This window comes from Eleutherodactylus coqui, chromosome 6 (assembly GCF_035609145.1).
Source record: "Eleutherodactylus coqui strain aEleCoq1 chromosome 6, aEleCoq1.hap1, whole genome shotgun sequence".
In the NCBI taxonomy this organism is placed as follows: domain Eukaryota; kingdom Metazoa; phylum Chordata; class Amphibia; order Anura; family Eleutherodactylidae; genus Eleutherodactylus; species Eleutherodactylus coqui.
In genome coordinates, this window is record NC_089842.1 from 79,262,040 (window position 1) to 79,334,128 (window position 72,089).

General features: G+C 44.9%; 1 protein-coding gene across 2 annotated transcripts; it reads right to left on the reverse strand.

Moving 5' to 3' along the window:
* Nucleotides 1-14,653: 14,653 nt before the first annotated feature.
* On the reverse strand, nt 14,654-56,244 carry LOC136631354 (B-cell receptor CD22-like). Of its 2 annotated transcripts, none has more exons than XM_066605620.1 (8): nt 56,195-56,244; nt 44,279-44,635; nt 42,203-42,493; nt 41,095-41,182; nt 31,129-31,165; nt 28,461-28,505; nt 24,755-24,811; nt 14,654-14,863 (listed from the first exon to the last, which is right to left on the reverse strand). In XM_066605620.1, the coding sequence occupies exons 1-8, from the start codon at nt 56,235-56,237 to the stop codon at nt 14,762-14,764; spliced, it is 1,020 nt and encodes a 339-aa protein (XP_066461717.1). In that variant the 5' UTR covers nt 56,238-56,244; the 3' UTR covers nt 14,654-14,761. The 2 variants fall into 2 exon arrangements, with proteins under 2 accessions (XP_066461717.1, XP_066461716.1); XM_066605619.1 differs by lacking the exon at nt 56,195-56,244 and adding an exon at nt 46,268-46,342.
* Nucleotides 56,245-72,089: the final 15,845 nt, after the last annotated feature.

Below are 72,089 nucleotides of genomic sequence, written 5' to 3' on the forward strand. Positions count from 1 at the left end.
CTTACGTATAACAACCAGGTGCTCGGAGCGGGGAACAGCTTGATGCAGAAGACAAGCGGGGAAACCCCGCTTGTCTTCAGCATCCTCTGCTCGGAGCGTTTGGCTGTATAACAGCCAGGCGCTCCAAGCGAGGAACAGCTAGATGCAGAAGAGAAGCAGCGCTGCTTGTCTTCTGCATCCTCCGTTTGGAGCGCAAGGTGATCGCTCAACGTTTGAGCGATCATCTTGCACTGTAAATGATATGATAGTCGCTCAAAAGACATCTTTTGAGGAGGCATAGCTTGGAAGGAGCCAATGGCGGACGTGTACTAACGAGCTCCGCTAACTGTTCCAGCCAAAGCAACTTAAAGCACATCGAGAGGACCGCAGTATAGCAGAAGACGGTGTCGGAAGATCCCCTGCACTAAGAGATGTCACGGAGGAGAACGGGGAAGACGGGACCAAAGCACCTAATAGATTCTTATCCAGTGTGCAGCACGGAGGAAGAGAACAAGATGGAGACCGCTCCGAGCAGCGCCGGAGAAGAAGAGGAGACGGGCGGTGGGACAGAAGAACCTTGCGACTAAGGGAAATGGTAAGCGGGCTTCTCCTTGCCCCTCGTCCCCACAGTCTGCCCACCACATCGGCTGCCCACTGCCTTCTCCACAAAAACAAAGCACTGAAGCACCACAGGAGGAGAGGAAGGAAGACTATGTTCAGCAGAGCGGGGAGGAGGAGGAGGGGGGGCTGGAGACTCAACGCCATTTTCCCCTCAGCAACTATTCCCATGTTCTGAAAGGAGGAACATAAGTTCCCCCAGTATAAGTGCAGAAAAAAGACATCCCCGGAGGGGAATTATGCACAATATAAAGATTTTTACAATATGTAACTGGTCTGAAGAGGAGGACCCCACAGACCATATAATGAACATAGATTGCTCAAGCCAAGCCGCCTCTGAGTATTTTATAAGAGATATGGTACTGGCTTTGAGGGGCTCACTTAAAGAGATCTATCTGAGCTGAACACCAGAGTTAACATAGCAATTATAGATTTAGGGAACAGAGTAGATAATCTTGAAAACAAGACAGGTAAAATTACAAGCTCACACAATGAGCTTATAGATGCTCATTACAAACTAGAGGAGGATTAGAATCTCTGAAACACAAAACGGTGGACCTTGAAGACTGCAACCGCCATAACAACTATAAATTCAGAGGTATAGCTGAGTCAGTAAAACCAGAAGATCTGAACAAATATGTCCAAGATCTCATAAGTATCCTCCTGCCAAAATCCAAGAAAGAGAAATGTATCCTAGATAAGATCCACAGGCTCCCCAAGCCCAAGAGTGCCTCGAAAGCTCTCCCAGAGATGTGATAGCAAGAGTGCATTTCTACCACATTAGAGAAGACATGAAGAGAGCTGTGAGAAACTTCAAAGAGCTACCTCCGCCCTTCGGGAATATCAGATTATTCTCCGACTTTTCTCAGGCTACCATGTCTGCGCGCAGGAAGCTCTCGGCAATAACAGCTGTCCTGAGAGACAACAAGATATTATATAGATGGGGTTTTCCAACTAAACTCTACATCAGTAATGAAGGTACCAGTGTTGTCACAACTCATGAGGAAGGTCTATCCCTTCTGAAGAAATGGAACCTCCCATTACCCAAAGAAAATATCCCGGGATATATAACCAAAAATCGGCTTCCAACCGTTAAAATGCCTGCAGAGGAAATATACTCCTTACTGCAGCCCTCGAGCCACGTTTGAACAGCGCTTCCATTACAGGCTGAACTTTGTTGTCCCCCCAACCAAGACCTTTACCAGAGGTTAATACCAGCTCGCCAGATGGAAAGGTTGCTTTTCTTTAATTGTTTATTGGCAATTCAAGTTCTTTAACTTCAAGTTACTTATACCAAGAACTCCTCGCCTAAGTTCTACTCCCCTAACAGGATGTTTTCCTAAAACAGACATTTCACTTAACCACACCTCTCAAAGAAAGAGACCACGACCACCCTCTACATCATACAAGCTTGAAAGATTATTTGTTGAAGCAACGCATCAGAATCTCAAATGGAGTTAAAACTAATATCACTAAATGTGAAGGGACTCAACTCTCCATTTAAAAGAGCAGCATTGTGGAAAGAGGCTCTGTCTTCTAAAGCTGACAATTTTTGTGCCCAGGAGACCCACATAGTTCGAGGCAATGCCCCTAAGAGTGCCCTCTCCAGGTTTCCTAAGATCTACATGACTAACGCATCAAAGAAAAAAGCAGGCGTTCTGATCACTGTGGGAGATTCGGTGGATTTTCATTTGATGGAGGAAATCCGCGATGAAGAGGGCAGATTTCTGGTGCTGATATGCAAGATGAATGGTTTACTCATGACCCTGGTCAACATCTATGTACCCAACTCAAGACGACTAAGATTCTGGAGCAGAGTGGCGAGAAAAATAAAGAAACTTCAATAAAGTAAATATCCATCCTAAGCTTCAATTGCTGATAAAGCAACAATTTCCGTTTTGAATGGGATCCGTTGGGTACTCAGTATTTGGGCACAACAATTAGTTTACCATCTAGTAATATATTGGACCTTCATATAGTGTCACTGCTGGAGGAGATCCAGGGAGTTCTAACAAATTACAGTAAAGTAGAATTTTCCTGGCTGGGCAGAATTGTCATCTACAAAATGATGGTTCTCCCGAAAATATTATATATTTTTTTAGAACATTAGCGCTAAAATGTAACTTCAGGCTACTAAAGAACTTGCAAAACCAACTCACGTCCTTTATTTGGGTTAACAAGAGGCCGAGAGTGGCAGCGACAATACTGTATTGCCATAGGAGACACAGAGGTATGGGAGTACCTAACTTAGAAGCCTACTATAAAGCGAATATTGTTTCCTAATTAAGGGCTTGGTGTATCCCACAAGAAGGAGTAAGTTGGCCCAACATTGAACAAAGTTCACTAGGGAACAAAACCCTTAGAAATCTCCTGTTAGCATCAAGCATAAATATAGACATTATTCCGCTAAAGATTCCAGTGATTCGGAATGCTATAGATATATGGAAACAACTATTACAAGCCACAAAAGATCATTCCCCTAGAGTAAAGGTATCCCTACCAATAGAGGCATTGGAGTTTTATTCAGACAGCATAAATACTCGACCCTGGAGAGCAAAGGGTATTAAGTCTATTTCAGACATAACTGATGGCTCAAAAATTAAATCATTCCATTGTCTTCAGGAGGAATACGGTCTTCTGAATGGAGACTTTCTTTTATATCCTCAAATTCGGGTAAGATGGTCCTCCACAGTCTCTCAGGGGATCTCTAATTATCTATACAGATTCCTTTTTGATCCCCCTCCATTTAAACTGCCTTTAAAAGATATATATGAAGTTTTCTGCGGTGGAGGTGACTTCGCGCACAATTTGCAGAAAAAAGCACATCTCCTTAACTGGGAGAGGGAATTAGGGAAAACATTTCCGTTCTCACGTTGGATCAAGGCGCATGGTTGGGCAAATAGGGTATCTTCGTGTGCCTCCTTGGTGAAAGTCCACTATAAAACTCACACGTTGGTACAGAACCCCGACACGATTGGCGGATTGTTTCCCGAGAGTATCTGACAACTGTTGGAGAGGTTGCGGGAGGAGAGGCTCTCTGTTACATATATTTTGGTGCTGTCTTGGCATCCGAGACATTTGGCAAGACTTTTTTGCACTTATTAGCAAGATTATAGGGACTATGGTACATCCATCACCTGAGTTAGCAATTTTTTTCTGTTAGGAATGGAAGATATACCACCCAAATTCAGAAAATTAACCTCTCATGGCCTTCTCACTGTCAAATTGCTCATACTGAGAAATTGGAGGTCCCAGCATATACCATCCCTACTTAGCCAGTTTAATATCAGATCACGTGATAATGGAGAGAGTTTACGCATTTAGTCAGGATAGAGTCTCTAAATTTGTAGAGGAGTGGAATCCCTGGGTAGAGTATTTTCAACTAGAACTTTCAAATACAATGTTCAAAACTTAAAAAAAGGAAAATTAATCCTTACTCTGCTTCGCAGAATATCTAACCAGATTAGACGGTCGAATGGTCGTTTGGTTTCAATGTGTGCAGAGGGAACGATCCTACCCTCTCCCCACTCCCACCCCCTTCTTTTTTTCTCCCCCACCCAAACCCTACCTACCCAAGTTGAAAACTTTATAACAAATGTTATGGAGTTGTGTAGAGATATGTAGATGCCATGTGATTATGCAGATACAAATTGGAATACATGTCGATGGAATTGATCCTTATTACATGTATGTACAGTTTAATCTTTGCTAATTCTCAATTGAAACAATTGAACAATAAAAGACATCTTTTGAGAGATAATCGTTGTCTAAATGGGCCTTAAATCTCTGGTTACCTCTCTGCTATCTAGAAATCTAAAGTGTATAATTTGTATGAGTGGTGGAATACTGATGGGGAATGAAGAGGAAAATTAAACTCTTAGCTGCTTGTATACCACACCCCATATTCTCAGGTTTATCCATTCCAAAGGTGGCACATGCCACTCCCTCATGTGAGGATCCATAAATTAGTCTTGACAAGACAAAGCAACCTTGTTTAAGAAGGATGGCATTAAAGCTATAGGGGCATATACTTGTAGGAGGCACCTGCAGTTCTTGCATGATTCTTTCCAATGGGATAAATCTGTATGGCCGGGCTCACACGAGTGGACTGGATTCCGCAGCGAATTCTGGCTGTGAGCCCGGCTGGTGACTCTGCTTATGGCACTAAGCTGTATTGCATATGGCCTTGTCCTCGCAGGCGGTCATGCGCAGTACAGGTTTTCAGGTTTAGTTTTTTTGGGTATTTCCGGCGCAGTCGCTTAGCGATGACGAGGGTACCCACAGCCCATACGCAATGGGTGGACGCCTCCATTTACATCAATGGAGGCAGTTTGCGTGGTTTCCGTGATAAATCAGAGCATACTGCAATTTTAGTTCCACTCGCGGAATACGTAATTTGTATCCGCATGTATGAAGCAGAAATCGGAAATGCATGGCTATCAATGCCTGCAATTTACTGCAGAAAGTCCACATGGACGCCGATTGCGGATACTGCGATACAGTATTGAAGTGTTATGAAAGTGTTTACTGCTCCCTGACCAGTCACGAATAAAAGTTTAATGCTTACTGTACTGTAGTTTGTAGTATTCTACAAGAAGTAGTTATCAGGAGGATCCTCGCTTTTCTTCTACTACTTTGTAAAACTAAACATGAAGAAAATCAAATTCATAATCTTACTCCCATTTCACTCATTTCTCCACCCTCCACAAAAGTATAGAATTAGTAAAACATGGCTGTTCTCTTCCAAACATAGCGCCGCCCCTGTTCATGGTTTGTGTTTTTATTATTGCTAAGCCCAGTTTACTTCAGTGGAATTGATAGCAATACCATACACAACCCATCAACAGTGGTGGCGCTTTGGCAGCGAGTCCTTCGGTTACTGAACCCATGGTTACATGTAATCCAGGCGAACCGGAAAATAATAGAATGGAAAACAACATCCAGTTTTTAAATAGCTACGGCGACCAATAAAAAAAAAAAAAAAGGAAAAAACACATAGAAAAGAAGGACACAAGCAAACCTAGAGTACGCGCAGATAATGGGAGAGGGGAAAAAGGAGGAGGAAGGGGGAGGTACCAGAAACAAGAAGACAGGAATGGAGAGGGTGCAAGGGCACCCAGTCCTCGTAGGTTAACAATCCAGGGCTCAGATCTGCATCATAACTTCCCGCAACCCTGGGGCAACTTGTCGCCTCACCACCCCGTAATATTCTGAAACTCAACTGAGTCACGAAATTCATTCCATACTGCCCATGCGCGCCTGCCCGAGCTCTCGGCTCCAGAGCCCTCATCCCCCAGCTCCTCCATGTACATCAGGTGATTTAGCTCTTGAATGTATTCTATAGTCGAGGGGGTGACGCTGCTTCGCCAATGGCGTGGAATAACGGCCCTGGCTGCAGTGAGGAAATGTCGCAGAAGACCCTTCTTAATCGCAGCAAAGGGACCAGGGATGATTGAAAGCAGCGCCAGTTGTGGAGTAGCATCCACTGTGCTGCGTGACACCCCCTCGAATAATTCGAAGACCAACTTCCAAAATGGCTGTATAAGCGGACACTCCCACCAGATGTGCAGCATGGTTCCACGCCCAACCCCACATCTCCAACTCCCCCCCACTTTAAAAATAATCATAACTCCTTTATCCATTGACGTAGCTGTATGAGGGCTTGTTTTTTGTGGGATGAGTTGTATTTCTCAATTGTACTATTTAATATGCCATATAATGTACTGAAAAACTTTAAAAACATTCTAAATGGAGAGAAATTGGGAAAAAATGAAATTCCACCATCTTTTGGTGTGTCGTGGTTCTTGGCGCACAACTGCAACAAAAATGACATAAGTTTATTCTATGGGTCACTACTAGAGATGAGCGAGCACCAAAATGCTCGGGTGCTCATTACTCGGGACGAAATTATCGCGATTCTCGAGGGTTCGTTTGGAATAACGAACCCCATTGAAGTCAATGGGCGACCCGAGCATTTTTGTATTTCGCCGATGCTCGCTAAGGTTTTCATGTGTGAAAATCTGGGCAATTCAAGAAAGTGATGGGAACGACACAGCAACGGATAGGGCAGGCGAGGGGCTACATGTTGGGCTGCATCTCAAGTTCACAGGTCCCACTATTAAGTCACAATACCGGCAAGAGTGGGCCCCCCCCCTCCCAACAACTTTTACTTCTGAAAAGCCCTAATTAGCAATGGATACCTTAGCTAAGCACCACACTACCTCCAACAAAGCACAATCACTGCCTGCATGACACTCCGCTGCCACTTCTCCTGGGTTACATGCTGCCCAACCCCCCCGCACGACCCAGTGTCCACAGCGCACACAAAAGTGTCCCTGCGCAGCCTTCAGCTGCCCTCATGCCACACCACCCTCATGTCTATTTATAAGTGCGTCTGCCATGACGAGGAACCGCAGGCACACACTGCAGAGGGTTGGCACGGCTAGGCAGCGACCCTCTTTAAAAGGGGCGTGGCGATAGCCCACAATGCTGTACAGAAGCAATGAGAAATATAATCCTGTGCCACCGCCATCAGGAGCTGCACACGTGGGCATAGCAATGGGGAACCTATGTGCCACACACTATTCATTCTGTCAAGGTGTCTGCATGCCCCAGTCAGACCGCGGTTTTTAATTCATAGACACAGGCAGGTACAACTCCCTATTGTGAAGTCCCTGTCGACCGACAGCATGGGTGGCTCCCTGGAACCCACCGGCGGTACACAAAAATATCCCATTGCATTGCCCAACACAGCTGAGGTAGTAATGTCGTGCTTAATGCAGGTGGGCTTCGGCCCACACTGCATGCCCCAGTCTGACTGGGGTTCTTTAGAAGTGGAAACAGATGCATTTATAATTCCCTGTGGACCCACAGCATGGGTGGGTGCCAGGAAGCCACCGGCGGTACATAAAAATATCCCATTGCATTGGCCAACACAGCTGAGGTAGTAATGTTGTGCTTAATGCAGGTGGGCTTCGGCCCACACTGCATGCCCCAGTCTGACTGGGGTTCTTTAGAAGTGGAAACAGATGCATTTATAATTCTCTGTGGACCCACAGCATGGGTGGGTGCCAGGAAGCCACCGGCGGTACATAAAAATATCCCATTGCATTGCCCAACACAGCTGAGGTAGTAATGTTGTGCTTAATGCAGGTGGGCTTCGGCCCACACTGCATGCCCCAGTCTGTCTTGGGTTCTTTAGAAGTGGAAACAGATGCATTTATAATTCTCTGTGGCCCCACAGCATGGGTGGGTGCCAGGAAGCCACCGGCGGTACATAAAAATATCCCATTGCATTGCCCAACACAGCGGATGTAACGTCAGCTGTAATGCAGGTGGGCTAAAAATTCATTTGATTACACTGTAGGCGAGGGCCCACAAAAATTGCTGTATCAACAGATAAATCAGAAAAATTGGCCATGGCCAACCAAGAGGGCAGGTGAAACCCATTAATCGCTTTGGTTAATGTGGCTTAAGTGGTAACTAGGCCTGGAGGCAGCCCAGTTTAACGAAAAATTGGTTCAAGTTAAAGTTTCAACGCTTTTAAGAGCATTAAAACGTATAAAAAATTTTAAGAAAATTTATATGAGTGAGCCTTGTGGCCCTAAGAAAAATTGCCCGTTCGGCGTGATTACGTGAAGTTTCAGGAGGAGGAGCAGGAGGAGGAGGAGGAGGAATATTATACACAGATTGATGAAGCAGAAATGTCCCCGTTTTGGATGGTGAGAGAGAACGATGCTTCCATCCGCGGGTGCAGCCTACGTATTGCTTAGGTATCGCTGCTGTCCGCTGGTGGAGAAGAGAAGTCTGGGGAAATCCAGGCTTTGTTCATCTTGATGAGTGTAAGCTTGTCGGCACTGTCGGTTGACAGGCGGGTACGCTTATCTGTGATGATTCCCCCAGCCGCACTAAACACCCTCTCTGACAGGACGCTAGCCGCAGGACAAGCAAGCACCTCCAGGGCATACAGCGCGAGTTCAGGCCACGTGTCCAGCTTCGACACCCAGTAGTTGTAGGTGGCAGAGGCGTCAGGGAGGACGGTCGTGCGATCGGCTACGTACTCCATCCTTTTACAGTGCTCCCGCCGACTCAGCCTTGACTGGGGAGTGGTGACACAGTCTTGCTGGGGAGCCATAAAGCTGTCCAGGGCCTTAAAGACTGTTGTATTGCCTGTGCTGTACATGCTGCTCGATCTCCGCACCTCCCCTGCTACCTGGCCCTCGGAAGTGCGCCTTCTGCCACTAGCGCTGTCGGATGGGAATTTTACCATCAGCTTGTCCGCCAGGGTCCTGTGGTATAGCAACACTCTCGAACCCCTTTCCTCTTCGGGAATGAGAGTGGAAAGGTTCTCCTTATACCGTGGGTCGAGCAGTGTGTACACCCAGTAATCCGTAGTGGCCAGAATGCGTGCAACGCGAGGGTCACGAGAAAGGCATCCTAACATGAAGTCAGCCATGTGTGCCAGGGTACCTGTACGCAACACATGGCTGTCTTCACTAGGAAGATCACTTTCAGGATCCTCCTCCTCCTCCTCCTCAGGCCATACACGCTGAAAGGATGACAGGCAAGCAGCATGGGTACCGTCAGCAGTGGGCCAAGCTGTCTCTTCCCCCTCCTCCTCATCCTCCTCATGCTCCTCCTCCTCCTCCTGAACACGCTGAGATATAGACAGGAGGGTGCTCTGACTATCCAGCGACATACTGTCTTCCCCCAGCTCTGTTTCCGAGCGCAAAGCGTCTGCCTTTATGCTTTGCAGGGAACTTCTCAAGATGCATAGCAGAGGAATGGTGACGCTAATGATTGCAGCATCGCCGCTCACCACCTGGGTAGACTGCTCAAAGTTTCGAAGGACCTGGCAGATGTCTGCCAACCAGGCCCACTCTTCTGAAAATAATTGAGGAGGCTGACTCCCACTGCGCCGCCCATGTTGGAGTTGGTATTCCACTATAGCTCTACGCTGCTCATAGAGCCTGGCCAACATGTGGAGCGTAGAGTTCCACCGTGTGGGCACGTCTCACAGCAGTCGGTGCACTGGCAGATTAAACCGATGTTGCAGGGTCCACAGGGTGGCAGCGTCCGTTTGGGACTTGCGGAAATGTGCGCAGAGCCGGCGCACCTTTCCGAGCAGGTCTGACAAGCGTGGGTAGCTTTTCAGAAAGCGCTGAACCACCAAATTAAAAACGTGGGCCAGGCATGGCACGTGCGTGAGGCTGCCGAGCTGCAGAGCCGCCACCAGGTTACGGCCGTTGTCACACACGACCATGCCCGGTTGGAGGCTCAGCGGCGCAAGCCAGTGGTCGGTCTGCTCTGTCACACCCTGCAGCAGTTCGTGGGCCGTGTGCCTCTTATCTCCTAAGCTGAGTAGTTTCAGCACGGCCTGCTGACGCTTGCCCACCGCTGTGCTGCCACGACGCGCGACACCGACTGCTGGCGACGTGCTGCTGCTGCTGCTGACACATCTTGATTGTGAGACAGAGGTTGCGTTGGAGGAGGAGGAGGAGGGTGCTTTAGTGGAGGAAGCATACACCGCCGCAGATACCACCATCGAGCTGGGGCCCGCAATTCTGGGGGTGGGTAGGACGTGAGCGGTCCCAGGCTCTGACTCTGTCCCAGCCTCCACTAAATTCACCCAATGTGCCGTCAGGGAGATGTAGTGGCCCTGCCTGCCTGTGCTTGTCCACGTGTCCGTTGTTAAGTGGACCTTGGCAGTAACCGCGTTGGTGAGGGCGCGTACAATGTTGCGGGAGACGTGGTCGTGCAGGGCTGGGACGGCACATCGGGAAAAGTAGTGGCGACTGGGAACTGAGTAGCGCGGGGCCGCCGCCGCCATCATACTTTTGAATGACTCCGTTTCCACAACCCTATACGGCAGCATCTCAAGGCTGATAAATTTGGCTATGTGGACGGTTAACGCTTGAGCGTGCGGGTGCGTGGCGGTGTACTTGCGCTTGCGCTCAAACACTTGCGCTAGCGACGGCTGGACGGTGCGGTGCGAGACATTGCTGGATTGGCCGAGGACAGCGGAGGTGAGGGTGTGGGTGCAGGCCAGGAGACGGTAGTGCCTGTGTCCTCAGAGCGGGGTTGGATCTCAGTGGCAGGTTGGGGCACAGGGGGAGAGGCAGCGGTGCAAACCAGAGGCGGTGAACGGCCTTCGTCCCACCTTGTGGGGTGCTTGGCCATCATATGTCTGCGCATGCTGGTGGTGGTGAGGCTGTTGGTGGTGGCTCCCCGACTGATCTTGGCGCGACAAAGGTTGCACACCACTGTTCGTCGGTCGTCAGGCGTCTCTGTGAAAAACTGCCAGACCTTAGAGCACCTTGGCCTCTGCAGGGTGGCATGGCGCGAGGGTGCGCTTTGGGAAACAGTTGGTGGATTATTCGGCCTGGCCCTGCCTCTACCCCTGGACACCGCACTGCCTCTTGCAACCTGCCCTGCTGCTGCCCTTGCCTCCCCCTCTGAAGACCTGTCCTGAGTAGGCGTTGCAAACCAGGTGGGGTCAGTCACCTCATCGTCCTGCTGCTCTTCCTCCGAATCCTCTGTGCGCTCCTCCCTCGGACTTACTGCCCTTACTACTACCTCACCGATAGACAACTGTGTCTCATCGTCATCGTCCTCCTCACCCACTGAAAGGTCTTGAGACAGTTGCTGGAAGTCCCCAGCCTCATCCCCCGGACCCCGGGAACTTTCCAATGGTTGGGCATCAGTGACGATAAACTCCTCTGGTAGGAGAGGAACCACTGCTGCCCAATCTGAGCAGGGGCCCGAGAACAGTTCCTGGGAGTGTTCCCGCTCCTGAGCATGTGTCATTGTAGTGGAGTGAGGAGGCTGGGAGGAAGGAGGAGCAGCAGACAGAGGATTCGGATTTGCAGCAGTGGACGGCGCAAAACTGTGGGTGAACGATAGGTTGCTCGAAGCACTTTCTGCCATCCACGACAGGACCTGCTCACACTGCTCATTTTCTAATAAAGGTCTCCCGCGTCGACCCATTAATTGTGCGATGAATGTGGGGACGCCAGAAACATGCCTCTCTCGTAATCGCGCAGCAGTCGGCTGCGATACACCTGGATCAGGAGTTCGGCCTGTGCCCACACCCTCACTTGGCCCTCCGCGTCCTCGGCCGCGTCCACGTCCTCTAGGCCTACCCCTACCCCCCAGCATGCTGTATTACCAGTGATTTGATTTCCCAGGCAGGAAAGAAATTGGCGCAAGCCTGCTGTTAAACGTAGCTGGCTGCGTATGATTTTTGTTTACGTTCTGCACCCACCCCACACGTACCCAGAACGCTGAGGACTGTCAGAGGCAGGCCAAATAGAATGTTTCCCTTTTTTTGTTAAAGAAAAGGCCCACTGCGTATATTCAATCATTAATATATGTCTTCTGGCCCTGCAAATGTGTCACAGAACTGCAGGGTTGCAGAGTTATTAACTACAGCAGAGCGGTGATTTTTCCCAGGCAGGAAAGAAATTGGCGCAAGCCTGCTGTTAAACGTAGCTGGCTGCGTATGATTTTTGTTTACATTCTGCACCCACCACACACGTACCCAGAACGCTGAGGACTGTCAGAGGCAGGCCAAATAGAATGTTTCCCTTTTTTTGGTAAAGAAAAGGCCCACTGACTATATTCAATCAATAATATATGTCTTCTGGCCCTGCCTACACAATTCTGTCCCTGTAGTATTACTGCAGGGCGCAATGCTCTGCACAGCCGATTTAAAAAAAAAAATAAAAAAATGCAACACTGCTAACAGCAGCCTGCACAGTTCTGCACATGGTTAAATGTGGCCCTAAGAAGGACCGTTGGGGTTCTTGAAGCCTACACTCACTCCTAACACTCTCCCTGCCTAACCACCACTTCTGTCCCTGTAGTATTACTGCAGGGCGCAATGCTCTGCACAGCCGATTTTGAAAAAAAAAAAAAGGGCAACACTGCTAACAGCAGCCTCCACACGGATAGATGTGGCCCTAAGAAGGACCGTTGGGGTTCTTGAAGCCTACACTCACTACTAACACTCTCCCTACAGCAGCTCCAACACTATAGCACTGTCCCTCAGCTAACTCACAAGGCATCTGAGGCGAGCCGCGGGAGGGGCCGACTTTTATACTCGGGTGACATCTGATCTCCCCAGCCACTCACAGCAGGGGGGTGGTATAGGGCTTGAACGTCACAGGGGGAAGTTGTAATGCCTTCCCTGTCTTTCAATTGGCCAGAAAAGCGCGCTAACGTCTCAGAGAGGAAACTGAAAGTAACCGGAACATCGCGTGGTACTCGTTAAGAGTAACGAACATCCCGAACACGCTAATATTCGCCCGAGCATCAAGCTCGGACGAGTACGTTCGCTCATCTCTAGTCACTACAATTACTACAATACCAAACTTATAGTTTTCTTTTGCTGTACAACTTGTATTGTATTTAATTTTTTAAAATTATTTTCTGCTGCCAACTTCTGTGTGCAATAGCTTTTTTATTTTTCCATCGACAGAGTTGTTCAAGGGCTCATTTTTTATAGATACGACTTTTTGATCGCTTTTTATTTTGTTTTTTCTTGGAGACAGGGTGACCAGAAAAGCGCATTTCTGGCATTCTATATTTTTTTTCTGCCAACGTTCATCGTGTGGAGTAAATATTGCGCTACTTTGATAGATTGCACTTTTACAGATGCAGCAATACCAAATATTTTTGTTTTATTTACATTTTTTTTGTTTTAAATATGTCAAAAGGTTTTTTTTAAAAACTTTTTACTTTATTTTCATAATTACTAACATTTTTTATTGATCTTATTTTAACTTTTTTTTTTTTTAACCCACCCCCCCCAACCCCAGAGGACCACAACTAGCAATGCTTTTATCGCTCCTGCAGTATGATGTAATGCTGTAGAATTACATCATACTGCGATAGGGCAGACAGTCTACCAAGCCACCCCACGGAGAAGGCGTGATAGGCAATCTGCCATGACAGCCCTAGGGCCTTTCAGAAGGCCCCAGCTGCCATGGCACCCGCACGGCTCCCTGCGATCTTAGAATTGACAGCGGTATTTAAAGGGTTAACAGCCCCTATCAACTGCGCGGCTGATTGGAGCTGTTGCCACTGGGTGTGGGCTGTAAGAAACAGCTGATGCCCACCATGTATGAAAGAAGATCACCCTGCAATCTCCCTTTATACATAGACCACCTTTACAGGTTTTTCAAATGTGCATCGGCAGTCGTTAAGTGGTTTAAATTAAAAAACATTTCTCAAATCTGCTCTTACTTCAATTTCAAATCAACACAAATGCTAGTACATATGCTCATCATCTTCCCTGACTACCCATTGCCCAGAGAATTCAGTTCCAAATATTAACAATGACATACAAGGCTGTCATCAATCAGTTGCTTCTTAATTTCTCGATACCTCTGCACTTATAATCTTGGTTCCAACAAGACCATTTTCTTCTCTCTCCTTGGCTACTCCTCATGCAACCATCTCCAAAATTTCCCCCATGCACCCCCATACTTTAAAACTTGCTCAAACAATCAGTCTCTCTTATACCTTCAAAACAACTCAAAAACTCACCTCTTCAGAAAAGCCTACGACTGCTACTACCTCACTACCATATGAGCAGCTGCTACCTTCACCCTCTGTCTCCTTCCCCTGTAGATCGTGGGTCCTCATGGGCAGAGTCCTGCCTCCTTTTCTTTTCGCCTGTCACTCATTTAGTCATGTATATTGTACTTGTTCTTCTTGTGTACTGAAACTAGAGATGAGCGAGTATACTCGTTAAGGCGATTTACTCAGGAGAGCATTGCCTTTTTTTCGAGTAACTGCTGGCTCGTCCCTGAAGATTCAGTGGGGGGTGGGGGGTAGCAGAGGGGAGAGTGAGAGAGATCTCTCTCTGCCTCCTGATACCCTCCGCAACCCCCTGCTCAGCCCCGCCCCCCCCCCCCTGCATCTTCAGGGACGAGCCAGCAGTTACTCAAAAAGGGCGCTTTAACGCTCGCTCATCTCTAACTAAAACCCTTTCATATGTATGATACGCTAAAATTATTACCACTTTAAAATGAAGAAAATTAATTTTAATTAACACATTATTGAAAGCAGGAGAGAAGGTGCAATTTGAAATATGGGTACAGTAATTTTCTTCTTAATCCAGTTGAGAATTTTGATCTGTTCCTCCTCCTCATCAGTCCCTTTACTTGGTTTGTTTCGTAGACATTTCTTCATATACAGCTGCATTTTCAGGTGGTTGCATCATATTTGGTCCTTGTTTAGGCACATGGTCATTAGCCGCTCGCTGTAGAAAAAAAAAAGTTACTAGTTTTTAAAGTTTATGCTTGCAAGTATAGAAATATTTACAAGGTTCAATTGGGTGAACTTTATTATTCAACTAAATTAGGCATCGAATTGTTGGCCGGTGCCCAAAAAATGTATAAGTTGACTTTGAAAGTGTCCACACATATTCCAACACAGTGCTAGTACATTTAGACCAAGTGACTGGGTATCGCACTCTCTGAGATCTGTTTTGAAATAAAGGCAATTTACATAACAGTAACAGAACCACCTCTGAGTTCCTCAACTTAGTAATAGGACCACCTCTGTGGGGCTAAATAGTAATAGTGCCTCCCTTCTGTAGCCCAGAATAGTAGCCCCTTCGTGCTCTAAATAATACACTCATTCTCAAAAAACATCAAGCATCTCGAAGGGGTTGTCAGAATTGAACTAAACTTTATGTGTGATTGTAACATTAATATACGTGATTATAATATCAGAGGAAAAGGATAACTTATTGCAGAAAACTGAACACTTAAAGGGAGGCTCTAGTACCCTGTTATACCGCCTCTAGCTTGGATACAAGATGTGATACGGGTGGGCATGGAGGGTCTAGTACCCTGTTATACCGCCTCTAGCTTGGATACAAGATGTGATACAGGCAGGCATGGAGGCTCTAGTACCCTGTTGTACTGCTTTTAGCTTGGATACAAGATGTGATACAGCAGGCATGGAGGCTCTAGTACCCTGTTGTACTGCTTTTAGCTTGGATACAAGATGTGATACAGCAGGCATGGAGGCTCTAGTACCCAAAGTACCGCTTCTAGCTTGGATGCAAGATGTGTTACGGGTGGGCATGGAGGCTCTAGTACCATGTTGTACCACCTCTAGCTTGGATACAAGATGTGATATGGACAGGCATGGAGGCTCTAGTACCCTGTTGTACCGCCTCTAGCTTGGATACAAGATGTGATACGGGTGGGCATGGAGGCTCTAGTACCGTGTTGTACCGCCTCTAGCTTGGATACAAGATGTGATACGGGTGGGCATGGAGGCTCTAGTACCCTGTTGTACCGCCTCTAGCTTTGATACAAGATGTGATACAGACAGGCATGGAGGCTCTAGTACCCTGTTGTAACGCCTCTAGCTTGGATACAAGATGTGATAAGGTCAGGCATGGAGGCACACAGGTTCAGTACGGTATCCTGCAGCATATCACTCCACATTTGCTGTAACTGAGCTTCTATATTGCACAAACATGTAGGCTATGTCAGATGGTGCCAACATGTTCTATTGGCGATAAATCTAGCGACTGGGCAGGCCATGGTAGTGTGGCAATGTTGTGGAGGTATTCTTGTGACCCCCCCCTTGTGTGCGACCGAGCATTATCCTGCTGGAAAATGTCTTTTAAAAGCCGCCATGAGAGACAATTCGTGGTTGTCCTGAGCTGTCATTGTCCCTCGTACCACTACTAGTGGTGACCGACTGTCATATGCAATGGCCCCCTCAGACCATCACCATAGCAGTGGGGGCAGTGTGCCACTCCACAGCAAAGGCAGAATTGAGGCGTTCACCCCTAGGTCTCCAGAAACGAACCTGGCCGTCCGTGCCTGAACTATACAAGGGTTGGTCGCTGGTGGTCTGTTGAAAGAGTCCTGAGCCCCATCGCCTTGTGTGTGTGTGTGCCTTCACATATCCACTGGTCCCAACACCTCCTAACAGTCTGGTTAGAACAGCCAAGGTAGCGGGCAATTCATCAACACAACCATCTAGTTTCTTGCATTTCAATTTCTTATTCCCAACGATTGACAAGATTTATAAAGTCACTTTGATCTGAAGGAATGCTGTCATCCTATAGATGGCACTGTAGAGGTATTTTTTATCTTTTTTATTTGCATAAATTTCCATATTGCCTTATAAAGTCTCCTTACCTCATCTTTTAGTTGTCCCCACACTCCTTCTGGGTGCTCTCCTTAGGGAGAGACTATATGATCCCCTGACCCATTCACCCCCTAGGTGTCTCCACACTTTTTGGGTGCTCTCCTTAACCCCTTAGTGACCAAGCCTGTTTACGCCTTAATGACCAGGCCAAATTTTGCAAATCTGACACGTGTCACTTTAGCATGGAAAAAGACCAGAAAGGTTTTGCATATCCAAGCGATTCTGACATTGTTTTATCGCCACATGTTGTACTTCATTTAGGTGGAAAAAAAAGACCGATAGAATTTGTGTTTATTTATTAAAAGCGCCAAAATTGGGAAAATTTTGAAAAAATCGTCATTTTTTCACATTTCCAACTGCAATATCTCAAATATGTGCAAACATAATATAGAAATTTTTGCTAAGATTTATATTTCCATCCGTTTACTTTATTTTGGGCGCACATTGGAAAAACTTTCGTTTTTTTTTAACCATTTAGGAGACGTACAAATGTAACATTACTTTTCAGCATTTTGAGGAACACTTTGTTTTCCTACACCAATCCAAGATTGGAAAGGCTCATAGGAGTCAAAATGATAGATACCCCCACAAGTGACCCCATTTTAAAAACTACACCCTTTAACATATTCACTGAGGGGTGTCATGAGTATTTTAACCCCACAGTTTTTTTTCAGGAGTCAATGCAATTTAGAAGAGAAAAACAAAAATTTCATATTTTTGCAAATATGTCATTTTAAAGACAGGACTTTTTTCTATAGTACACATGAAAATTAGGATTTGCACCCCAGAATGGATACCCCTGTTTGTCCCGTGCTCAGAAACATACCCATTGTGGCCCTAATCTTACGTTTGGATGCACAATGGGGCCCAAAATGAAAGGAGCAATCGGTGGCTTTCGGAACAGAAATTTTGCTTGAAGGAGATTTAGGCCCCATTGCCCACTTGTAGAGCCATTGAGTGACCAAAACGATGGAGAACCCCCACAAGTGACCCCATTTTGAAAAGTAGACCCCTTAACGAATTTATCTAGGGGTATAATGACTTTTTTGACTTCACAGTTTTTGAATGAATCTAAGCCAAGCCGAAGGAAAACAATTACAATTTTCATTTTTTTGGTAATTCTGTCATTTTAAAAGCAGTTTTTTTGTACAGCACATATATGAATGAAGACTTGCACCCCAAAATGAATACCCCTGTTTCTCCCGTGCTCAGAAACATACCCATTGTGGCCCTAATCATATGTCTGGATGCACAATGGGGCCCAAAATGAAAGGAGCAACCGGTGGCTTTCGGAACAGAAATTTTGCTTGAAGGAGATTTAGTCCCCATTGCCCACTTGTAGAGCCCTTGAGTGACCAAAACGATGGAGAACGCCCACAAGTGACCCCATTTTGAAAAGTAGACCCCTTAACGAATTTATCTAGGGGTAGGATGACTTTTTTGACTTCACAGTTTTTGAATGAATCTAAGCCAAGCCGAAGGAAAAAAAATACGATTTTCATTTTTTGGTAATTCTGTCATTTCAAAAGCAGTTTTTTTTGTACCACACATATATGAATGAAGACTTGCACCCCAAAATGGATACCCCTGTTTGTCCTGTGCACAGAAACATACCCATTGTGGCCCTAGTATTACGTCTATATGCACAATGGGGCCCAAAATGAAAGGAGCAACCGGTGGCTTTCGGAACAGAAATTTTGCTTGAAGGAGATTTAGGCCCTATTGCCCACTTGTAGAGCCATTGAGTGACCAAAACGATGGAGAACCCCCACAAGTGACCCCATTTTGAAAAGTAGACCCCTTAACGAATTTATCTAGGGGTATAATGACTTTTTTGACTTCACAGTTTTTGAATGAATCTAAGCCAAGCCGAAGGAAAACAATTACAATTTTCATTTTTTTGGCAATTGTGTCAATTTAAAAACTGTTTTTTTTGGAAAGTGTACATAGGAATGAAGACTTTCGCCCCAAAATGGATACCCCCATTTGTCCCGTGTTCAGAAACATACCCATTGTGGCCCTAATCTACTTAAAGGAAACATAGCTAGGGCTATAATGGAAGGAGCACCCGTTGGATTTCAGGGTACAACGGAATAAATTCCAGTCCCCATTGCCCACATGTAGAGCCATTGAGCGTCCAAAACGATAGAGAACCCCCACAAATGACCCATTTTAAAAACTAGACCCCTTAACAAATTCATCTAGGGGTGTACTGCATATTTTGACCCCAAAGTATTTGAATGAATCTAAGCAAAGCAAAAGGAAAAAATTACGATTTTCATTTGTTTGGCAATTTTGTCAATTTAAAAACTTTTTTTTTTGTACAGTGTACATAGGAATGAAGACGTTCACCCCAAAATGGATACCCCTGTTTGTCCCCTGTTCAGAAACATACCCATTGTGGCCCTAATCTACTTACAGGACACATGGCTAGGCCCATAATGGAGGGAATGCCCGCTGGATTTCAGGGCAGAACTGAATAAATTCAAGGCCCCATTGCCCACTTATACGGAAAAAAATTGACTTCCTAAAAATAATCCCCCCGCCATCCCCATTTTTTGGCATTCCCTAAATATTAGATAAAGGTAATAATATAAATGCGTTTTATGTCCGAAGACAGGGGTAATTACGGAGGCTGCTTGGGCTGGGCACATGGGGCAAGAAAACCGGGTATCCCCCCCCCCCCCTCCTCTCATGTATTTTGGGGGGTATTTCGTAACCTCAGCAGCGGGGATGGGGTGTAAAGTGGCGCTGTGAGGCTTTGTAATCTTGCTGCGGTGCAGCGGTCTCACAGAGAAGGCGCTCAACAAGCTGCTCCTGGAACTGCAGGAAGGCGAGCGTTCCCGGGGCTTCTTGTAAATTACGGATTACAGGTAGCGGTCTGAATAACGCCGGGCTCACGTAGCCGTAGGTGGAATCTGCTTGCGGAGGCCCGCAGCGGATTCCAGCTGTGAGCCCGGCTGTGACCCTGCGTACGGCCGCGTAATGTACTGCACATAACTGCCTACTCACACAGGCGGTTTTTTGTTTGGATTTCCCGCGCCGTCGCTTAGAGATGACTCGGGTACCCGCAGCCCGTACACAATGTGTTTGCATATGGGCTGCGAGTATATCCGCGGTCATAGAGCACAAAGGGCTCTAGGTCGCAGATATTCGTGGTAAAATATAGCATGCTGTGTTCTGTTTCTGCGAGTGGATTACGTAATTCCGACCCGCTAATTGGGGGGAATTGTGTAATCCAATGCATGCGATTGATCCGTGGATTACCGCTGATCAAGCGCATGCAGAACCTGTAATTCCTCTCCGGTCACGCGTGACCGGCCTAATGTTAGTTCGCTACTTTATCATGTGACGGGGGACCGCTCAGCGAGGCCACCGGTCACTGCTCCAAGCACTCAGCAACCGTTGGTCGCTGGGAGCAAGGAGATTTAACATTTCCTGGGCTTCCCGGCTCCTGCGAATGTGTCCGGCATTTTGCCGGCGGGCGCATGCGCAGCAGCCGGAAGGGTCCATGGAGGATAATCGCATCTGGATTCAAATGCGGAAGCCTCCGAGAAGATGTTTCATCTCCCCCCACCGATCGCATCGGTGAGGGGAAATGAAACTGCCACTTTTTAAAGAACTTTTACGTGATCGCCATTATGCATTGGATAACGGCGATCACGTGACCAGTAACCGCATACCGCGGCTCCCCGTGACATCTCCAGGCTCTTGGCTACCTTTTGTAGCCAGCAGCAGGGAGATTTTATATTTCTTGGGCAATCTTTCACTTTTGCGCATGCGTCCGCCATCATGCTGACGGGCGCATGCGCCGAAGCTGGGGTAACATCCGCGGATCAACATCCCACCAGGGAACAAATCCGGGACCTTGGGTGCGTAATTTCATCCCCCCTTACGGATACGATCCATAAGGGGAGATGAAACTTTAAGTTTTTAAACTTTTTTTTACTTTTAACTTTTTTTTTTTTTTTTACTTTTTAACTTTATATGATCACCGTTATCTGATGGATAACGGTGATCATATGACTGGAAACCGCATACAGCGGTCCCCAGTCATATCTCCCTGCACTCGGCTATCTGTGACAGCCGGGTGCAGGGAGATTTTGAATTTGCCGGGCTCGCCGGCTTCTGCGCATGCGCGCCGCATCGGCACATCGCAGAAGCCAGCGGGGGGTCCAGACACCGGCCGGAGGACATCGGCGGACCTGAGGTGAGTATTTTCACCTCCCCTCATGGATCCGATCCATGAGGGGAGGTGAAACTTTTCTTTTTTTACACTTTTTTAAAACTTTTTTGCGATCGCCGCTATCCATTGGATAACGGCGATCGTGGTACCGGGGACCGCTCACCGCAGTCCCCGCTGACATCTCCTGCCTCCCGGCTACCTACAGGAGCCGGGAGCCAGGAGATTTTAAGTCTCCCGCGCCGCCGGGCCTTCTGCGCATGCGGCTGACGTAATGCCGCCAGGCGCGCATGCGCAGAAGGACGGCTACGGCGCCCGGAGCATCGGGACAGCTGGGAGTCGTGCGACGGACATCGGTGAGTAATTTCAGCTGCTCCGATGGATCCGATCCATCAGAGCAGCTGAATCTTTAACTTTTATTGCACTTTTATTTACTTTTTTGCGATCGGCGCTATCCATTGCATAGCGCCGATCGCAATGCCGGGGGGGGGGGGGGGGGGCTCCGAACAGCCCGGGATGACAGCTCCATGCTGTCAGCTACCTGCGGACACCAACAGCATGGAGCTGTCACGTCCACAGCCCGAGGGGCATTATTCTCTGCAGGAAGCATGTTTTTACGTCCTCAGAGAATAAGGCCCACTTCGGGAGGACGTAAAAACACTATGGGCTGGTCGTTAAGGGGTTAAGGAGACACGACACCGCTTCAGACTCGCATTCCAATAGTGCGCCCCCTCTCAAACTCTCTTAACTTGGTGAAATCTCTTTGATTACACTGTAGAGGCCTCTAGAGGTCAACAAGCTTTACATATGTAGGAAAAGAGATCATTACACACAAGTAGCCTCTGAGAGCCTTCTTATAGGCCAAGGGTGAACCACTATAGTGCCTCAGGTTTATCTAATCACGCCACAGAGCTAATCATTTGCATATCTGCCTGACATGTAACTGCATGCCGAGTTTTGCAGCAGTACAAAAACTCCTAAGTGCTTGATTTGTTTTGACAAAATGTATATGTAGTGCCTCATATGGTCCACCTGGCTCGCTCCTACTAGTATGCTGGAAGGGGTTAAATTAATTAAAGCATACACACTCACTGACACTCTGCATGTCCATGCAATCTTGCATAGCAGAGCATCTTCACTTCCCTCCCACCTGGCTCTGGCACTCACTGTACTCCGAGGATTGAAACCGCTTTGCAAGACCGCATGGACATGCAGAGTGTCAGAAGGCAGTCAGTTTGTTAGTTACTATGTGCACGTTAATTAATTTAACCCCTTTTAACAGCTGGAGTAGAAGTAGGAGCAGGCAAAGCGGCCCTAAAAATGTGCTGGAGGCCCGGTCAGGGTCTCCTTTCCTCCGTGGCCCAGCCTGGCCCTATATTTTTCAGAGCCAGTTTTGCTCAGTGTTTTATTATTAGGCCTTTTTCACACAGGTGACAGCGATATGGCTGCTACAAAATTGCAGCAATGTTGCAGCTGTGTTTCCGCAATTTTGTAGCGTCAGTAAAGTTTTTTTCTTGTGAAAAATCGTGCATTGCTTCACTGCTGCCAGCGGAAAAATTTTAGTACCCCTAAAATAAGCCCTAGCTGAATTCCCTGAAAAAAATGGAATGCTTACCTAGCAGGCTCGGTCTGGGTCCTCCCGCTGCCCTCTGAAGCTCTGTTGGGCGCCCTGAAGTCCCCGCTTGCCCACAGATTATTACTTTCTGGTTGCAGGATTCAAAAATTCCACCTCCAGGAAGCGATGGCTCTGATTGATTCTTCCAGCAATACTCAGCCAATCAATGCAGCGCTCAATGAACCAATGCAAGGGCTGTGATTGGTTCATCCAGTGCTACTCAGCCAATCAATGCAGCACTGGATGAACCAATCAGAGCCATTGCTTCCTGAAGGTGGGATTTTTGAATCCCGCAACTGGAAAGTGATGTTCTGTGGGTGAATGAGGATTGCAGGGCATATGGCAGAGCTCCGTAGAGCAGCGGGAGGACCTGGACCGATACTTTTCGTATTCCTTTTTTTTCCTGGGAATGTAGCTAGGGCTTATTTTACGGGTAGGAAAATTTGTCGAATCGCTAGTTCATGAGATACGATGTGAAAAACAAAGAGACTCTATAGGGAATCATAGGCTACAAAACATTGCAAATTGCATCAGGCAAAATACCGCTAATGTGAAGGAACCCATAGTAAAGCATAGGCTTCACAAACCTGCGATTTGTGCTACAAGTACATCACCTTACATTTATCCATACTTAATGTTCTTTTATTTGCCATTTCTCCACCCAAGCCTCCAGCGTCCCCACATTCCTGCGTAATATTGTATTACCCTTCTCTGTTTCATTACTTGACAGAGCTTAGTATCATCTGCAAATATAGTTGTCTATAAACTATTGAAATTTTACTATGTAAGCCCTTAACTAAGTCATGAATAAGCATAAAAAAGGACCCGATACTGCCCCCTATGGTACCTCACTGGTAACTGTGACTCAATCAGAGTATGTACCATTAATTACCACCGTTTCTCATCGCTGATACAGGTGTTACTCCATTTGCACACATTTTTTTTCTAATTTCATGGTTGCCGAAGATTTAAAAAAATTTGTGTACTTTTTTCCAGAAAAGGTATCACTGTTGTACATGACTCTGTATGGTATTGAACCTTGTGTTCGAGACTGAACTGCAATACCAGGCCCAGCCTGTAGACAGAAGTGTCACTATTTCTGGAAAAAGCAGTCACACAATCTAATCTCAGATAATCCTTTTAGGCTGCTTTCATGTGGCTGAAAAAATCGTAGGCTGAAAAAAGTAGGATTGCTACTTCCGTGAAGTGATGCATCTGCGGGGTAATCACACGTTCCCGAGCGGGATATCCGGGCAGCTTTCACGGCCTGATATTGCGCTGGTCAGTGTGAAATGAGCCATAGTGCTATAAAAAAGGCTACTGCTCACCATGGTCCGGATACATTTATGGAAACTATTTGATAAATAATATCTGTGGGGTTATAGAACTTAGTTGTATGGAAATTTACGACCAATTTTCCGTTTGAGCTACGATTATTAGAGCTCTGCTGAGCCAGCAGATTGTAATTGATTTCGATTTTGATTGGAGGATGAAGATGATGTAAAGGACGTGTCTCTGGTTATTTCTTTTGCCCACATTTTCTAACGGCATATGTGGGATATTTACATTAGCACAATGGTTCACATAGACAACCACTGACTACTTGTCTGACTCCACAACTCTGCATCTGTTAAAGGGGTTGTCCCGCGCCGAAACGGGTTTTTTTTTTTTTCAACCCCCCCCCCCCCCCCCCCCGTTCGGCGCGAGACAACCCCGATGCAGGGACTTAAAAAAAAAACAGCACAGCGCTTACCTGAATCCCCGCGCTCCGGTGACTTCTATACTTACCGGTTGAAGATGGCCGCCGGGGTCTTCTCCCTCCGTGGACCGCAGCTCTTCTGTGCGGTCCATTGCCGATTCCAGCCTCCTGATTGGCTGGAATCGGCACGTGACGGGGCGGAGCTACACGGAGCCCCATAGAGAACAGCAGAAGACCCGGACTGCGCAAGCGCGTCTAATTTGGCCATTAGACGGCGAAAATTAGACGGCAACCATGGAGACGGGGACGCCAGCAACGGAACAGGTAAGTGAATAACTTTTTATAACTTCTGTATGGCTCATAATTAATGCACAATGTACATTACAAAGTGCATTAATATGGCCATACAGAAGTGTATAGACCCACTTGCTGCCGCGGGACAACCCCTTTAAGTCTAGACTCATATTAATCATCTTACCTCTATCGTGTAGTAGAATGACTTTTGTCTCTCTAGTAAATCTTCATATCTGTTACTCTAAAAATGCAAATGAAAAGAAATCAATATTCGTAGAGCATCTACAGCCGTCATGAAATAGCAAAAAGTGTGCACCCCAAAAGTGGCGCTGCAGAGGTATTTTTCCATCTTCTTTATTTGCATAAATTACCCAGAGGAGCTAGCATCGCCTTACAAGTCTCCTTACTCACCTTCTAGGTGTCCCCACACCCCTTTTGGCTGCTCTCCTTGGGGAGAGACTGTACCATCCCCGACCCACTCACACCCAAGGTGTCTACACACACTTTTTGGGTGCCCTCCGTAAGGAGATACATCACATCATCATAAGTGAAACCTATCAATATTTCATGAAGGGTTGCAATCCTAACAGAAGTGGTTAGAATAATATATATTTGTAATTACTGTGGGATGGAGAACTACACTGAATAGCCTGCAGTGGGCTTGAGAACAAGCATACTAAGTGCATATTAGAAGTGACAGATGTACAGGTGTTTCTGCAGGAGATATAACATCCAGCCACACTTCTGGTTAGATCACTCCCGAACAGAGATAGCTTAAAAGGAGCTGAGAGGGCTGCAAGTCTGGGGTCCAGTGCGGACCAAACTGTAATGCCATGAGCCTGACAGGGAAGGACGCCCCTAGACTGACACCCAGTTGGGTATGGTATCTACCATTGTAGACTGATGCTATTTTCACTGACAATTTGCTGCATGTTAGAAGTAGCTGAGAAAACTACTGTCTAGTTCGCACCCTGACGGGCAAGGGTTTGTTTTGTTAACCCATTTAGGACCAGCCACTGTATATATACGGCGGCTGGTCCTGGGCTTAGAGGACCGCCGATAGTAAAAAATACGGCGGTGCTCTAAGTCTTCTTCCTCTGCAATCAGTCAGAGGCAGGAACGGGTTATCAGCTGTTAGTGACAGCTGATAACCTGGAGCAGAAGGCAGGAGGGGTTTTTAACCCTTCCTGCCTTCTGCTTCCCCGATATACAGGGCTCAATGAGCACTGTATGGGCAAGGTGAAAGTAAAAAGTACTTTCACTACGGGAGCCTCGGTGGGTCATGTGACCTCCCGGGATTCCCTGCTACTGCAGAGCTGGAGGGTCAGACTTAGACCCTGGCAGCTCTGCAGGTGACTAATGTCACCACAGGGGTTGCTTTCCCCTATAACTAGGGCTCCTATGGACGCCCTAGCTATAGTGGGAAAGTGTCAAATAAAGTAAAAAAAAAAAAAAAAAAAAGTGAACATCCCCCAGAGGTCTTATATGACGTCATGGGGGACATAGATAGTAAAATACACAATTACATACATAAGTAAAACAAAATACCAGAATAAAACAACAATACATACAAAAGAAAGAGAATAACACAAAGCAGACGTCAACAAAAACCATCGCCGTATGCGCCCTGTAAACCAAAACCATACATACTATATATCAAAACGTCCGAAATAAATAGAGGAACCCATTTCCATACTTTATTTTAGTGTAAATATAAAAATAATTTTTTAAAAAAGAAAAATGTTAAAAAAAATCTTAGTTTTTAGCATTTTACCCCCAATAAAACTAAAAAACGGAAAAAAAAGTCAGTGAAAATGATATTAAAAAAATAGTCCTATACGTCACGGGGAAAAAAACGCAGCAAAAATAATTTTGGTAGCTAAAGGAAAAAAAATAGAGCAGTAAAACCGCCACATGGGTCAAATCCCTAAAAAGTGTCTGGTCCTTAAGGTACAAAACAGCTTGGTCCTTAAGGGGTTAAACTGGTTGAACTATTATATGAACTGAGTGAGCAATTGTGTTTTTACCGGCCTCCACCGCCCACACAGACATTGCCATGGTACGATAAATATAAAGATCTCAAACTTATTACCAGTTCCTTAATTTCTAGAGTTCTGTAGGATTGCAGAGTTTCTCAATGGGAAAACCTCACATCACACTGCGTGCAGCTAGCACATGGTGCAATGCAACTGCTGACCCCATGAAAACAATGGGCGATGATGCAAGGGCACGGCCAAAGATAAAATGTGGGGGGAAAAAAAATAGGTCACTCGTGTGTATGACCCCATTAAAAAGAATGGGGTTCATATTCGTGCAAGATTTGTGCATACCACAACACACAAATCTCACACGATTTTCTCGGCCATGTGAAAATGGCCTTACTCTACAAGGTGGTTGCAGTATTGTTCCAATATTTTTAATATTTAATATGTATTCAAACTTCATAAAGTAAATCTGTGTTATTATATACAAATAAAGTGTGATAAAAAATAATAACGACAATAATAATGATAAGTGGATTCAAAAAGAAGTAATATCTGTCCTTTATACAGGGTGATGCAAAAGTCTGCACGCACCTGTTTAGCTGGCGTAATAATGAAAAAAAATTTACTTCCAATGTGTGAAAGTATTGATTGGAAGGGAGGGTGCAAAACTGGAATTATATTTACTTGTTTAGGAGTGAAGCAAGAGTAAAGTCGGTAAATTGTGTTTGATACCCAGGGCCTTTTTATTGACTGATTACTTAATGGCGAGAAGTACCTCCAGATGTTACAGGATACCATATTCCCATCTGTGCTGAATGAGAACAGGGAGTTTCCATATTATTTGACAGGACGGTGCACCTCCACATTTTGCTGTGGCTTAACATAAATCGCTACATGTGCAATTCCCTGGGCACTATATTGGGCATAGAGGTCTGACAGAATGACCACCAAGGTCACCAGACTTAGTGCCTTTGGGCTTTTATCTCTGGGACCCTTTAAAGTCCCTTCTGTATGCAGAAAAAATGTGCAATATTGTTCACCTGAAATGGTGAATCCTACAGTGCTGTGAAGAAATATCACCTGCAGTTCTTTAGCATGTTCACGAAGACTGGATTACATGTTTAACCATGTGCATCTGGCAGGATGGTGGACACATTGAACATATAATGTAAAGCATTTTGTGGAAATTTGCCCTCACTTCACTCCTTCACAGTAAATTCTAATAAAGATTGATATATCACATGACCACCTTCCCATTTGAAAAACCTGAGATGAACTCAATATGGCAGAGTTCAAAATGGCCGCTGAAAAATGTGTCTCTGCCAAAAAATGCAGCCTCCCTCCCAATTAATACTTTCACACATTGAAAGTGAGTTCTCATTAATGTACCAATTAAATGGGTGTGTGCAGACTTTTGCCTCACCCTGCACTTTATTTCCTTTCATGATCCTGACTTAGGCCTCAAAAACTGCATAGAAAACCTGAACAAAACTTCTACATGTGACAGCCCCCTAAGACCAGTTTCACATGGCTGAGAATCTTGCGCGAGTTTGATGCGTTGCGAGACTCACAAAACTTGAATATAATCCTCATTCTTTTGAATGCAGTCATATAGATGAACGATGGGAAAAAAATTGTGGCATATCCAAATTTTTACGTTTCTCGGAATGCATAGCCCATTGTTTCCAATGGGACAGTAATACACCCGTGGACACGGGTGCGAAACGAGGTTTCCTATTGAAAATAATGAGAAACACTTGTTGATTCTCTAACGTGGCTGAAAGCTGCACCGGAGGATCGCTACTTCACAGAAGTGAAGCCTCGTATCGGCGTGAAAACGAGCACGAAATCCGTGTGTACGTAGTCTCAGGCAGACCTCTGACAATTAATCAGAAAGATACTTACATTTTTAGATAATGCATTTTGCGTTGGGTCTAATGTTTTGTTGTACTGAAAAAAAAAAACAGATTTTGAAATATGTGATACACTTTTATCAAGCAGCAATAATATTATGTGACAGTGCTCAGGGAGCCATCATTTCTACTTTTTTTGCAAATAGGTTATATTAGCTTCTATTTATTGACTATTCCATTTATTTACCATGTTTTTAAGAACCGTTCTGGTTTCCACATAATTTTATGTTGACTATTAAAACCTTTTTGTCCTTTATATCTTTATTCCATCCTTGAGTTTACTGAGTTGTACTGTTTCGTTCCAAGTTGGCGTAGGGAAACTTATATGCAATGCTTCCCTGGGAATTAAGATATGTAAATGGAAGATGGTATAATCTCTCTATAGCACCACCTATTGCAACTTCCTTATAAGTCAATGTTTGACCTTTTTAACCCTCTCCAATCTATTGTCAGACCTCGTCCAGCATTGAGATTTCCCTGCATAGCTCTCTTGTTGGGCGAGATCCGACACATGTATCTAACACTATGCAGAGGAGAGCTCCGATGTTGGAGCTCTCCTCTGCATAGTCTTAGAAACATATGCTATACACATTGTATGCAGTTCTAGGATGCCTCTGTATGGCACTGTATTACAGAGATAGATAGATATCATTAGAGAAATAAGAAATGAACAGTCTTAGGGCGAGCACCCACTGGCGTTTGCATTTTCCGCGGGAAAAAAACGCAGCGTTTTCGCAGCGTTTCCCGCGATTTTTCCGCGCCTTTTCCATTAATTTCCATGGAGAAAAATAAGGACACATATGCAACTGACAGTTCCTATGTTAAAAAAACGCAAACGCAACGCAAAAAAAACGCCAGTGGACAGGAACACATGTTATCTCTATGCCTGTGCAGGAAAAACGCAAAACGCAAAACGCAGGTAAAAAAACGCCAGTGGGTGCTCGCCCTTATTATAGAAATGTATGTAATATCAATATTCTTATATTTACAGGATTACTACAAATGATCTTCACGATGTGAAACACTCATAACACACATTTTAATTTTCAAAAAATTGCTAATGAAATCATCATGACAGGTAATTTTTATGTTTTGTTGAGTAATCCTAAGGAATCCAAAGCGCACTTTCCCACCCCAAAATAAATAAGAGCTGGGGAGTGTGCAGGTGGCAGGGAAATTGGATTGAAATGGGTTAAAAGGCCTTGCAACGTGACTAAGGATATAAGCCTAGTTCAAGGCATTATACCATCTCCCATCTGACTCAATGGAAACAATTGTGACATGGAGACACCCACTTAAAGACATTTTAGTGATAAATGTCCGTTTGCTGGGGAAACCAGTGCTGGAACCTCAATGATCACTACAACGGGGGTCTTGAGCCCCTCTACCTTTTACTTCAGAATTGAAAATAGCTCCAATGAGAAGCTGAAACATTGCTTTAAACGCTATGGGTGAATAAACCTTGCACATCTCAAAGAAGATATTGGAGTGCTGCCTCTATTTTACTTTGCTGTCCTCTCTGACTATTTTAATGAACTGTTTTAGGTATGTTTATTGTGCCTCCAAAGAAGTCGAAAATAGGCAAAATTGAGTAAAACGTGCCAGATTTGTGAAATTTCTGTGAAGCACTTATGTTTTAGCAATTTTGTGAGTCTAGGCAATATACTTCCTTTTAGCCCCAAGAGTGGAAGTTGTATTTTACTGAAAAAGAGCCAAAAATGCATATCGTTCACATTGCAGATTTAGTTGTATGTGGTCGCTCCTCCCCAATCTGGGCTGGGTTGAGTGGGTGACTGCAAATAAGTCTACAGTGGACAGTTTAGCTCCTATAGTTTATAGTCTGGCTTGCTGCATATTGTTAGGTTCTACGGCCATTGTGCCAACCCTACGGCCATTGTGCCGGTCTTATGGCGATTTTGCCTGCTTAGTCGCTGCTCTGCAGCTTATCAGGTATTGCATTTTTGGCTCTTTTCCAGTGAAATATGTTTTTGTGTTCCCCCCCACCTCTGTGATTTTAAATAGTGGAAGTTGAATGCTTTATATTCTTCTCTTCATCTAATGCAAGTGGTTCAAAAGGCATCATTAGAGATGAGCGAGCGTACTCGGTTCGGGTGTTTTTGCACTCGAGCACCACTTTTTCCAAGTAACTAACTACTCGGACGAAAAGATTCGGGGGGTGCCGGGGGGCGGCGTGGTGGAGTGGGGGGTAGCAGTGGGGAACAGGGGGGAGCTCTCTCTCTCTTCCCCCCCCCCCCCACTCCCCTCTGCCACCCCCGGCGCCCCCCGAATCTTTTCGCCCGAGTAGTCAGTTACTCGAAAAAAGCGGTGCTCGAGTGCAAAAACACCTGAACCGAGTACGCTCGCTCATTTCTAGACATAATCTGATTACCAAAAAAATGTGAACATCAACACTAATGTTTAGAAGAATATATGAGAAGATTGGACATGCATTGACTGTAACAGTGTGAAACCACTTTGCCTCTGCTTCTATTATGGTAGTGATTTACTCAATGTAGGGATCTCCTAATTCAGTGTGCACAAGAGACTTTACTGCTTTGATTGTTTTGTCTTGTATTAAGGATATTATAGCTTTTATATTAAGAAACTTTTGGTTCAGTTACTTATGTGAAACAGTCATATATGGATATAGGAATTCTTACCTCCGTTCCCTTTCTGCAGAAGCTAGAGTCCCGTTTTCTGTGGCAAAAAAAGTAATTAAAATATTAAACAATGACTCCCCGCCTGTATACAATTACCCTATTGCATTGCTGTATTGTAACGGGGTTATTAGATGAGTCACTTGACATGTAATAATACTGTAACATCTATTCCACCTGTTGAATGGAGTAATCACACAATTTGGCTTAAAAATGACTGTACTTTTACTACGGTAGCAGCATGTTGGACTTAGATGGGTTTTCTTGGCTTTTACTATTGATGACTATTAGAGATGAGCGAACGTACTTGTCCGAGCTTGATACTCGTTCGAGTATTAGCGTGTTCGAGATGCTCGTTACACCTAACGAGTACCACGCGATGTTCGGGTTGCTTTCACTTTCCTCTGAGACGTTAGCGCGCTTTTCTGGCCAATTGAAAGACAGGGAAGGCATTACAACTTCCCCCTGCGACGTTCAAGCCCTATACCACCCCCCTGCAGTGAGTGGCTGGCGAGATCAGGTGTCACCCGAGTATAAAAATCGGCCCCTCCCGCGGCTCGCCACAGATGCCTTGTGAGATAGCTGAGGGACAGTGCTGTTGATGCCGGAGCTGCTATAGGGAGAGTGTTAGGAGTTAGTGTAGGCTTCAAGAACCCCAACGGTCCTTCTTAGGGCCACATCTAACAGTGTGCAGTAGTGTGGAGGCTGCTTTTAGCAGTGTTGCACATTTTTTTTTTTTTTTTGGTATATCGGCCGTGCAGAGCATTGCGCCCTGCAGTAATACTCCAGGGAGAGAATTGTGTAGGCAGGGCCAGAAGACATATTATAGATTGAATATACGCAGTTGTCCTTTGGAAAAAAATCTTGAAAAAAAATCTATTTGGGCTGCCTGTCACTCTGCTCAGTGTTCTGGGTCTGTGTCTGCAGGGGGTAGTAGTTCTCCAGATAAATACGCAGCCAGCTAAGTGTTACAGCAGGCTTGCGGCAAATTATTTCCTGGCGTTCCGTAAGCGAACTCAGCCTTCAACCACAGGCCCATAAGCGGCACATTTAATTACAGTGTTGTGTTTCTGCATTCCTGGTAATACAGCATGCTGAGGGGTAGGGGTAGACCTAGAGGACGTGGGCGCGGCCGAGGACGCGGAGGCCCTAGTCCGGGTGTGGGCACAGGCCGAGCTCCTGATCCAGGTGTATCGCAGCCGACTGCTGCGGGATTAGGAGAGAGGCACGTTTCTGGCGTCCCCACATTCATAGCACATTTAATGGGTCCACGCGGTAGACCTTTATTAGAAAATGAGCAGTGTGAGCAGGTCCTGTCGTGGATGGCAGAAAGTGCTTCCAGCAACCTATTGTCCACCCAGAGTTCTGCGCCGTCCACTGCTGCAACTCAGAATCCTCTGGCTGCTGCTCCTCCTTCTTCCCAGCCTCCTCACTCCATGAAAATGAGACATTCTGAGGAGCGGGCAGACTCCCAGGAACTGTTCTCGGGCCCCTGCTCAGATTGGGCAGCAGTGGTTCCTCTCCCACCAGAGGAGTTTATCGTGACTGATGCCCAACCATTGCAAAGTTCCCGGGGTCCGGGGGATGAGGCTGGGGACTTCCGGCAACTGTCTCAAGACCTTTCAGTGGGTGAGGAGGCCGATGACGATGAGACACAGTTGTCTATCAGTGAGGTAGTAGTAAGGGCATTAAGTCCGAGGGAGGAGCGCACCGAGGATTCTGAGGAAGAGCAGCAGGACGATGAGGTGACTGACCCCACCTGGTTTGCTACGCCTACTGAGGACAGGTCTTCAGAGGGGGAGGCAAGGGCAGCAGCAGGGCAGGTTGCAAGAGGCAGTGCGGTGGCCAGGGGTAGAGGCAGGGCCAGACCGAATAATCCACCAACTGTTTCCCAAAGTGCCCCCTCGTGCCATGCCACCCTGCAGAGGCCGAGGTGCTCAAAGGTCTGGCAGTTTTTCACTGAGAGTGCAGACGACCGACGAACAGTGGTGTGCAACCTTTGTCGCGCCAAGATCAGCCGGGGAGCCACCACCACCAGCCTCACCACCACCAGCATGCGCAGACATATGATAGCCAAGCACCCGCACAAGGTGGGACGAAGACCGTTCACCGCCTCCGGTTTGCACCGCTGCCTCTCCCCCTGTGCCCCAACCTGCCACTGAGATCCAACCCCGCTCTGAGGACATAGGCACTACCGTCTCCTGGCCTGCACCCACACCCTCACCTCCGCTGTCCTCGGCCCCATCCAGCAATGTCTGTCAGCGCAGCGTCCAGCCGTCGCTAGCGCAAGTGTTGGAGCGCAAGCGCAAGTACGCCACCACGCACCCGCACGCTCAAGCGTTAAACGTGCACGTAGCCAAATTTATCAGCCTGGAGATGTTGCCGTATAGGGTTGTGGAAACGGAGTCCTTCAAAAGTATGATGGCGGCGGCGGCCCCGCGCTACTCAGTTCCCAGTAGCCACTACTTTTCCCGATGTGCCGTCCCAGCCCTGCACGACCACGTCTCCCGCAACATTGTACGCGCCCTCACCAACGCGGTTACTGCCAAGGTCCACTTAACAACGGACACGTGGACAAGCACAGGCGGGCAGGGCCACTATATCTCCCTGACGGCACATTGGGTGAATTTAGTGGAGGCTGGGACAGAGTCAGAGCCTGGGACCGCTCACGTCCTACCCACCACCAGAATTGCGGGCCACAGCTCGGTGGTGGTATCTGCGGGGGTGTATGCTTCCTCCACTAAAGCACCTTCCTCCTCCTCCTCCTCCAACACAACCTCTGTCTCGCAATCAAGATGTGTCAGCAGCAGCAGCACGTCGCCAGCAGTCGATGTCGCGCGTCGTGGCAGCACAGCGGTGGGCAAGCGTCAGCAGGCCGTGCTGAAACTACTCAGCTTAGGCGATAAGAGGCACACAGCCCACGAACTGCTGCAGGGTCTGACAGAGCAGACCGACCGCTGGCTTGCGCCGCTGAGCCTCCAACCGGGCATGGTCGTGTGTGACAACGGCCGTAACCTGGTGACGGCTCTGCAGCTCGGCAGCCTCACGCACGTGCCATGCCTGGCCCACGTCTTTAATTTGGTGGTTCAGCGCTTTCTGAAAAGCTACCCACGCTTGTCAGACCTGCTCGGAAAGGTGCGCCGGCTCTGCGCACATTTCCGCAAGTCCCACACGGACGCTGCCACCCTGCACACCCTGCAACATCGGTTTAATCTGCCAGTGCACCGACTGCTGTGCGACGTGCCCACACGGTGGAACTCTACGCTCCACATGTTGGCCAGGCTCTATGAGCAGCGTAGAGCTATAGTGGAATACCAACTCCAACATGGGCGGCGCAGTGGGAGTCAGCCTCCTCAATTATTTTCAGAAGAGTGGGCCTGGTTGGCAGACATCTGCCAGGTCCTTGGAAACTTTGAGCAGTCTACCCAGGTGGTGAGCGGCGATGCTGCAATCATTAGAGTCACCATTCCTCTGCTATGCCTCTTGAGAAGTTCCCTGCAAAGCATAAAGGCAGACGCTTTGCACTCGGAAACAGAGCCGGGGGAAGACAGTATGTCGCTGGATAGTCAGAGCACCCTCCTGTCTATATCTCAGCGCGGTGAGGAGGAGGAGGAGGAGGAAGATGAGGAGGAGGGGGAAGACACAGCTTGGCCCACTGGTGAGGGTACACATGCTGCTGGCCTGTCATCCTTTCAGCGTATATGGCCTGAGGAGGAGGAGGATCCTGAAAGTGATCTTCCTAGTGAGGACAGCCATGTGTTGCGTACAGGTAACCTGGCACACATGGCTGACTTCATGTTAGGATGCCTTTCTTGTGACCCTCGCGTTACACGCATTCTGGCCACTACGGATTACTGGGTGTACACACTGCTCGACCCACGGTATAAGGAGAACCTTTCCACTCTCATACCCGAAGAGGAAAGGGGTTCGAGAGTGTTGCTATACCACAGGACCCTGGCGGACAAACTGATGGTAAAATTCCCATACGACAGCGCTAGTGGCCGAAGCCGCAGTTCCGAGGGCCAGGTAGCAGGGGAGGCGCGGAGATCAGGCAGCATGTACAGCACAGGCAGGCCAACACTCTTTAAGGCCCTTGACAGCTTTATGGCTCCCCAGCAAGACTGTGTCACCGCTCCCCAGTCACGCCTGAGTCGGCGGGAGCACTGTAAAAGGATGGTGAGGGAGTACGTAGCCGATCGCACGACCGTCCTCCGTGACCGCCGGTGGGTTCCAGGGAGCCACCCATGCTGTGGGTCCACAGGGAGTTGTAAATGCATCTGTGTCCACTTCTAAAGAACCCCAGTCTGACTGGGGCATGCAGTGTGGGCCGAAGCCCACCTGCATTTCATCTGACGTTAGCTCTGCTGTCCAGGGCCCTGCAATGGGATACATTTATGTACAGCGGGTGGGTTCCAGGGAGCCACCCATGCTGTGGGTGCACACGGAATTCCCATTGCGGAGTTGTACCTGCCTGTGACTATTTATAAAAAACCGCGGTCTGACTGGGGCATGCAGACACCTTGACAGAATGAATAGTGTGTGGCACATAGGTTCCCCATTGCTATGCCCACGTGTGCAGCTCCAGATGGAGGTGGCACAGGATTGGATTTCTCATTGCTTCTGTACAGCATTGTGGACTACCGCCCCGCCCCTTTTAACCCCTTAATGACATGGCCTATTTTGGCATTGAGGACCAAGCGATTTTTTGGTATTTTTCCATCTCCATTTTTCAAAAGCCATAACTTTTTTATTTTTCCGTGGACGCGGCCGTGTAAGGGCTTGTTTTTTGCGTGGCGATCTGTCGTTTTTATCGGTGCCACTTTTGGGTATATAGACAATATCGTAAATTTTTTATTTTTTTTTTTTAATGATAACAGGGAGAGAAAACGCATCAATTCTGCCATAGATTTTTTTTTTTTTTTTACAGCGTTAATCATGCAGCATAAATGACACACTAAAATTTTTCTGCGGGTCGGTACGGTAACAACGATACCAAAATTGTTATATTTTTTTTTAGGTTTTTACACTTTTTTGCAATAAAACCCCCTTTTTTTGGAAATCTTTTTTTTTTCTCTATAGCTGCATTCAAAGTCCTGTAACTTTTTTATTTTTCTATGTACGGAGCTCTATGAGGGCTTATTTTTTGCGAGACGAGCTGTAGTTTTTATTGGTACCATTTTGGGAAATGTACGGCTTTTTTGATCACTTTTATTGCATTTTTTGTGAGGCAAAATGCTAAATATTAGCATTTTGCCTCTGTTTTTTAGCGTTTTTTTTTACGCTTTTTGTCGTACAAAATAAAAAGCGTGTTCAACTTTTTGTACACGTCGTTACGGACGCGTCAATACCCAATATGTGGGGTTTTAGTTTTTTTTCCCTTTTTTTATGCTAATATTAGAAAAAGCATAAAAAAGGGGTTTTTTACTTTTTTTTTTTTACATTTTTATTTTTTTTACACTTTTCTTTTCTTTTTTTTAATACTATTTGAGTCCCTCTGAGGGACTTACATCACTGTGCCTATGATCGCTGTCATAAGGCATGGCAGAGCTACTGCTCTGCCATGCCTTATCGCTTGTACAGCGATAATAGGCACAGGCAATACAGGACGCCAGTGTCTGGCGTCCTGTTGCCATGGTGACAGGCCGGGCTCTCGCGATAACATCGCGAGTTCCGGCCGGAGACACACAGGGATCGCGATCCCTCTGTGAACTCTTTCCCTGCCGCGATCTACTTAGATCGCGGCAGGGAAGGGGTTAACAGCGGCGGGCGCATCTCCGATGCCCCCCCGCTGTTGGAGCGGGACGCCGGCTGTGACTGACAGCCGGCTCCCGCTGCGGGATAGCGCGGGATCACATGTGATCCCGTGCTATCTCCAGGACGTACCAGGTACGTCATGTTGCGGGAAGTACCAGGCTGCCATGACGTACCAGGTACGTCCAGGAGCGGGAAGGGGTTAAAGAGGGTCGCTGCCTTGCCGTGCCAACCCTCTGCAGTGTGTGCCTGCGGTTCCTCTGGCAGACGCACTTATAAATAGACATGAGTGTGGCGTGGCATGAGGGCAGCTGAAGGCTGCGCAGGGACAGTTTGGTGTGCGCTGTGGACACTGGGTCGTGCAGGGGGGGTTGGTCAGCATGTAACCCAGGAGAAGTGGCAGCGGAGTGTCATGCAGGCAGTGATTGTGCTTTGTTGGAGGTAGTGTGGTGCTTAGCTAAGGTATGCATTGCTAATGAGGGCTTTTCAGAAGTAAAAGTTGTTGGGAGGGGGGGGGGGGGCACTCTTGCCGCTATTGTGGCTTAATAGTGGGACCTGTGAACTTGAGATGCAGCCCAACATGTAGCCCCTCGCCTGCCCTATCCGTTGCTGTGTCGTTCCCATCACTTTCTTGAATTGCCCCGATTTTCACAAATGAAAACCTTAGCGAGCATCGGCGATATACAAAAATGCTCGGGTCGCCCATTGACTTCAATGGGGTTCGTTATTCGAAACGAACCCTCGAGCATCGCGAAAAGTTCGTCTCGAGTAACGAGCACCCGAGCATTTTGGTGCTCGCTCATCTCTAATGACTATCCTCAGGGTAGGTCATAAATAGTAAGAGCCAGGAAAACCCCATTAAGCAAATCAATTGTTCAGTTTAGGAAAATCCCTTTAAAGGGACTTTCAGAGAGAAGATCACTTTTCTTAAAATGTGTTAGCATTAGCAATCATAAAGTTGCATGTACCTCAAAATGGTACCAGTAGAAACTGCATGTACTTCCACTAAAAACAAGCCTTCACACAATCAATGGAAACATTAAAATGTTGTAGCAGGCATAAGTTAGTGACAGAAAGTGATTTTTTTTTTGTTTAAAGAAGATACTTTCTGGAAGAAACAAAAATAAAACTATATATATTTGCTATTGCCTTAATCACACTGACCCACACAATCAAGTTAACATTTCTTCCGCACTATAAAGACAGAAGCCCAATATGGCACGCTTGCATTTCTTCCCATTTCACCGCACTTACAAACATTTAAATGTTTTTGGTACATTATATGATAGAATAAATTACACTATTGAAAAATCCAACTCGTCCCGCAAAAAACAAGCTCTCAGTTTTCTACATCAACCTAAAAATATAATTATCATTTTTTTTTAAACTGGAAGTAAAAAAGAAGAAAAAAAGAGAAATGGGAGTGAAGTGGTTAATGGTCTCTAAAAAACAACTATTGTTTAATAAGTCATGAGGTAAGTCACACCCTCTGTCAGTAGGATAGTGGCATAAAACATATTATAATGTATACAGTAAATACTTGGTGAAAAGCAGAAGTTCAGATTTTTCCAAGAGGTAAACAAGTGATTGCAGCTTAATTAATGGGGAAATGACGAAAAGTTGATATTTGGTGGTTTTATGTTGCACAACATTCCCTTCACTCTTTTTCTTTTGAAATTATCGTAAATAGAATATATAGACTAAGCTCAAGAAAGTGATGAGCACACAGTCTGTGTAAGATCTGCAGGAGAACATGAGGGTTCGGAAAAGGTTTAAAGGTTTGTATAGTATCTAAAAAAAAGTTCTGTTTTCTTCTCACGAACAACATCACCCATGTCCATGGGCTGTGTCTGACATTAGTCACCCTCCGATGCTGGACAAACAAAGATGGCCACATCGCTACTCTGACTACTTCATGCACACTGTGTATTAGTATGCATTGGTAGTCTAAGACACTACATGCTGCTCTGATTGGCCAGCAGCGCTCACATGGGCAGCACTGGTCAATCAAAGCAGATGTAGTGTCTTAGGGACCTACTGCACAAAACGATTGTTGGGCCAGCAGATATCTCTCAGTGAATAGAGGCAGAGTGGGCCGGAGATCACATCTGGACACCCGCCTCCGTTCACAGTAAACAGGCAGTTGTTGTGTAGGCCGATTGTGATTCTTATACCTGCACAAACTGAATGACCAATAAGAAGCAATCAAATTATCGTCCGTCGTTAACAGCGTTTAAACGGAACGATTATCAATCAGGTTCTCACTATCCAGCGAGTATCTGAATGATTATCATGCAGTGTGAAAGGCCCCTTAGACTAATGGTGTATACTCATGCAGAGTGTGCATCAGGTAGTCAGAGCAGTGGTGCGGCCATCTTTGTGCAGGATGGGAAGGTTGCTATAACTTGAATTGGAACTAGTTGCAATACCCCCCCCCAAAAAAAATGTCATAGATATGTCCTGTGCATAATCCATGGCCTAACAGGATGAGATATTGTGCGGGCACATAATCGGTCTACTTGCATTTAGCACCTTCCCCTTTGAAGGACATTTAGTTTAGCATTGCCCCAAGTTTTATTTTTTGATCATCATACCCCTGGTTGCTGACAGAGCTATTATCATTAGATAAGAACATGCTGTAATTTGCTGCAGGCCACTGTCACACACATCACTTTTTGCAGCCTTTAACACGGCGTTTCAAACGCCATGCTAAATGCTGTACAACGCCATGGGGCTTCACAGACCAGCATTTGAATGCCACGTTTCTAATGCCACGATCTTTAATCATGACCACATACCGGGATTAAACGAAACCATTGAAATCAAGCAGTATTTACTAGTGGTATTCTCACCCCTTAATAGTGTGGGCGAGAAAAGATAGGACTTGCCCTACTTTTCTCGCACGTAGTTGATACTATATGCAAGAAGGATAGGGCAGGACTATTTTCCTTCTTTTTTTTTTTTTCCAAATTCGAACACCCAAATGCGGTGCTTGAAAAGTTTGATAAAAAAACAGGTGGCCGGGTGATGTATTTTTTAATACTCACCTGCATCAGTGATTCAATGCTGCCATCCGGTGAAGCTGGCATGCGGCATGAAAATCTGACTCTTAAGTACATGATTCTCATTCATTGTTGAAAGTTAGGCCTCATTCACACAGTAACACTTCTGTATAAGTATACACAGGATCCGCCATTCACAATGTCATGATCACAGCTCACCCCCTCCCCCTTCTTGCACAATAACCACTTGTCACAGAGCATATTCTCAACACTCTCCCATAAATCAATGTCATCTCCAGATTACAGGTTCCTATGTGGCTAATGTAACACAAATCTCTAAATGCAGTTACCAACAGCTCAGGTAGCACTGCTACCTCTACCTCCATAATCAAATAAAGAAAATAGAATTCGAAAATCTACAATCTGAAATTAAAAACAATTAGAAAAGAAAATACTTGTCAGTATCTAGATTGAATTAGTCAAAAAATATCTGGGTGATACATTCCCTTTCATTCTTGAACTGATGACCTAGTGAGTGTGGAACTGCTAGAAGACTGTGATCTGTGACTATTGTGGGAAGGTGACCTGTGACTGTTGTGGGGAAGTGTGTACCTAGTAACCAGATTGTCAGACATGACTCATCCCATGGTTTCCCCATCTCAGGTTGCAATGACGTTCTAGAAAAAACTTTAGATTTTTATGTGACAAAGAATGGAGCATTCAGATGTGTTAAGCCCCATTTATACGCAACGATTATTTATTTTTTGCATAAAATGCTGAACAATTACACATGTAGATAATTGCTTGAAATCCTCAGCGTTTCCCTCATTAGCTAAAGCAAACTCCGTATTAGTTGTTTGCTCAGGTGGGTGGGTGTTTATGCAAGGAATCTCTGGCAGGCAGGATTTTAATTAGTGTGAAGAAAATCCATTGTCTTCTGCTATCATGAGTAAACAAGCAGTCATTGTGTTTGGCATGGCAAACAATCTTCCCTCCCCTCAAGTTGTTCACTCTTTCAATTGATTGCCATTAAATGGAAAGAAAACTGAAATACCTAACGACTATTTTTATGCCGGCTAAAACTCAGCGACAAGTGAACAAATAGTGCATGACTAAGCTTCACTCGTTTGAACAAATTTTGAGCAATCATCATTGCGTGTAAATGGTCCTTTAGATGTCTTATACTCATTATAAATCTGTTATTGGATTACTATACCTCCAAATGATGAAAGGAATCGCCAAAAGAAAAATCACACAAATGACTCCAACAACTGGTCCAATATAAGAACTTGTATTCTGGTGCGCTGTAAAAATATAATAAATAGCTTGTCTTTGTTATAGTCCTCACCATCACTGTCATATTCATCATCCTCATTACCATTTTTGTCATTATCATAATCCTCATGATTACCACCATTGTTACCATTAGCATGATTGTTGCCATCATGTGATCCTACATCCCAGACCTAGCTACGAAGGGGAATAGATTGCACCAGGCCGAGCACGTTTTCAGTGCCAGATCAAAGACCTGTGTAGCCCCTCTCCTCGCTTGTAAGGAAGGAGATAGAAATTAAATTCAAAAGATTAACCCCTTCCTGGCCGCCTCGCGTAAATATATGGCAGACTGCCAGTTTGCTGAGTTGCTGTATATTTCGGCTATTGTGCACAAGTTAAAGATAAAAATAGGTCCTGCCCTATCTTTTCTCGCAAGTAGAAAAACTAGGCAAGTCCTATCTTGCGAGAATCCTGCTAGTCAAAGTGAAACCATTAAAATCAATGGTTTTGTTTTATCACTTTTTGCAACCGTGATTTTCACGGCCGCAAAAAAAGCTCCAAAATTGCAACTAGCTAAAGAAGCCCTTAGGTGGTTTCTATGGAATCCCTGTAAGTCAGTAATGATATTATGGAGATTGCCTCTGCATACTGGGGCTTGCAAGCATGCAGACGGTATGTCTGTGACTACAGATCCCGGCTAACAATGATGTAATGTACCATAAGATCTCTGTTATCAGTGGTCTGTATGTGGAAACAGCAGGGAACACATAGGTAAGGTGTGCCCCCACGAACCTGTGCTCAGACAGTGAAAAAAAGAGTAATGTGTACAAAAAATATATTAAGAAGAAAACAAAAATAAATAAAATGTGATTAAAAAAAAAAAAGAAATAAAGAAAAACTGTCCTCCCCCAAAACACTCATGTTAGATATTCAGCGTAATACAAATGCGTTTTGGTTTTAGCAATTTCGCAATTCACTCGCTCTGGTTCATATCAGGGTAATAGCATGCACAATGCCAGAGATGGCAAAGTCTGTATATACGGTAATACCTTTAATGTTTATTTTGTTCCTCGTTTGGATTGTTTGTCCACCAAAATATGTAACTGTACACTGAATTGTTGAGCCATTCTCTGCTTCAGAAGGTTTGTAGTTAAGTTTAGATGTAGCTGTCCACTTCCCATCTCCAAGGTCGGAGCTTTCTGTAGTAGAAGGACCGATGAGGTTCCAGGTGAAGGTAGGTGGACTGGAAGCACAGGTATAATTCACCATACACAGAATCGTAGTAGTTTCATCCGCAATCATTTCACTTGGCACCGATAAGACGGGCTCTGGTGGGTGATCTGTGGGGGAGATTCAAAGGATCTTTAACTTTCATCCTTTTATAATGGTGATTTTAAGAGCAATGTATTACCTACCGTACATTGCTTTTAACTAATCTAGAACAAATACTGAACTGTATTCTTTTTTATTTAATCTGTTTTTTTTCTGATTGTAGACTTTTTAAAAATTATATTTTCTGTACATGACTATGGAGACGACCATCTTGACTAAACTGGAGTTAACAGCATTCAGAAATAAGTCTAACAGCAGCCCCATTGGCCATAGACACAGTGGCCAGCAGGGGACCCATTTATTTCTATGGAAGATTGTTCTAGTCATGTTTTGTGACCTGTGCAGACGTCAATGTGCAGGAAGGGGGAGGAGGTAAGCTGTAATCATCTAATGTGAATGGTGGATCCTGTGTTATCTGTATATAATTGTTACCTCTCATTATAATCCTGCCTGTGATAACAATAAGATGAAAACTGCTGAAAAATTTTCTCTACAAAATAGAAAGTGCCAGACTATTATGAGGCTTAGCAGTTAGTTTGAAAAGTGCAGAATATTAGAATGTTATATAAAATATAGGTAGGGATATTAACTTTTTTAAATCATCAATGAGTTAAATGACAATAGACTTTTATCACTATTCATGGGTGATAAAAGTCTGATAGGTAGGGGTCTCACCGCTAAGACTCCCGCCAATGCCAAGAATGGGGCTCCCCTATGCCCGTCCTCCTCACTGAGGGTTCATGCACCCTCCACAGTAATGAGGAGATTGAATAGAGCAGCGGTTGTGCATGCATGATATTTTTCCATTAAAGGGGTTGTCTCATGAAATCAAGTGGGGTTATATACTTCTGTATGGCCATATTAATGCACTTTGTAATGTACATTGTGCATTAATTATGAGCCATACAGAAGTTATTCACTTGCCTGCTCCGTTGCTAGCGTCCCCGTCGCCATGGATCCGTCTAAATTCGCCGTCTTCTGGCGATTTTAGACGCGCTTGCGCTGTGCGGTCTTCTCCATGGTGAATGGGGCCGCTCGTGCCGGAGAGCTGGTCCTCGTAGCTCCGCCCCGTCACGTGTGCCGATTCCAGCCAATCAGGAGGCTGGAATCGGCAATGGACCGCACAGAGCCCACGGTGCACCATGGGAGAAGACCCGCAGTGCATCGTGGGTGAAGATCCCGGCGGCCATCTTGATAAGGTAAGTAAGAAGTCGCCGCAGAGCGGGGATTCGGGTAAGTACTAAACGTTTTTTTGTTTTTAACCCATCCCTTGTGTTTGTCTCGTGCCGAACGGGGGGCCTATTGAAAAAAAAAAAAAAAACCGTTTCGGTGTGAGACAACCCCTTTAATTTTCAATGAGACTGCTGGAGATAGCTGAGCATTTATACTCACCAACTTCCATCAGTCCAATTGAAATTAATGAGGTGGCGCCTTGCATGTGCATCTGCTCTCCACTCAATCTGATGTCAATGCAAGTGGGTGCAGCGAGCCCACAGTGATGAGAAGAAGGGGACACGGGATCCACGTTTTCAGGATCGGCAGTGGTCTCAGTGGCGAGACCCCCACTGATTAGAATTTTATCACCTATCTTATGGGTAGATGATGAAAGTCTAATGTGGTGCAACCTCTTTAAAGAGGAAGGAAAGAAGAAAGAGGATGTGGCAGAGAAGGAAGGTTTGAGAGCATGACAGAAGAAAGAATAACCAGGGAAGGGCAGAGGGATAGAAGGAAGGAAGGCAGGAAAAAATAGAAAAAGTAAAATGGAAGGAGTAATGAAGGAAAATCTAGTTTACCTGTGACTTCCAGTTGAACATACTGAGAGGCAGGTCTGAAAGCATTTCTTTTCTCTTCTTGTGGATAATAATTCCGTGCATCCTGCCTTTCCACTCTGTGAATTCGTAGGGTGCAATTATCTGGTGTATCTCTCACTAGATTGGCACGGTTTCTGTAGTTTGTGGATATCTGTGACATATCCGTACTATAAATGATCCTTTGTCTAAGTTCAGCAGCTATCACATGCCATACCACTTTGTTTTTATTTTGGGCTCCTGTAGAAGACACTTTAATGGTGCAGGGAATCTCTACACAGGAGTCAAGTAAAGCCTGAATTTTGGCAGGGAAAGAAAACTTCTCTTGTTGACCAACACACACTATTTGATAGAAACAAATAAGAAATAGATTAATGTCCTTATCATCGACTGCATACAGGATATTATATGTACTGCTCTCACTGCTGAATGTGCTGGTGCTACGTAAATATAAGATTGAGCTAATAGCTCTAATTATTGGTTTCTGTCTTTCATTTAAAAAAACTGCATAGGAACAGAAACCAGGGCAGAGCCATAGGCATCAATAGGTGAGGTGGTGAATCCTTTGATTTCCATTCCTGTCAGTCTTTAACCCCTTGGCGACATCTGCCATACATATATGGCTGGAGTGTGCAGGGATTGTATGGAACGGGCTCAGAAGCTGAGCCTGTTCCATAAGTGAAGGGTGTTGGCTGTCTTTAACAGCTGACACTGGGCATCAACAGCTGAGATCAAATATAACTCTGATCATGGCTAGTAACCATTTAAATATCCCAATCACAGGGTGATATTTGGGTGTCATGGCAGCCCGGGTCCTTGTATTGGCCCCCAAGGCTGTCATGTATTTTTGCCTATTAAGATGTGTGCAATGTGCAACAAGCGGGAAGAGGCGTGCACTCTCTGAGCAGTTTCTAAGATGTGGCTAAGGAGCTTTGTCACGGTGGCGATGAGTGAAACACGCTCTTTGTAATCTGGCGCACCATTGAAGGTATACAACAGGATCTGGATGACTAGTGAAATTAGGTGATTGTGACACCAGTGTCTGGATTAAAAGCTTTTGGTAGTGAAATAAGACCAACACACAATTGTAGGTAAACTACAGGCACACCATCTACTTTCAGTCTTGTGGTTGTCTGCAATAATATTAAACACCAGAAATTGCATATACAACTTGCATTTACACAGTTTAATACTTTTATATATGGATAAACAAGCTCCGGAGAGGCAGCATCTGAGCTAAGGAGGAGCTATAGAGAGAGAACTGACAAAATCTGAAACCCCTTTATAAACCCCACTAACAGTTTTGCCAACCTGAAACACTCAGTAATATTTCTCTAGTACACACAAAATTTCTCTACTGCTTGTTTGAAGCTGGTGTCTGTGTTGGTGTGCTGTAGAAAGTAGAGCTGGCTTAAACAGACATCATGTTTATAAAAACAGTTTCTCTCAGCATCGGGGTGATTTATTAGCTGCTGCGCACAGGATTTCTTGCAAGTTTGCATAACCTGTCTCTAATTACAACAGGACAGAGGAGAAGAAAGCCTAGCTGTGGCCATTCCTCCCCCATGCTTATTGCTCTCTATCTCTCTCTGACTGCACTCCTCATGACTTACTTCATACTTCCCTTGACTTTTGTCTCCTGAGACTGTTATAGTTTCTAACTGCGCAATGCGAAGTGAGCTGGAAACCGGCTTCTTTTTTCCTCACTCCGAAGGCTTGTCACAGCTCAGCAGCTACATGATTTACAACCGTGAACTGCATAATCACCATTACCTATTTAGTTCCCTATCCTGACTCCCTCTTCTTATTAAATGAAGTCCAGCATAACTACGCTTTGTTACATAAACTGGTAGTTAGAACAGTAGCTCTTAACTTGCAAGTAAAGTACTTATATTCTGTAGTGCCAGGTCACTACATGTGCATGTTGCATCTTAATATGGTGCATTCTGATGCACAGACATTAGTAAATTTGACCCAATGTGTTTATTCTACTTGTCACAGAGACCAGCGCAGGTGGAGGACAATTTGTCGATATGACCATCCAGCTTCTCACATTCTAATAATGTGCCCCTCCAAAGCTCAGTTGACTGGGCAAATTCTCTTTGATTACGGAGTACAATCGTCAGTGGTCAACAGTCTCTACACAAGCTGAAAAAGAGGTCCAGTACACACAATGAGCCTTTTTATATGCCAAGGGTGGAATCACTTATCGGGCCTCAGGTTGCAAGACCGTTCATCTAACCACACCACAACTCTAATCAATTGCATATCTGCCTGAGATGTAACTGCATGCCAAGCTTTGCAGCAAAACAACAACTCCTTCCAGGGGCTTGATTTTTTTTGATAAACAGTGTACATAGACTGACGACAGCCTTTTAAATGGGCACCGATCAACAATATTGGCACTCTTTTAGAATGGCCTTTATACAGGCTGATGTATTGGAGATGAACAATCATAAATATGATTGTTCATCTTCAATACAGTATTGTTGGCAGTATGACCCTCATTTACATATCAGTAGAGAGTCTCACAGACCCCATTCATTCAGGGAGATGTGCTGCCAACAATAATATTTTTTATGCAGTATAAATGAGACAATCAGCTGACAAATGAGCATTTAATTGTTGATTTTGAAATATTTACACAACCCAACGATAAACACAATTCTCCCGGGGCCAGGACACACAGTCACTATGCCACTGTACTACTTTGACAGTTGGTAGTATGGCAGGGAAATCTCCGGGGCTTGCTGCGCTGAGTGTGCAGTAAAAACCCTGGAAGATTTCAGATGACAGCTCAGTGCTCTGCACGTTTCAGCACTAGAGCTGTCCACGGAAATCTTCTGGGGTTTAACTGCATGATCAGTGCAGAAAACCTCAGAGATTTTCCGGGCATGCCAATAAAGGGGTTAATGGAGGATATAGTGGGTAATAGCCCATTCAGGACCCTCATCTGATAACCAGACCAAAGAGACGATGCAAAGAGTGCTTCTCATTTTGGATGATTCTAGATGGAGCTTCCCCAAAACATTGCAGGGCAATGTCTACTTCCTGTCCACCCCATTTTTGCTCTCCATACAGGATCACCACTAAAGAACTTATCGGATGCATTTAAGATTCTTGCTATATCCTGCCTTTATGTAACGATTAGAGATGAGCGAACGTACTCGTCCGAGCTTGATACTCGTTCGAGTATTAGCGTGTTCGAGATGCTCGTTACTCGTAACGAGTACCACGCGGTGTTCGGGTTACTTTCAGTTTCCTCTCTGAGACGTTAGCGCGCTTTTCTGGCCAATTGAAAGACAGGGAAGGCATTACAACTTCCCCCTGCGACGTTCAAGCCCTATACCACCCCCCTGCAGTGAGTGGCTGGGGAGATCAGGTGTCACCCGAGTATAAAAATCGGCCCCTCCCGCGGCTCGCCTCAGATGCGTTGTGAGATAGCTGAGGGACAGTGCTGTTGATGCCGGAGCTGCTATAGGGAGAGTGTTAGGAGTTAGTGTAGGCTTCAAGAACCCCAATGGTCCTTCTTAGGGCCACATCTAACCGTGTGCAGTACTGTGGAGGCTGCTTTTTGCAGTGTTGCACTTTTTTTTTTTTTTTTGGTATATCGGCCGTGCAGAGCATTGCGCCCTGCAGTAATACTACAGGGACAGAAGTGGTGGTTAGGCAGGGAGAGTGTTAGGAGTGATTGTAGGCTTCAAGAACCCCAACGGTCCTTCTTAGGGCCACATCTAACCGTGTGCAGTAGTGTGGAGGCTGCTTTTAGCAGTGTTGCACATTTTTTTTTTTTTGGTATATCGGCCGTGCAGAGCATTGCGCCCTGCAGTAATACTCCAGGGATAGAATTGTGTAGGCAGGGCCAGAAGACATATATTATAGCTTGAATATACGCAGTGGTCCTTTAGAAAAAAATATTTGAAAAAAATCTATTTGGCCTGCCTGTCACTCTGCTCAGTGTTCTGGGTCTGTGTCTGCTGGGGGTAGTAGTTCTCCAAATAAATACGCAGCCAGCTAAGTGTTACAGCAGGCTTGCGCCAAATTATTTCCTGGCTCTGAAATCACCGGTCTGTTGCAGTTAATAACAGTGCAACACTCTGCAGTTCCGTCACACACACATCAGGGACAGAAGACATTTATTATAGATTGAATATACGCAGTGGTCCTTTGGAAAAAAATCTTGAAAAAAAATCTATTTGGCCTGCCTGTCACTGTGCTCAGTGTTCTGGGTCCGTGTGTGCTGGGGGTAGTAGTTCTCCAAATAAATACGCAGCCAGCTAAGTGTTACAGCAGGCTTGCGCCAAATTATTTCCTGGCTCTGAAATCACCGGTCTGTTGCACTTAATAACAGTGCAACACTGCAGTTCCGTGACACACACATCAGGGACAGAATTGTGTAGGCAGGGCCAGAAGACATATATAGATTGAATATACGCAGTGGTCCTTTTGAAAAAAATATTTGAAAAAAATCTATTTGGCCTGCCTGTCACTCTACTCAGTGTTCTGGGTCCGTGTCTGCTGGGGGTAGTAGTTCTCCAAATAAATACGCAGCCAGCTAAGTGTTACAGCAGGCTTGCGCCAAATTATTTCCTGGCTCTGAAATCACCGGTCTGTTGCAGTTAATAACAGTGCAACACTGCGGTTCCGTCACACAGTTCAGGGACAGAATTGTGTAGGCAGGTGACAGAAGACATATATTATAGATTGAATATACGCAGTGGTCCTTTTGAAAAAAATCTTGAAAAAAAATCTATTTGGCCTGCCTGTCACTGTGCTCAGTGTTCTGGGTCCGTGTCTGCTGGGGGTAGTAGTTCTCCAAATAAATACGCAGCCAGCTAAGTGTTACAGCAGGCGTGCGCCAAATTATTTCCTGGGGTTCCGTAAACGAAGTCAGCCTCCAACCACAGGCCAATAAGTGGCACATTTAATTACAGAGTTCTGTTTCTGCACTACTGCTAATACACCATGCTGAGGGGTAGGGGTAGGCCTATAGGACGTGGACGCGGGCGAGGCCCAAGTCAGGGTGTGGGCACAGGCCGAGCCAGTGCGGTGGCCAGGGGTAGAGGCAGGGCCAGACCGAATAATCCACCAACTGGTTCCCAAAGCGCCCCCTCGCGCATTGCCACCCTGCAGAGGTCAAGGTGCTCTACGGTGTGGCAGTTTTTCACAGAGACGCCTGACGACCGACGAACAGTGGTGTGCAACCTTTGTCGCGCCAAGATCAGCTGAGGAGGCACCACCACCAGCATGCGCAGGCATATGATGGCCAAGCACCCCACAAGGTGGGACGATGCCGTTCACCGCCTCCGGTTTGCACCACTGCCTCTCCCCCTGTGCCCCAACCTGCCACTGAGATCCAACCCCCCTCTGAGGACACAGGCAGTACCTTCTCCTGGCCTGCACCCACACCCTCACCTCCGCTGTCCTCGGCCCCATCCAGCAATGTCTCTCAGCGTAGCGTCCAGACGTCGCTAGCGCCACAGTTTGAGCGCAAGCGCAAGTACGACGCCACGCACCCGCACGCTCAAGCGTTAAACGTGCACATTGCAAAATTGATCAGCCTAGAGATGCTGCCATATAGGCTTGTGGAAACGGAGGCTTTCAAAAGCATGATGGCGGCGGCTGCCCCGCGCTACTCGGTTCCCAGTCGCCACTATTTTTCCCGATGTGCCGTCCCAGCCCTGCACGACCACGTCTCCCGCAACATTGTACGCGCCCTCACCAACGAGGTTACTGCCAAGGTCCACTTAACAACAGACACGTGGACAAGCACAGGCGGGCAGGGCCACTATATCTCCCTGACGGCACATTGGGTGAATTTAGTGGAGGCTGGGACAGAGTCAGAGCCTGGGACCGCTCACGTCCTACCCACCCCCCGAATTGCGTGCCCCAGCTCGGTGGTGGTATCTGCGGGAGTGTATGCTGCCTCCACTAAACCCTCCTCCTCCTCCTCCTACGCAACCTCTGTCTCGCAATCAAGATGTGTCAGCAGCAGCAGCACGTCGCCAGCAGTCGGTGTCACGCGGCGTGGCAGCACAGCGGTGGGCAAGCGTCAGCAGGCCGTGCTGAAACTACTCAGCTTAGGAGAGAAGAGCCACACGGCCCACGAACTGCTGCAGGGTCTGACAGAGCAGACCGACCGCTGGCTTGCGCCGCTGAGCCTCCAATCGGGCATGGTCGTGTGTGACAACGGCCGTAACCTGGTGGCGGCTCTGCAGCTCGGCAGCCTCACGCACGTGCCATGCTTGGCCCATGTCTTTAATTTGGTGGTTCAGCGCTTTCTGAAAAGCTACCCCCACTTGTCATACCTGCTCGGAAAGGTGCGCCAGCTCTGCGCACATTTCCGCAAATCCCACACGCACGCTGCCACCCTGCGGACCCTGCAACATCGGTTTAATCTGCCAGTGCACCGACTGCTGCGCGACGTGCCCACACGGTGGAACTCTACGCTCCACATGTTGGCCAGACTCTATGAGCAGCGTAGAGCTATAGTGGAATACCAACTCCAACTTGCGCGCCGCAGTGGGAGTCAGCCTCCTCAATTATTTACAGAAGAGTGGGCCTGGTTGGCAGCCATCTGCCAGGTCCTTGGAAAATTTGAGGAGTCTACCCAGATGGTGAGCGGGGATGCTGCAATCATTAGCGTCACCATTCCTCTGCTATGCCTCTTGAGAAGTTCCCTGCAAACCATAAAGGCAGACGCTTTGGAATCAGAAACGGAGGCGGGGGAAGACAGTATGTCGCTGGATAGTCAGAGCAACCTCATGTCTATATCTCAGCGCGTTGAGGAGGAGGGAGAGGAGCATGAGGAGGAGGGGGAAGAGACAGCTTGGCCCACTGCTGAGGGGACAGATGCTGCTTGCCTGTCATCCTTTCAGCGTGTATGGCCAGAGGAGGAGGAGGAGGAGGGGGAGGAGCATGAGGAGGAGGGGGAAGAGACAGCTTGGCCCACTGCTGAGGGTACAGATGCAGCTTGCCTGTCATCCTTTCAGCGTGTATGGCCAGAGGAGGAGGAGGAGGATCCTGAAAGTGATCTTCCGAGTGAGGACAGCCATGTGTTGCGTACAGGTACCCTGGCACACATGGCTGACTTCATGTTAGGATGCCTTTCTCGTGACCCTCGCGTTACACGCATTCTGGCCACTACGGATTACTGGGTGTACACACTGCTCGATCCACGGTATAAGGAGAGCCTTTGCACTCTCATTCCCGAAGAGGAAAGGGGTTTGAGAATGATGCTATACCACAGGGCGCTGGTGGACAAACTGATGGTAAACTTCCCATCCGACAGCGCTAGTGGCCGAAGGCGCATTTCCGCGGCCCAGGTAGCAGGGGAGGCGCAGAGATCAGACAGCATGTACAGCGCAGGCAGGGGAACACTCTCTAAGGCCTTTGACAGCTTTATGGCTCCCCAGCAAGACTGTGTCACCGGTCCCCAGTCAAGGCTGAGTTGACGGGAGCACTGTAAAAGGATGGTGAGGGAGTACGTAGCCGATTGCAGCACCGTCCTCGGTGACGCCTCTGCCCCCTACAACTACTGGGTGTTGAAGCTGGACACGTGGCTTGGTATTCACCAGACTTCTCTTCTCCACCAGCGGACAGCAGCGATACCTAAGCAATATGTAGGCTGCACCCGCGGATGGAAGCATCGTTCTCTATCACCATCCAAAACGGGGACCTTTTTGCTTCATCAATCTGTGTATAATATTCATCCTCCTCCAGAAACCTCACGTAATCACGCCGAACGTGCAATTTTTCTTAGGCCCACAAGGCTCAGTCATATAATTTTTCTAAACAATTTTTATACGTTTCAATGCTCATTAAAGCGTTGAAACTTTCACCTCAACCAATTTTTATTTTAACTGGGCTGCCTCCAGGCCTAGTTACCAATTAAGCCACATTAACCAAAGCCATTAATGGGTTTCACCTGCCCTCTCGGTTGGGCATGGGCAATTTTTCTCAGGTACATTAGTACTGTTGGTACACCAATTTTTGTGGGCCCTCGCCTACAGTGTAATCCAATAAATTTTTGGCCCACCTGCATTACAGCGGACATAACATCAGCTGTGATGGGCACTGCAATGGGATATATTTATGTACCGCCGGTGGGTTCCAGGGAGCCACCCATGCTGTGGGTCCACAGGGAGTTGTAACTACATGTGTCCACTTCTAAAGAACCCCAGTCTGACTGGGGCATGCAGTGTGGGCCGAAGCCCACCTGCATTAAACATTACTACCTCAGCTGTGTTGGGCAATGCAATGGGAAATATTTATGTACCGCCGATGGGTTCCAGGGAGCCACCCATGCTGTGGGTCCACAGGGAGTTGTAAATGCATCTGTTTCCACTTCTAAAGAACCCCAGTCTGACTGGGGCATGCAGTGTGGGCCGAAGCCCACCTGCATTAAACATGACATTACTACCTCAGCTGTGTTGGGCAATGCAATGGGATATATTTATGTACCGCTGGTGGCTTCCTGGCACCCACCCATGCTGTGGGTCCACAGGGAGTTGTAAATGCATCTGTTTCCACTTCTAAAGAACCCCAGTCTGACTGGGGCATGCAGTGTGGGCCGAAGCCCACCTGCATTAGACATGACATTACTACCTCAGCTGTGTTGGGCAATGCAATGGGATATATTTATGTACCGCCGGTGGGTTCCAGGGAGCCACCCATGCTGTGGGTGCACACGGAATTCCCATTGCGGAGTTGTACCTGCCTGTGACTATTTATAAAAAAACGCGGTCTGACTGGGGCATGCAGACACCTTGACAGAATGAATAGTGTGTGGCACATAGGTTCCCCATTGCTATGCCCACGTGTGCAGCTCCAGATGGAGGTGGCACAGGATTGGATTTCTCATTGCTTCTGTACAGCATTATGGGTTATCGCCCCGCCCCTTTTAAAGAGGGTCGCTGCCTAGCTGTGCCAACCCTCTGCAGTGTGTGCCTGCTTTTCCTGTGGCAGACGCACTTATAAATAGACATGAGTGTGGCGTGGCATGAGGGCAGCTGAAGGCTGGGCAGGGACAGTTTGGTGTGCGCTGTGGACACTGGGTCGTGGGGGGGGGGGGGAATTGGCAGCATGTAACCCAGAAGTGGCAGCAGAGTGTCATGCAGGCAGTGATTGTGCTTTGTTGGAGGTAGTGTGGTGCTTAGCTAAGGTATGCATTGCTAATGAGGGCTTTTCAGAAGTAAAAATTGTTGGGAGGGGGGGGCACTCTTGCCGCTATTGTGGCTTAATAGTGGGACCTGGGAACTTGAGATGCAGCCCAACATGTAGCCCCTCGCCTGCCCTATCCGTTGCTGTGTCGTTCCCATCACTTTCTTGAATTGCCCCGATTTTCACAAATGAAAACCTTAGCGAGCATCGGCGATATACAAAAATGCTCGGGTCGCCCATTGACTTCAATGGGGTTCGTTACTCGAAACGAACCCTCGAGCATCGCGAAAAATTCGTCTCGAGTAACGAGCACCCGAGCATTTTGGTGCTCGCTCATCTCTAGTAACGATGATATAATTTACTGTTGTAACACTGAGCACTAATTTTTGATATTTAGAGTTCTGTTATTATTCAAATGGAATATTGGTCTGTGCATTGCTTGCTTTTATTGCACACAGATCAGGTGTGACCCATGATAAGGTGCTGCTTATAAATTGTTTGTATGATCTCATTCTGGAAGATTCAGCAAGTCAATAAATGTCAGAAACAGGTCCCACTTACTACAGCAGTGGGAAACTCATCGATAAAGGAAACCTTGTAACGAAAAGGGACTGCCCAAATCTAATGTCCCCTATAAACTTTGTACATAGAGCCACTGAGTGAATTAGTTTCCAGTATAGACATACTTTACTCATATAGCAGTTATACTTTAGATTCAGTTGTTGCACTGGTAATTTGTCAGGTATTATAGGGTGATTCTCTTACTAGGAAACCCGAACATTCCTCAATACCTCTGTAGCTTTTGTCCTATGAAAACTGATCTGTAGTTACCTTGTATGTTGTAAAACAAGGTCTGCTTAGTCCAAATGCTGATAATACCCCTCCAGCATCCAAGTAGTTCTTCCTGCAAATCAGTGTATTGGCAAAGACATCTGCTAATGCGACATAGGTAATGGCAGCTCCCACACGCTGTATTGTGTCTTTAAGGGTGTCCATTATTCGCAGCCTATTGCTGTAGACATGGTTCGTCAGTAAACCCCACAAGAAGAAATCAAGTGACATCTGGTCTTGGGATCTTGGCGCCCATAGATTTTTCTTATGGCTCCCTGGGCTGAATTAGAATTAGGGCTCTAAATACTGAATTACTACATAAAGAACACAGTCACATTCAAGATATTCAGGCGACATGCAGAATGCTGCAGTACTGACTCTAGTACTGCCAGGGGTGTGACTAGGGTTTTACCAAAAAAATTATTGATGTCCATTTCTAGTTATTAAATGTCAGGACTAAATATTACCACCATGCAATGATTAAATATTACCTCCATACTGTTTTTGAAGATATTACATTATATATTGATGACTGATATTGCCAATAATCCCACCATGGCCACTACCGGAATCAGAAACCACATCAAATGATTGCATGCAATCTTCAAAAACTGCATGTGTTTTTAAAAAACTGTTTGTGTTGTTAAAAACTGAATACATTTTTTTTTTTAAAGAAACCACATGCGTTTTTTAACAATACATGTGGTGTTTAATTGTGTTGAGAAAAAAAACACATGCGTGTGAATGCAGCCTTAACAATGGGTTGCCAATACAAACTGGAGCTGCAACTCTGGCAAACACCTGATTATGAGGGAACCGCGGCCAGACAGATTTCCCCTAAAATTTATTACACACACTTTTTCGACACCCGTTCACATCTTGTGATAAAATAAAATGAGGTGTAACCCTTTCACTGCTGGAAAGATAATATGTGCTCTTCACATTTCAGTGAAGACAATTCAGAGCCTATAGCAACCACACGCAGCCCAACTTTCTGTGATTGGTTGCTATAAGCAGCAAAGACAGTTTTTCTTTTGTTTTCTCATAAATCTGCATCATAATCTTCATCTATGTCAATGTTCATAAGGAACCATATAAAAATTAAAACATTATTGAGGAGTGTTTGGTTTTCCTAGCGAGAGAATCATTCTGTAGTAGACTGGATTTTGCCAGCTATTGACACAACAAAATATTTTCCAAAAAAATGTCTATTCAACCCTAATAGACCCTATATACTAACCTTAGATAGTTTACAAAGCACCTGACCTGAAAAGGGCAACCCCATCTGAAACCTAACCATAACTTCCCCTATTACACCCTATATGGGGAGATCAAGGCTAAATATAGGATTTGGTTAGCAACATCCCAATATAGCGTCCATAGAGGAATAGCATGTCTTATATTAGTCAAAACAAGAACACCAATGACACTACTATATATAGTTTATCCCAATTGATGAAAAAAAAAATCCTATGTGTTTTTGCCTTTCAATTTCAACGGCTCATCAGGGAACTCCGTAACCATGTGTCATGGCAATAAAATAATACAGTACAGATAGTAGTTATATATGTTAGCTCTCCCTATTCCAAAGAAACACAAAACAATGTAGTTCCTCCAAAGTGAAATAACTGATACATATATTAGATATGTCACACAAAGATGAGTTCACAATAGTCTACTGGTCTATTCACAGCAAATCTTAATTATCACAAAACATCTATGGAAAATTTACAGTCCTCATTATAAGAGAGCTGGATCTATGTATAAGCAGATCCTTGTTTATGATAGACACAGATCAGGAGCAGAGCAGCGTGTCTTACTGATTGATTGGTTAATTGAACCCTGATTTCATCAATATATTTGAATCTCACAATGAGGCTGAATAAAAAAGTGAAAGTTTTGCCTTACCTTGCAAAATAATTGAAACTAGAAGCACATATTTTTTTCCCATGATAGCGGACTTAGCTGCTGTGAATCTCTAATGATGTAATAATGTGCCTAAAATATTTAAAACAACAAATTTATAGAATATGTATTAAAAGAAGTGATTCAAACAGACCGACAGGAAAGAAAATAAAGAGCAAGAATAAACAATACAGACACTCGGGATAACTACAGAAAGAAGTAGTAGAGCCCAGCTGATACTTTTGCACAACGCCCAATGTTATTAAGATATGTTAACTAGATTCACATAACACTGCTGTAAGTTTATCACATTATATATTCCTAGAGAGTTACCAAAATTGACGAGAGAGAGAGAGAGAGAGAGAGAGAGAGAGAGAGAGAGAGAGAGAGAGAGAGAGAGAGAGAGAGAGAGAGAGAGAGAGAGAGAGAATATGAAAATCAATCTGATAAAAAGTGTATGAAAAGTTATTAGTTGTTTAGAATAAACAATATATAAAATACAACATAGAAATAATTATATAAACTGCAGATAAAAAAGGGATTAACACAGTTGTTCTATGGAAGAATGAAACACACACCTACCACTTATTGAGAAGTATAAGCTTATGGTTCTATAAAGCCTGATGAAATACATCTGCTTCTTGGCTTGCTCTTCCTTCACTTCCCTTTTGTCTTCTTGAAGATTGCACCCTAGGTAATTTTTTTAAATAGACAGTCACAGTGCAACAAAGAGGAAATAAAGTAACTATATAATTGGGTTATGTGGGATTTGGAGAAGGGGCTGGACTGGATGGTATTTGCCCTCTGGGCCGATGAGCCCAAATGGCAGTGATGCCATCGCAAGGCCCGTGCCCCCAAATTTCTAGCCAGAAGCACAAGTGAGCCTTTACTATGTATACTTGATGCCTAGCAGTATGCACAAAACAAATAGCCCAACTCCTCCTCGGTATTAGTGTATCTTGACGCCACCAGAAGCTAGGGGTTTGACAGGAGGAACACCCCTCTCACACCCCCAGCTCCCGATAGGGCCAAGGCTGGCAGGTCCTGGTAGCACAGTGTGGAATACATTTCAGCGTTCCCTGCAGGCTTATGGTCAGGATAGCATTTGTTATGAGGCTCACATTAAGAGCTGTAAATGCTGCCATGTTAATGCTGTAACATGGCAGCATTAACCTCTAATAATGTAAGCGTCATAACAAACGTTACCCTCACCCTAAGGCCTCCCGCTCGCAGCTGCCGGGCTCAGCGTTTGTGCTCCATAGCCGTGAGTGTCAGGTCCATGGATGACACTCCCCCGCTGAGAGATGCTGACTGCTGACGTCACCGCTTCTTCTACGCCACTGTCGGGACTGTGAGATGCGTGCCAGGCGATCCCCCACTGACAGCTGACCGCCTCATCGCTTCTGCTCCGCCGCCGGTATAGACTCATCCGGTGGGAGTTGGATGAAAGGCGGCAGCATGTGCTCAAGCGCTGGCCGGCTGCCAGATAAAACTCTGTGTCTCCCCCTGGGCCTGACACTTACCTGCAGCCACCGGTATGTGCAACTTACATCGCTTGGGGGTGGCTGTGCCTGTTGTGGAGTGCCGCCTTCGGTGCAGGAAAAGCAGCATCAGAACCTTTTTGCCTTAGTGCAAAAACCCAGAGCCATGTTGCGGCTTGTGCCTTGATGGCCAGGAAGCATATTTTTATATTCCATAACACTTCTGCTCAACCCAATCCAAACAACCAATCACTGTGAATCAGCCAACCCAAACAACCAATCAGGTTGTGAATCGAGCAGAAGTGTTGTGGAATATAATAATATGTGGCCAGGAAGGACGTGTGAGCTCTGGCTGTGCCTTTGCACCAGGCACCACTGGATGTATTTTCCAGGCAACTTGTAGTGCCCTTCCAGGACCTATGTGGCAGGCTGCAGTGCAGTCAATCAGGTACAAGGGGCGTCACCCCCCTGTCAATCTTGACTCCACCAGGACTTCATGGTGGCATCAAGATACACTAATACCCTCCTCCTCTGTCTTCTGTTCATAATACAGTACATGTGCCGGAAAACAGGAGACAATAGTAGGGCTATGCACAGTGGGAAGTAGAGGAGGTACTATTACTTTGCGGGTGCACAGAGGAGGCTCTATTACTTTGTGTGCAAAGAGGACTTTGCTACGCTGTGGATGTGACAGAGCGGACCCTATTAATTTGTTGTGATCACAAAAGGGGGATGTATTGCAGAGGAGGCTTTAGTACTTTGTGGGAGCACAGAGGGATTTCTGTTACTTTGTTACTTTCTGTTACTTCTGTTACTACGGGCCTGGTGCAGACGCAAGCTAGTCAGCAAGGAAAAGGGAATACACAGGTGTACACAGTGCACAGGGAGCAGTAAGCTGACCAGACACTACTCACACAGCAGACAAGACTGAGGAAATACAGCTTCCTCATCGCAGAGGGGCTGACGTATATATCTACACCCAGACCCAGGGGATTGGCTGACCTGAACAACCACACCCAGCCAGCGCAATTAATCCTCACCTGTGCAAGTGTGCTCCTGGAACCCTGTAGAACAACAAACTCCAGACGCACAACCTAACAATGGCCTATTTTGGGCTTAAGAAAAATGTGAACGGTAGCAGAAAACTCCTGGGCATAAAATTCAAGTTTTTATTTCTCCATCTTCAATAAAAACGAACACACGACATTTCGGCCATCCGACGGTCTTTATCAAGCATGAATCACAATAAAACTTATCCCGCTTAAATACTAAAACATATAGCATTGTGACCAGTCAGATGGTCAATACATCGCCCCCCCCTCTTCAAATAAATTTATACACAGCTGTGTCAAATACATACATAATATCGATCATCCTGATAGGGTCAAGGCTGATTCTTCATCGGGGCTCCAGGTGCAGATGGCGCGGATCACTTCTCAGTCAGTGTCCATAACATAGTTCACACACGCTACTGGCGCTTGTTTTTTGCGTGGCGAACTGTAGTTTTTATTGGTGCCATTTTTTGGTACATAGACTATATTGTAAAACTTTTATTATTTTTTTTTATGATCGCAGGGAGGGAAAATGCATCAATTCTGCCATAGGTTTTTGGGGTTTGTTATAACAGCATTAAGGCGGCTTCAGACGACCGTATATCGGCCTGGTATTCACGATATACAGCGTCCCTCTCTGTAGGGGGAGGAGGCTGGAAGAGCCAGGAGCAGTGCTCTGAGCTCCCGCCCCCTCTCTACCTCCTCTCCACCCCCTCTCCGCCCCTCTGCACTATTTGCAATGAGGGGAGGCTGGGCAGGGGTGGGGCTAAGTTCTGGGAATCAGCTTCGCCCCATCCCACCTCCTCTCATTGCAAATAGTGCAGAGGGGCGGAGAGGGGGTGGAGAGGAGGCAGAGAGGGGGCGGGAGCTCAGAGCTCCGGGCTCTTCCAGCCTCCTCCCTCTGCAGACAGGGACGCCATATATTGGCCGCCGTGAATACGCGGCCGATATACGGTCGTCTGAATAAGCCCTAAATCATGCAGCATAAATAACACAATACATTTTTTTGCAGGTCGGTACAATTACAACAATACCAAAATTCTTATATATTTTTTCCACTTTCCCGCAATAAATACCTTTTTTTGGAAATTATTATTTTTTCTAAATCGCTGCATTCAAAGTCCTATAACTTTTTTATTTTTCATAGACTGAGCTCTGAGGTAAGGGCAGATTTTTTGCAAGACGAGCTATAGTTTTTATTGGTACCTTTTTTGGGCACGTACGTCTCTTTTTTTTTATCACTTCTATTGCGTTTTTTGGGAGGTAAAATGAAAAAAATTACCATTTTGCCTTAGTTTTTTTTCCAAGCTTTTTGCTGTGCAGGCTAAAAAGCATGTTCAACCTATTGTACGCGTCTTTACGGATACGACGATACCAAATATGTGATTTTAATTAAACTTTTTTTTAAATGCTAATATGGGAAAAAGCACAAAAAAAGTTTTTGTTTTTTTTTACATTTTGCTTTTTTTTACATTATTTTTATCTTTTTTTACACTCTTTGTGTCCCTGTAGGGGACTTGTACCATTACACTTATGATCGCTATGAAAAGGCATTGCAAGGCTTTATCGCTTGTTACAGCGATCATGGGCAATCGCAATGCAGGACGCCTGTATCTGGTGTCCTGTTGCCATGGCAACCCGTCGGGCTCCCCGCTGTCTTGGTGCACCCCTGCTGTTGCACAGGGAGCTCGGCTATCAGTGACTGCCGGCTTCCGCTGCCGTGTAACTCAGGATCTCTTCTGATCTCGTGCTATCATTAGGGTGTAATTGTACGTTCTGCTGCACTAAGTACCTCCCTGCCTCACAAAATATTGCTCCATTTTTTCAGAAGTCCTTTTTTTCTGGCAGTTTCCATTCCATTTCAGCCGTTAATAGCGACATTACTTTTAATACAGGAAAAGTATTGCATGCAACCTTATTGTGCAATGTGCAAAATTTGTCTAGGGTAACACCAGACCACAGCTCAGTTTTAGAACACTTAGGGCTCCTGCACGCTTGCATTTTTTGGCGCGTTTTTTTTCACGCGATATCGCTACGTTTTTTCATGCAATTGTCAATGGGACTTTCTAATCACCATCTTGCGATGCGTTTTTAACATTAGAAAGTCCTATTGACAATTGCGTGAAAAAACGCAGCGATATCGTGTGAAAAAAAACGCGCAAGAAAACCGAAAGTGTGCAGGAGCCCTTACACAGAGAAAAGAGAAGGGAAGGGCGGGATGTGACTTAGTTTTGGAGTCAGGTATGAGGTCGTTATGCAAGCTAGTGGGCGGAGGGGGCCCATTGGCTGGGGCATGGTTTTAGTATTTACAGATACATACATATATGCAGTATCTCAGTCCTCGTACACAACTCATAGCTTCTTTGTCTCAATTTAAAAAATTATGCATGTCATGCATCCCACTGACAAAGGAGATCTCTCAGGTATATCAGATTTTGCTGGCGGGGAGACAGGGAAAGACCCATTGCTATTTAAGCAAGGTTGGAAAAAAGAAATAGGTGAAACTTCCACAGAGGAACAATGGGCCAAAATCTTTATCCTGACACACAAAACTTCAAGGTCCAGCAAGTTCCAAGAACTCAACTATAAACTTCTACAATTGTGTTCTATCACAGAACTCCATCACAGTTGGCCAAAATGTTCCCCCACTCCCTAAACATTTGCTGGAGATGCTCCTCAGGTGTAGGCTCCTTCTTACATATATGGTGGTCCTGCCCCTTACTCCTGCCTATGTGACACGACATAAATAACCTATGTAATGCGGCTTTTAACTGCTCCCTGACCTTCTCCTCAGAAATGGCTCTCCTTATATTGCTTCCAGACTCTCTGGCAATGACCAAAGCAAGTCCACTCAGATTCTTTCTCCTAGCCATGCGTCAACTTATCCCTAAGATATAGAAATCAACATCCCCCCCTACACGACTGCTATGGCTAAGCGCTGATGATGACAACAAGCACGGCAGTTTCTACAACACATGAGCAGCGTAGATAATGTTCCGTTCTTCACCCCGCTTTGACGTGTGGTTGGCATCTGGTGTAACTCCATAACCATGAAATCTACTCTATTTTCCACTTAACAAAAGCATCACTATAAGTAGCATAGGGCCTTTTGGCTGTAGGGCATACCCCTCCATCCCCCACCCATCCTTCCCTCCTCCTTATCTCTTTCCCGTGGACATAGTTAAGGTCTCAGCGCGTTTGGTGAGAGTGCAGACCTAGTTTCCCTATGACTGTTTATATAGATTAAAACAAAATAATTATTTAGTTCATGTTAGAAAAAAGGAAATGGATCGTTCTTCTGTAAAATATTTTGAATGTAAAACCATTTCCCATTGAATCCTGCAGTTCTTGAATAAAATACTTTTGAACCATAAATAGGCCAAACATTCTTTGCTGATTAATCTCTTATTATCTTCATAGTGGTTGGAGTTCATTTTTGCAGTTCTCAAACAGAACTCCAAACTTCATGCATATCTATAGGTACAATCTGGTTACCTGCAGTTACCGCTATTGTATATATATTTAACACAGAATAGAAACACAAGGGGAAAGGGAACAAAGTACCGTATAAGCAACTTGTAGAGTATAACAGTAATGGAATAAGCCAGCAGCTTTTTTGACATAGCTTCAGGCTGGAATTATACTGTCCCTCTGAGGACAAGAATCTAACTGCTGTAATACTGACCACTACATACAAGCATATAACTACAATAATACTGCCCGATTTGCAAAAGAATATAACTCCTATAATATTACCCCCTATGTACAAGAATATAACTACTATAATACTGCCCCCTATGTACAAGAATATAACTACTATAATACTGCCCCCTATGTACAATAATATTCCTACTATAATACTGCCCCTATGAACAAGAATATAACTACTATAATACTGCCTGCTATGTACAAGGATATAACTACTATAATACTGTCCCCTATGTACAGGAATATAACTACTATAATACTGACTCCTATGTACAAGAATATAACTACTATAATACTGCTCCCTATGTACAAGAATATAACTAATATAATACTGCCTGCTTTGTACAAGGATATAACTACTATAATACTGTCTCCTATGTACAAGAATATAATTACTATAATACTATCCCTTTGTACAAGAATAAAACTACTATAATACTGCCCTCTTGTACAAGAATATAACTACTATAATACTGCTACCTATGTACAAGAATATAACTACTATAATACTGCCTCCTATGTACAAGAATATAATTAGTATAATACTGCCTCCTATGTACAAGAATATAACTACTATAATACTGCCTCCTATGTACAAGAATATAACTACTATAATACTACCCCTATGTACAAGAATATAACTACTATAATACTGCCCCTATGTACAAGAATATAACTACTATAATACTGCTCCTATGTACAAGAATATAACTACTATAATACTGCCTCCTATGTACAGGAATATAAGTACTCTAATACTGTGCCCTGTGTACAAGAATATAACTACTATAATACTGCCCCCTATGTACAATAATATAACTACTATAATACTGCCCCTATGTACAAGAATATAACTACTATAATACTGCCTGCTATGTACAAGGATATAACTACTATAATACTGTCCCCTATGTACAGGAATATAACTACTATAATACTGCCTTCTATGTACAAGAATATAACTACTATAATACTGCTCCCTATGTACAAGAATATAACTACTATAATACTGCTCCCTATGTTCAAGAATATAACTACTATAATACTGCTCCCTATGTACAAGCATATAACTACTATAATACTATTCCTATGTACAAGAATATAACTACTATAATACTGCTCCCTATGTACAAGAATATAATTACTATAATACTGCACCCTATGTACAAGAATATAACTTATATAATACTGCTCCCAATGTACAAGAATATAACTTATATAATAGTGCCCCCTATGTACAAGAATATAACTACTATAATACTGCCCCTACGTACAAGAATATAACTACTACAAAACTGCTCCCTATGTACAAGAATATAACTACTATAATACTGCCTGCTATGTACAAGGATATAACTACTATAATACTGTCCCCTGTGTACAAGAATATAATTACTATAATACTATCGCTATGTACACAAATATAAGTACTATAATACTGCTCCCGATGTACAAGCATATAACTACTATGATACTGTTCCTATGTACAAGCATATAACTTCTATTATACTATTCCTATGTACAAGAATATAACTACTATAATACTGTCCCTATGTACAAGAATATAACTACTATAATACTGCTCCCTATGTACAAGAACAAAACTTATATAATAGTGCCCCATATGTACAAGAATGTAACTACTATAATACTGCTCCCTTTGTACAAGAATATAACTTATATAATAGTGCCCGCTATGTACAAGAATATAACTACTATAATACTGCCCTCCTATGTACAAGAATATAACTACTATCATACTGCCTCCTATGTACAAGAATATAACTACTGTAATACTGTCCCCTATGTACAAGAATATACCTTCTATAATACTATCCCTATGTACAAGATTATAACTACTATAATACTGCCCCCTATGTACAAGAATATAAGTACTCTAATACTGCTCCCTATGTACAAGAATATAAGTACTCTAATAGTGCTCCCTATGTACAAGAATATAACTACTATAATACTGTCCCTATGTACAAGAATATAACTACTATAATACTGCTCCCTATGCACAAGAATATAACTACTATAATACTGCCCCCTATGTACTAGAATATAACTACTATAATACTGCCCCTATGTACAAGAATATAACTACTATAATACTGCCCCCTATGTACAAGAATATAACTACTATAATACTGCCCCCTATGTACAAGAATATAACTACTATAATACTGCCCCTATGTACAAGAATATAACTACTATAATACTGCCCCCTATGTACAAGAATATAACTACTATAATACTGCCCCCTATGTATGACAATATAACTACTATAATACTGCCCCCTATGTACGAGAATATAACTACTATAATACTGCTCCCTATGTACAAGAATATAACTACTATAATACTGTCCCTATGTACAAGAATATTACTACTAGAGATGAGCGAGTATACTCGCTAAGGCTGACTACTCGAGCGAGTAGTGCCTCAGCCGAGTATCCTCTCGCTCGTCTGTAAAGATTCGGCTGACGGCGTGGGTGACAGGTGAGTTGCGGCGGTTAGCAGGGGGAAGTGGGGGGTGGGGAGAGGGAGAGAGAGATCTCTCCTCTGTTCCTCCCCGCTCTCCCCCGCAGCTCCCCGTCCACCACCGGCCCCTAAATCTTAAGAGATGAGCGGGAGGATACTCGGCTAAGGCACTAATCACTCGAGTAGTTAGCCATAGCAAGTATACTCGCTCATCTCTACTAACTACTATAATACTGTCCCTATGCACAAGAATATAACTACTATAATACTGCCCCCTATGTACAAGAATATAACTGCTATAATGCTGCTTCCTATGTACAAGCATATAACTACTATAATACCGCTCCTATGTACAAGAATATCACTACTATAATACTGCCTCTTATGTACAAGAATATAACTACTATAATACTGCCCCCTATGTACAAGAATATAACTACTATAATGCTGCCTCCTGTGTACAACAATATAAGTACTATAATGCTACCTCCTGTGTACAGCAATATAACTACTATAATGCTGCCTCCTATGTACAAGAATAACTACTATAATACTGCCCATGTACAAGAATATAACTACTATAATAATGCCCTCTATGTACAAGAATATAACTACTATAATACTGCCTCCTATGTACAAGAATATAACTGCTATAATACTGCCCCCTATGTACAAGAATATAACTGCTATAATACTGCCCTTCATGTACAAGGCTATAACTACTATAATACTGCTCCCAAGTCTACGAATGGTAAGGTGTTGGTCTATTCAGCAGGCGACTAGGGGAGCAGAGAGTAAGTGCTGTACCACTGTGGGGACTCCGATCCCTCTACCTAATCACTTCTCTGACCACTGTAGAGGTATAGGAGGGGACGTCTAGGCAGGGCCCTTGCCTATACAAAGCGGAGTGAAGAAAGAATTATTGGAAGCACCATTGCTTTTCCTGCTACAGTAAGACTACAATACAGCTGCTTGTGGGGCATACTCAGCATGGACTCTATCACAGCTCTTCTCCTACATTCCCTATTGCAATAAGACTTTATCCAAGAGAAGACCTTATCTTATAGAATAACCAACCCTTTTATATCTTGCATATTTCATATATTGTAGGATCTAAATTAGAACGTTGCTGCCACTATGTGGCCCTATCCAATATAACAGCCAATCTCTATTTCTTTAAATATGACCGTGGTCTGTTATACAGCAAATCCTATTACAAACAACTTGATACAGCTATACTCTATGGCCGCAGCCGGAATACAATCCAAGATGGATATTTCCTTTTGGTCTTTGTTTTTCAGACATCCTACAGCGACTAGTCTAATTTTCTTAGTAGCAACCTCTTCATTTCCAACATCTTAGTTTTTACAGACCGTTGCTATGACTTGTAAGAGAACAGCAAGAAGGAAGCAAAGCTCTTAACAGATTCTTTCTCATGCCATGATCAGTGCCATAAAGCTAAAGAAATCAGCTTTGGTCCAATTTCCCTAGTGGCTCCTCTAAAATCAAAGGTGATTCATATCAGGGGTCAAGCGAAGAGCTCTCCCATCAGACTCCATCCTCGAATGGTTCAAAAGCTACCAATACTCCATCTATTTCCGCCTCCACTAGCCCAAAAAGCAGAGAGCTGAACTGGATGCCCCGACCATATCTGACATACAAGAACTAGAAAGCCAACATCGGGCAGATCCACTAGTCAATACGCCCATCATGAACAACACAACTTCTGAAGCATTTGTTAAGGAGATGGTATTGGCTTTGAGAGGCTCTCTTCTTCATGATCTGTCTAACTTCACTTCTAAAATCAGCCTGAGAGGCAGAGTACACCATGTGGAAACAAAAATGGGAAAGCTCACTCAGGCCCATAATGACATGGTGGAGGCTCACTATTCTTCAGAGGAGGAGGTTGAAGCATTGAAACCAAACTAGCTGATTTAGAAGATAGAAGCAGGAGGAATAACTTAGAGGCATCCCATAGCTGGTTCAACCATCTGAATTAAATGGATATCTGTAAAAGCTAATGAAAACACTTCTTCCCACATGTCAACCTTACTGATAGAGCTCACAGGGTACCTAAAGCTTTACCTTAGGAAATTCCCAGAGATTTAATCATACGGGTGCATTTCTTCTATGTCAAAGAAGCGCTAATGTTGGCTGCAAGACAAGCAGGGAAACTGCTGGATCCTTATGGGGATAGGCACCTTTATGTTGATTTGTCTTGGACAATGATGCAAGCGCAGAAAAAAGTTAGCATCCACTACATCTATTTTATGTAGCACCAAGATTGCCTATTAGTGGGGCTTCCTTACAAAGCTCCTAGACTGTAAGGATAACAAAATCCATGTTATCGCTAGACCCGAGGTTAGTCCTGCAATGCTCCAGAAGTGGGGTCTCGATGCTCCAGCCTCAAACAAAAGTCCATCATCTCTCCGGCAGGTGTCCTCAGAGTGGTCATACAAATGAGGTCACTTCTATCAGCCTAGGCAAACTTTCCCCCTACTTTGATGCAGTGTCATTTCATTGCTTGTTAGGTCATTTTACACCAACAACCCATCCTGTTGCAGAGTTTTTAGTTTAATTTACTTTAGTTTGACCCTCTCTTTCCTTATTTTGTCTTTATTGCATTATCAGTGCGCATATGTATGATTGGACAACTAGTGTCTGCTTATTCACACCCCTTTCTTAGGCTTTGTATAAGCATTTTACAATTACGTATGACGATAAAGATTACCTCTCTGAACACTGAGGGCTGGAATATCCCTTTAACCCTTTCCAGTCCAATTTGTATCCTGGTTTTCCTCGGGGGCTTACTCTTTTTCTGCCATTATACAACGGCGCTATATGGCTAAAGCCATTACTGCATGAGGGGACATGTTGGATAGGCTGCGACAGCAGAGAGGCTGGCAATATACAGTAAGAGAACCCCGACGGACGTCTTCCAACATCGGAGCCGTACAGCCTTAAATCATAATGTCTTTAGATGTCAGACAGTGGATTGGAAAGGGTTATAGAGATCCTCGGTACATAGAGACACTATTTTCTCACACAGAGACATACTCTGTCTACAGGAAACACATTTTGAAAAAAAACGTGCCCTAAATTTTCTCCCCATAGACTTACTAACGTCTTTATAGTAAATACAAAGCGGAAAGTTGCTGATGTGTTAAAGATACTGTTATCTTTCAATTAGGCTTATGTCCATGACTGTTTTCACTGCGTATTATGTGTGCGTTGCATGGACACGTGATACAAGGTGAATGGAGTCAATGAAAGTCAATGGACTTTTATTGATGCATGCACACCGACGTGTAGATCCCAGCATGCCCTATTTCTCTGCGTACCTATGCAGCATGAGCCCTAAACACTTGTACAGCTGTATATGAATTACGATCCATATGCAATACATTGTGTATGGTCAACGGTTTCATACGTATCACCGCTCTGAAACTGAGCTGGGAATTTAAAAAAAAAAAGTCATTGCGCTTGACCGTGTGATATGCGGGCATACACAGTGCAAAACACAGCTATATGTGGTCTCTGCTCGCTCTCAGAGCCAATGTTTACAAAATGATAAAACACCCGTTTGTGTGAGCCCTTATTTAGGGACAAAAAGGGGAACTATATTAATATGTGAGAGCAATAAAACCACACTCACATTGGTTAATATTTACATGCCCCATCATTCTCAGATTTGATATGTAAATAGGCTGATTAACGAGATTCGTAAACTGAGTTAGGGGAAGCTCATTCTGTGTGGCGATTTAACGTTACCCTTGATAGAATATACGACACCAACGGTCACAATTATCTCCCTGGCTTCATAAGGATGACCTGCTTGACTCCTTTAGGTGTTTGAATGTGTCCTCTAGAGAATACCTTTTATTCAGACAGACATCATTCTTTCTGCAGGAGTGACTTATTCCTGGTAGGGAAGTGGATTCTACATAGAATTAAAACTTTGCAGATTGGTCAAATCACATGGCCAGACTATGCTCTGGTCGCTATGACCTTATCATTATCACCCGGCTAGTATGTGGGAGAAGAATAGTTACTTGATGAGCCTTCCTACCTATAAAGAGAAAATTAATGCTCATTTAAAGGATTTTTTTTCCCTCAATATCTTACAGGAGTGAATCTCTTCTCCTTATGGAATCCTCATCAGACGTTCACTAGAAGTATTTTAATTCAACAAAGCTCTCATTATAAAAAACTAAAGCAGATAGATACCAACGATACCCTGAATCACATAAAGAATACAGAGGAACAATTGTATTATAACTAGAGATGAGCGAGCATCGCTCGTCTCGAGTAACTGCATTCTCGTCCGAGCAGGCTCGGGGGGGGGGGGGGGGGTGGCGGGGGTAGCGGAGGGGAGAGAGAGAGACCACCCCCTGAGCCTGCTCGGACGAGAATGTAGTTACTCGAGAAGAGCGATGCTCGCTCGAGTAACTGCCTTATCCGAGCGTGCTCGCTCATCTCTAATTATAACCTTTCAGCCAGACTTCACAATACTCTCTCCAAATTGAGACAAAAAAGTAAAAAATATTCTAATTTCAGACTTTTGATAAAAGATTTAGGGTCCTTTTGCATGGTACAAATGTCGGGCAAACGATGCCCGACACTCGTCCCTGTGTCTTCGCGCTCCTGCATGGGAGCTAGCAGAACAGGCTGGTTCACGGAGCAGCCAGCAGGGGGGGCGGGCAGTGCAGGAGATTTCTCTCCTCGCTCAAGTATTTGCCCTTAGCGAGTACGCTCGCTCATCTCTATTCAAAACCATTCAAGCCTTATATATTAAAACTTTTTGTCACGTCACTGACAGCGCACATGTACTTCTGTTAGTTCTGACTAGTTAGGGTTAAAACATCTCCCTGCTGCTGTCAGCTGAAGTTCTAGCTGGAGACTTACAGCTATGTCAGCCAATCAGTATCTAATTATGTCAACAATTCTGTTGTCTATGATGGTTGATAGTTCTGTCAGTCAACCAGCAACTTTCTTTTAGATATATAATTTGAGCCTTCCTAGCTTTAAGTACCAGTTATACTTGTACTCTGGTCTTGTCAGCACTCACAGCATACCTGGCTGTTGATGTTTTCTATTCTCTGTATTTTTGTTTATTGTCTGAAGTATGTTTATTTGTTGTCAGTTTTGTTGATGCTCCATGTTTTATGTTCAGTCTTTCCGTAATCTCCAATTCGTGGAGCAACCAAAAAAACAAAAAAGATCCAGCGCTCTGTAGTAAAGGAAACCTATTAAACTAATGAATAATAAGCTCCTTGGTTAACAAAACAAACAAAGAACTTTTATTAAAACATATGTCCGACGCGTTTCGTCGCAATAACGCGACTTTTTCCACTTGAAAAAGTTGCGTTATTGCGACGAAACGCGTCGGACATATGTTTTAATAAAAGTTCTTTGTTTGTTTTGTTAACCAAGGAGCCTATTATTCATTAGTTTAATAGGTTTCCTTTACTACGGAGCGCTGGATCTTTTTTGTTTTTTTGGTTGTTCCACGTTTGTCTAGTCGCACCCTTTGTGGGGGAGGCGACAGATCCTTGCTTGCTCCTGTGCATCCATTTCCGGATTTTTGGACTGGAGAGAGAAGATTGCATCACTTTGTATATTCAACGCCCACCAGGACGTGGAGGTGTTAGGTGGAGGGTCCTATTTCTGGGACTCATCCACCTACACCGGGTAAGTCCTTAGAAATTCTTTCTTGTATACAGCATCATTTTACAGTGGGTGGAGCGCCGTCCCTTATTGCCTTTTTCGTATTCTCCAATTCAGTTCTGCTGTTAATCTCTGACTTCAGACCTTGCCTCATTCAAGCAGTGGGGTCATTCCTTTCGGGACAGGTGCTCCGCATTGAGGCAGGTTCTGTTGAAGAGGTTCCAGATGTTCTGCTCACATCTTTACCCCTTTGTTCACTCCCTTCCTGCATCTAGACACCTTTGGTCTTGAGTACACATGCCTGTCCAGACTGCTCTGTTACCTTGCTAACCGTAGTTTCCGTCAGCAGTCTCGGACAGACGTGACACCTTTGGCATGAGTCCTGGCCAATGGGATACTATTTATACAATTTCAGATTACAAATGGTACACACCAGGGATGTTTGTTATCGCTCGTATTATTTACTATGGTCATGGAACCAAAAGTGAAACACATTCGATCAAATACAGTTATAAGAGGCATCCCTGAAGGACACAGACAGCATAAGTTAGGATTATTTGTCAATTATATTATTGTAACCCTTATTGACCCTCTTGTTTCTGTAAGAGCAGTTTCTTAGAACCTTCAGGACTTTAGAGAAGTAAATTACCATAAGGTCAACTCCAATAAGTATCAAATATTAGGTTCAAATATTACTATGTCGCTTAAGGCTGAAATTCAAACAGAATCCATCCTTTACTTGGATAATAGGCTGTGTTTGCCAAAGGCTAAATTTGCTGAGGTTAACTTTTCTTCCCTCTTAGATTCTCTACATGGTGATTTAACGCAGATATCTAAGACAGAACCTTCTTGGTTGAGTTGTTCAATCTTGTTTAAAATGATGATCTTACCCAAGATTTTATATTTGTTCTGTACCTTAAATGTTCCTCTTTTCAGATCTGTTCTATCTAAATCCCGAAAACAACTGAGGTCTTTCGTCTGGGGGGGAAGGAGGAGGTGGGATCCTAGAGCCGCTCTTTCTATATTACAAAAACAAGGAAATAGAGGTAGAATGGACGTTTCTAACCAACCAGCCTACTATACTGCCATATCAAATAAGAATGTGGTGGTGTCCATCACAAGGTTGCAGTTGGCCTGCCATAGAATCCCACTCCACCCTGCTTTCCCTTACACTCCCCTTTGCTAGGCTACACTTTTAATCCCAAAGTGCCTCTACCAATGGTACCTACATTGAAAGCTTCGCTTCAAGCTTGGCATCTTTTATTAATATGTTTAAAAGGGAAGGCTTCTGGGCGTCTTGTTCCCCTACCATTGGACTCACTTGAGATCTTCATCTCCGGTATTAGTGTAGATCATTGGGTAGCTAAGGGGGTCTTAAACTCGTATTGGATCTTTATGCCAATGATAAAATTATTTCCTTCATAGATTTAGTCCATAAATTCAATATTTCTGGATTAGACTGCTATAATTGCTTAAGGATTCAACATTATCTGAGCTGAAATC

Bases quoted from the DNA above. Each gene is read 5' to 3' on its own strand.
- LOC136631354 (XM_066605619.1), bottom strand. From the start codon at position 46,334: ATGGTCATATCGACAAATTGTCCTCCACCTGCGCTGGTCTCTGTGACA. The intron at 28,506-31,128 runs GTAAGAATTCCT...TTTTTTTTTCAG, and splicing joins TCTGCAGAAAGGGAACGGAG to TACAACAAAACATTAGACCC. The intron at 14,864-24,754 runs GTAAGATGATTA...TTTTTTCTACAG, and splicing joins CATTCTACTACACGATAGAG to CGAGCGGCTAATGACCATGT.